General features: G+C 35.7%; 2 protein-coding genes across 3 annotated transcripts in view; both read right to left on the bottom strand.

The window, feature by feature from the left end:
- The window catches only part of LOC125668751 (uncharacterized), a 92,986-nt gene extending 80,130 nt beyond the window's left edge, over positions 1-12,856 (bottom strand). Inside the window, exons 1-8 of the mRNA XM_056162511.1 lie at positions 12,716-12,856; positions 5,466-5,557; positions 5,232-5,300; positions 3,318-3,511; positions 2,049-2,126; positions 1,690-1,779; positions 1,384-1,491; positions 975-1,097 (exon numbers count right to left, since the gene is read on the bottom strand). Of these exons, the coding sequence (XP_056018486.1) occupies positions 975-1,097; positions 1,384-1,491; positions 1,690-1,779; positions 2,049-2,126; positions 3,318-3,511; positions 5,232-5,300; positions 5,466-5,535 (732 nt within the window). The 5' untranslated portion in view covers positions 5,536-5,557; positions 12,716-12,856. The remainder of the gene's footprint in view (positions 1-974; positions 1,098-1,383; positions 1,492-1,689; positions 1,780-2,048; positions 2,127-3,317; positions 3,512-5,231; positions 5,301-5,465; positions 5,558-12,715) is intronic.
- A 23,235-nt stretch (positions 12,857-36,091) lies between these two features.
- LOC125670580 (mitochondrial thiamine pyrophosphate carrier-like) lies at positions 36,092-52,339 on the bottom strand. Of its 2 annotated transcripts, XM_048905821.2 has the most exons (7): positions 51,937-52,339; positions 47,485-47,695; positions 45,765-45,917; positions 43,743-43,922; positions 43,215-43,401; positions 42,752-42,937; positions 36,092-38,874 (listed from the first exon to the last, which is right to left on the bottom strand). In XM_048905821.2, the coding sequence occupies exons 2-7, from the start codon at positions 47,611-47,613 to the stop codon at positions 38,741-38,743; spliced, it is 969 nt and encodes a 322-aa protein (XP_048761778.1). In that variant the 5' UTR covers positions 47,614-47,695; positions 51,937-52,339; the 3' UTR covers positions 36,092-38,740. The 2 variants fall into 2 exon arrangements, with proteins under 2 accessions (XP_048761778.1, XP_048761777.1); XM_048905820.2 differs by having other exon boundaries at positions 38,738-42,937.
- Between the last annotated feature and the right edge of the window lie 19,750 nt (positions 52,340-72,089).

A 72,089-nucleotide genomic window follows, 5' to 3' on the forward strand; every position in this document is an offset into this window, starting at 1 on the left:
TCACACAATAAATAAATACTGAAAATTAGAATAACAGAATTCAGTCAACCATGAGACTAAGTTTTACAATTTTTGTTAGAATAATTCAACTGTTATAGAAGTGAAACTTGATTCGATAACCACAAATCAGATTTTAGATTCCCAAAATCCAGAAAACCACATTCAGCATAAAGCCCCATAAATCTTATAAAAATCACTCAACTGTGATGAAACTTCAACTTGATCTGTAAACATACAGTTGTAAACAACATACAAATCTCAACTTCCTGATTCAAAGTATGGTGAAAAAAAGTCAAGAAAACAAAAAATTTAAGAAATCTATTCAACCACGAAACTAAGCCTTACAATTTTCTTTAGAATAGGCCATCTGTAACATGAGACTTGATCTGTAGCTACTCATTATGTAACAACATATCAAATTTCAGATTCCTAAGTTAAAACAGAGGGAAAATGTCAAGAAAACTGCATGTATTCGGAAGAGTACCATAAATCTTGCAAAAATCACTCAACTGTAACGAAACTTAACTTCATCTGTAAAAATACAATACTAAACAACATACCAAATTTCAGCTTACTACATGTAAATCAAAGCATAATGAAAAAAAAATCCAGAAAACTATATTTGGTACAAAGTCTCATAAATCTTGTAAAATTCACTCCACTGTAATGAAACTTAAACTTCATCCTGTTCATCTGTAAATAACTAAATGTACAGTAGTAAACCAGACACTGTACAAAATGTCTGCTTCTTAAATCAAAGAATGATAAAAAAAAAATAATAAAGTCCAGAAAACACAGATGGATGGACAGACGAGAGGGCAAACTAGTAGTTCTCATTGGTTCCACCAATAGGGGACTAAAAAGCATGAAAACTACTGGATTTCACATTACTTGAATCCTAAATTCTAGGGCCAGTGATGACTATTGTCACACTCATTCCTTTCATTGATATGTAAATTATCTTTGATACTCACTGTGGCCTGCACTTGTATAGTATACAGCTTGTTTTGGTTAGTTAATCCCTCATAATCCAGAGTCTCTTTGACAGTAACAGCTCCTGTGGTGGGGTTTATGGCAAAAAATCTGCTGCCATCAGTCTGTTACAACAAATCCATATATTAAACTCAATATTGCTACCCTACTTCATAATACAATACAAGTCTTAGATACTGCACGCGTTTTTCATCAAAACAATAACTTGAAGCCACTGAGCATTACGTACATTGAGTACATGTAGTTCTGTTTTCATGAACATGGTATATGTACTTTTTCTCATATTTTATACCACAGAAATAAAATTGCATTTTTTGGATACATCTCCATGTATTACTGCATCCAACCTCTTAAAACAGAAATCATCATGTACTTGTATGCTATACTTACAATTGTGCCATCGCCAGCAACAAAACTGAATGTTACTTGACCATTGGTGCTTTGATCAACATCTGTAGCAGTGATTTGTTGAAAGACTGTCAGTCCAATAGGTGTCAACTGAAATAAATAATCTTTAGTAAATACTTTATGATTATCCTAGTACAGCTAGTCTTACACTACTCCCTTTGAATTCCAATAGGTCTGAATAACAAGCAGGATTTGCAAAAGTATCTTTTTGATGCATATATTAATCATGTTTTCAGAAATGCTGAAAGTCTCAAAATGACTGAGTAATGTCAAGTATTTTACACAAACCTCATTGACAGATACTGCATAAGGGGTGTTTTGAAAAATGGGACTGTTGTCATTCTGGTCCAAAAACTGCACCACTAAGGAGTAGGTTCTCTGTAAATTAAGTGAAATGACACATATAATGTCACACATGTACATTAGAATATATGTTTGTAGTCAGGGGCGAAATTGTTATCTCAAAGCCAGAGTACAGAAAAAAGAGCCATAAAGGCAAGTCAGTATACAATTAGCATTGTATAAAAACCTTATAAAGCAGAATTTAAAAGATAATGCACTACATTTATACCAATTTTTTACTTGTATTTTTTTTTTTTGCATATTACAAAGCATATATGTACCACTGTGTGTTACGTCATGTGTACCTGAGTTCCTGAGGCTGCCGTACAGGTGAGAGTAAAGGTTTCGCTACTACCCACTCCAAGTGCTGAAAAAGAATTTCCCTGCAAAAAACATTGAAAGATATACTGGTGAAAACAGTAATTTATATTGATTTTTTAAACATGTTACATTGTACATATATGTATTCAACAAAGCTCCAGGGGCCACATAAGCCATCAGTCAACATACTCCTACAGCTCAACTCATTATGTAAGAACCTGAAGAAAGGAGATTTTTACGCTTCTACAGTGGACCCACTCTGACTCCAGGATCACAGTGCAAAAAGAGGTGAATCTACACTACATAAGGATACTTCCGTTAGAATTACTGTATCCATGCCATTCTTAAAATGAAAAGTTAAAAAAATCTTGTTTAAATCCAAAACTGTGGCCTTGCCTCAAGTGTGGAATGGGGGGGGGGGGGGTTACCTTTAATCTACATGATAAGATGGCTATATATACTAGATACATTGTACTACAATGTCCATTTCTTCTTCAGAAGATTTTTAACCCTAGACACACGATGTGTTCAAATTTAAGAGGATGATTTCACCTTAAGTTGACAATTCTCATCCCTGTGGTTCTTTACAAGACAATTTTTAAATATTTGTCCAATGCATTTTCGTTTAAAACTGATCCCCATGTGGCACCAACATAGCCTCGGGGATCATGATTTGAATAAACCTACTACAATATATATTGATGATGTTATATCAAATGCACACAAATTGTACCTTTGTGATTTATAAGAACATCTTTTCAAGATTTTCCAATACATTAGTAATTACATGATAAATTTGAAGCTCCTAGTGCAGCCCTATCCTATCATTGGGAATCAATGTGGTACTGACTTCTACATGCTTTCATTTTAGATCTGGTTCAGTGGTATTTAAGATTTTTAAAAAAGATTTTGGACAAAAAGAACATGACCTTTCTTTCATTTGAACATATCCAAATCCCCTTTAATGACGACACACACTTTGTGCCAAGTTTAGTTGAAATTGGCACAAAGTACATGTTTCTGGAAAAAGAAGTCAAGAAATGTGAAAAGTAAGCAATTACATATATTTTTTAATCAGAAAATCTCACTTCAGCTTCAATATTGTCTGAGTTAACTTAAGGGTTTTTGTTGTTGTTTTTTTTTAACATTTTATATTGATGCAATTAAAAGGATTTGGGAACAAGTTCTAACAACTAAAAAGTCCCTCTCCTAAGGTAAGATTTCAATTATCAAAAAAATATGAATGCACATACATCTCTGTCAACAGGCTGAATGAGACGGATATAAATTCCAGTAAAGGTATTTGGAGCACTTCTGAATACAAAATATGTATTTGGATTAAATGTTGCAGTCCCCTGTGATAGCTGCAAACTCAGTCCATTCGAGTTGAAGGTTCCACCTATTCGTATCTGCTTTGTGTAGAAGTCTGGATTGTTAGTCAAAAGAGCTGAAATGAAAAATTACAGCAATGTGTCATTTTCTCATGTTATCAAATTCACAATTTCAGCAGAAAATCTAAGAAATATTCCACAGTGACCTAGGTATATATATAAACCGATACTTAATTCAGTTACTGCAAAACTTCAGGCGTGCATATGTATGAAATGTCAATGTTGTCATTATGCAACACTATATTGCGATTTCATACACTCGGGGTTCGGGTTCATGTACGAATATTGGGTTTGAAGTGGCTATGAATAACTCATTTTTTAATAACCTGCACAGCACTCACATATCCCAAGAGTCACGTCCCTAAACCTATGAGTGGTCTACTATTAAGATTCAATATTGTGTATATTTCTAATTCATCTAGGACTTTATTTAACACATTCAATGATTAAATTTCAGGTGCCTGTGAATTGTCATTGCAACTAGGCTTAGGTGATTAGAAGGTATCAGGACAACTCGCCCCCTCTTCGGGACAACTCGCCCCCTCTCTTGAGATATCTCGCTCCTTCATATTATACATGTTTACAATTATCATTTTTGGTCTAGGTCTAAATCCAAGAAGTGTTTTAGCAAAAAGTAATGAATTTCTTAAAGATAGTATATATATCACAGACAATAAGGCGGGTTCACATAAACACCGAACTTCGTGTCTTTTTATGCAAGACGGAAGATTTTAGTGAAAATCCAGTGTTTGGGTTCAGTAAATTCATCATCACTTTTATTTACATGTAAAATATATAATTTCAGTGGAAACAAGTTAGCGTTTGGTATAGAGAGGGTATTCGCTTGGTCTACAGCTGACGTAGTATAATTATCAATAATCTGTGTCTGTTGTTAAATCTAATTGTTTGATTTCCCCCAAGCTGTTATAATTTTACTTCAAACGCTATGAGGTACTCATCATCAGAGTTCTTTGCACTTTGAAATCGCCGCATAAAAAGAATCACCCCGCGTAAAAAGAATCAGTAAAGCAAAGCCGATATAAAATTTCTAAAATGGGAATTTTATTATTTTTCAACGGGAATTAGTTGAGAAACGCATTAAAAGATAATTACATGTATCAGAATATTCATGCTTCACCTTTACACTTATGTATACTATATCGATAAAACAAAAAAGCACAAACAAACAAAACCACTCGCACACCCCCCCCCCCCAAAACCCCAAAATTTTCTCAGTATTGGAGACATTTAATCAATTACCTGAAGATCAGGAAATATAATTTTCCTTGCCAATTGATTTATGAAAAATATAACTTTTTCTGAAATGCAATAATCAAATATGTGTATAATTCTATTAGAATTTACCATTCGTGTTAATGTATGAAATAAAAAGACGTATATCTTTTTAGGGTTAAAAGTGTAAATAACACACACACACAAAATAAAAATAAAATGTGATAATATAATTATATATAATATTGGGGGCGAGTTGTCTCAAGAGAAGGGGGCGACTTGTCCTGAGAGAGGGCGAGTTGTCCTAAGAGGGGGTGAGTTGTCTTGAGGGCGAGTTGTCTTGGGGGCGAGTTGTCCAGCATTCGATTAGAAACATTTATCAACGTCGAACGAAATCCAAGATGAATTCTTTTCAGATTTTGGAAGCATGATTTCTTTCGATACAGGCATAATAACACATAACCTAGTCATTATATTCATTGTACAGACTATTTTCTGTGAATTTTGTCTGGGTAGTGGGTTAGGCTAGTTCAATCAACTTACTTTGTGTGTCTGCCTCTGGTACTTGAACGGTCAATGTATTTCCTGAGATACTATCCAGTGGTTGACATTCTGCAAGTGACAACAGTTGTGTTATATTTATCAAAATTCAATATCACATGATCACATCTGTAAACGCCAGGTAAATGCAACTAGACATAAAATTAAATTTTGTAGCATAAGGTTCAAATATGGCGGCAACGTCAAATGCATTCCGATCCCGAGGTTTATTTTTACCTTGTGCCTCCGCAACCCACAAGAAGAAACATATCACGAAAACGGTCCTCATCATCGCACCGCCTTCCATGGTGCGGTACTGTTGACCCACCCTGTATAAAATCATTATATACAAATGACATGAACATATCAAAATCATAGTAAAATAGAGAATCACAATAATAATGTACTCCGGGGAGTTGGAACTTTGTTGATACTTTGCAAGTGCTCTGTTGAAATATATCTAATCACATCTGCGAATATTGAGAATTCGAGATGGGTCTACCTTGAAAAACTTGTCCAAGGGAAATACAACTTCATCCATGTAATCTGATTTTTATTATTATTATTAATTTATTTTTTTAGTTTTTCGTAGATATGCATTTTTGTCAAATATGAGCTAGGTGACACCAGAGACATTATATAATTTGTGTCTCTGTTGACACCCTTTGGATACGCGCAAATCCATTCTATAAAGCACCACCACCACCACCCCCAACCACCTCAATTCTCTCTTCCTAGGCATTTCTTAAGTTCTATGATTTTTTCTCTCTCTACATAAATGTAATATCAGCGGTAATACCATATATATATATGTGTGTGTGCATTGATCAGCTCTTCACCAAAGAAAATAGGGGAGGATGTGGTACTTTATGCTCGATTACCTGGTGTGTATTGTATTGTTCATTTCCAAAAGCAGTACTGCAGCCATTAACACTGATCATTGATAAAGCCTATAAGGCCTAGGTTTAGAACATTAGAACAGTCTGATTTCAGGTACTAATGTACATAGGCGTAGCTTGGGTTCGAATATTACCGAGGCAGGGGGTCTGGGGTTTTTTGTTTTTTTTTTACCGAGGCAGCTGCCTCGGTTGCCTCAATGGAAGTTACGCCACTGACGTACATGATAGACTCAAGTTACAAAAACGTAGCAGGGGCATATTCTGAGACAATTCTCTCTCTCTCTCTCTCTCCCCCCTCTCTCTCTCTTTTAAAGTAGTCAACATAAAGAGGACACCCGGCGATTCTCCTCTGGCTATCGGTCAGCGCAATTACCATACTAAAAATGGCAGCCTGACAGTATTGAGAAAAGATTTCGCTTCAGCTTTACTAACTATTAATGAGGCTAGGCATCATGTAGTCATTGGGAAAAGATCAGGTACAAAGATTTTAAACAGTTCATGTCGAGACATCGCCACACAGTTCAAGGATAAAAATATTCATGCGTAAAGGATTTTAAGTACCAGCGCACATAAAAAGAATCTTGTGTAATCGCACCATAAAAAAGTTTCTTGGAGATATTTCTTATTTCAATTAGATTTTTAAAACGAAAGATAATTGTATTTCTTAAATTTATTACTATTTCCTAACATCATGTTGATATTGTAAATCTAACAACAGGCATAAGCAACAAAATGCAACAGCCATACTATTCACAATAATTGTATTGTATAGACACTCTTTCAAAATATTGTATAGAATGGAAGTTGCATGTAAACTTAGAAAAAACAAAGGTTATGGTTTGTTCTACCAGGAAAACAAAGATCAATTATGGATTTTATTATAACAATTCTACTATAGATGTAACTGATAAGTACAAATATCTTGGTATAATTTTACAATCAAATGGCAATTTAAAACATGCCTGTGAGGATCTTGCTGCTAGAGCCAGAAAAGCTTACTTTGCCTTGAAGCGTAAACTACCTTTTGGCTCTGATCTCTCACCAAACTTGTGGTTAAAACTATATGAATCAATTATTGTCCCAATTTTAACATACTCCTCAGAAATTTGGATCTCTGACTTTAATGCAAACCCCAATAATTTTGATAAAACTCCTTTTGAAAAAATTCAGAATTTTATCTTGAAAAACATCTTAGGTGTACATAATAAAGCATCAAACTTGGCAACAAAAATGGAATTAGGTGTTCTCCCTATTCATGCCAAAATATACCAGCTTGCTATTAAATACTATTCTAGATTGGAAAATTTAGCAAAATCTAATGATAATCACAATGTTTTACTAAGGAATGCTTACTTGGAAGATGTACACTTGGCTAGTGAAAATAAAAAATGCTGGCAAACTTGTATAAAATCAATACAGAAGATGTTAAATGTTAACGTTGACACTGAATGTAAAATGTTTATTCCTAAACTTAAAAAATTCTTTGAAAATAAATTCTTTTCTGAACTTCAACATATTAACAACACTCAAAGTGGTAAGCTCTCATTTTATAGTACATTATTCAACCATGATGTTATGAAACTAGAAATCCAACCATATTTATGTCTTCCACTTCCTAAGAATTTAGTTTCTTATCTTACCAAATTAGGAATAAGTGCACATAAGTTGTATGTAGAAACAGGTCGATATTGTAATCCTGTCATTCCTAGAGAAAATAGATTTTGTTTTCATTGTCAAACTATTGTTGAAGATGAAAAACATTTTTTACTTGATTGTCCTGTGTATGAACATATTAGAAAAATGCATTCAAAACTACTAGATATTAATACCTTATTTTGTTTACTAAATCCACATAACCTTGTATCTACAAAACAAACCTGTCTATACATCAGAGACTGTTTTAATGTTAGAAATAAGTTTTCAACAGTTTGATATTTTGTAATGTATCAATATATATGTGTATCTATGTATGGCTAACAACACATTCTTATATAATGTGCTTTAGTGCCAATAAAGAATTGAATTGAATTGAATTGTATTTCTTAAATTTATCACTATTTCATAACAGCATGTTAATACAACAGCCGTACTATTTTATTGTCCAAGAAAGTTTATACATATAAAAGATCGAACTTTTCAAGAATTTGAAACTAACATTTCATGAAATGGGGGGTTGGGGGTTGGTTATACACCCCTATATGGCAGTACATGATATATATATCACAGGGTTGTAAATCCCGTTACCACCCTCTAGATCCGCCACTGCAAACAGATTTGAAATTGAAAGTAATGAAATTGCACGTACAATGTATCTCATTTCTTGAATGTTGGATTAGATCCCACTCATTAAAGTTCGTGTCATGTTTGTAAATGATAAGTTAGTTTTTTATTCTTGTCATTAATGATATCCCTATTCAAGGAAGCCTCGGGTTTTTTGTATTTTTTTTAAAGGGGGGGGGGGGGGGGGGGAGGAGCCGGAGGACTTGTATTCATAATGGTTCAAAATTCTTGTCAAAAAAGTCATCATTTACCAAAACTTCTAAATTGGAGGTGGGGTGGGTGTCGTTCTTCACTATATGGGTTCAGTTCAAGCTTACATTGTTACCATTTTATCAATACTAATTTTGAAAAGCGGATGATCAGCCATTATATCTTGCTTTGCATTTGAAGTTTTGAACATAACTTTGTATGTAAAAACAACGGAAAATGAAAGTTATCGCAAAATAAAGTAGAGAGGGGTTTCTACGTGCCTGCTACAATTTCTCTCAAACATAAACTATACTTCCATGGGAAGAGACACAGCTCGTGCAAACAAATTGACCCTGAAGTGTGGTGTCCGAATAATACTGCATCGAATTTTATGGTCCATCACCATGCGAGCTACCTGCATGGTATGAGTCGGGCGCACTAGTACGGGTTCAAAGGATTTTAGTTTCTCAAATTCATTTCTTTATATCATTATTAATGTCAATGCCATTTTCCATAAAAAAAACAACTGTTATCAGATTTAACATAACATTTTAACACCAGGTAACTCTTTGAAGTAAACATTTTATAACTATTACAAGAAAAGGATTCCTATCCATTAAGACTGTAATTTTCACATGACCATTTTCAGTGTAATAAATATTACCTTTGATGTGGTGTTGAAATGGGCAATGCGTTTATAGTGGGTGAACGTTAGGAATCCAGCACTCGCACTAGTCATGCACTAAGTGGCTGCACAATATGTTCCATGTAATACATACAATAATATCATATACAATAGTTCAAGTCGCAGGACTGATCTTTTATTGTATGTGTATTTTTATATATATGTATACAGATAACAAATCTAATTGGCAAATACAATACCCCTAACCCGAAGGGGGTAAGTTATGTAAAAATACATGACGTACGTAATGAATAACGATGATATTGTATTGTACAATGTATAAAAAAAACTTAGCATTATGTTTTAAGGTTGTTTGTATTGCGGGAGTACAAAACACTGGAAGCCTGGACAGTAAAACTAGACAATTACTCCTAACCATTTAACTTGATGTTCAGGTTATCACTAAGAAACATCAATAACTGTAATGTAGAGAGTTAAGATCCACCCCATAGTAAATAAGTGAACGAGTGACTGGAACTCGTAAAACTAACACTAATTATAATAATGATATCAAACAGGATTTTAAAAAAAAGTATCATTCCACCAAATTGACTAGTTGTGTGTTTTACATGGTCTGCCCTCCTTGGTTCTCTCCGCTAGTTCTCTGTATACTGTTTGTATCTATGCATTATATGATACCATGCACCTCATGTACTATTTTGTGGTTTTGAGTCATCTCAGCTCCGAGGACCCATGACATTCACACCTGATGCCGAGCGTTTGGCGATGGAACTCTCACTACCTGTTTTAACGACTTGGTCTGTCACGGCCGGGATTCGTGCCCCGCTCTTCTGCACGCGGGGCGAACGCTCTACCTCTAGACCACTGCGGCGGTTACTGTGTGTGTGTGTATGCATTATATGATAGCACGCACCACATGTGCCATTTTGTGGTTTTGAATTGAACCCAGAGCTTCTACCAGTGTAGTTACATAATGCAGACAATGACGAATTTAATCACGGAGTAAAGGAATACACTCTGAAATTGCTATCAACAAGGTATGGGTTTCAGTGTTTGACTACACAGCTGGTTTTAGACTGGAAAAGTAAGTATAAAATAGATCATTATCGTGTGTGTACATGTATTCGTAGAAAGGCAAAAAACAAAAACAAAAATGAAATAAAAAAAATAAATTACCTGATCCCAACCAAAACCAAATAGGAAACAACCGATTTTTATTAATCTGACACGTGACACAATAAAGATGTTCGTTGCATTGTAAATACAAAATTGACACCGTCTTACCCATGATCAGATAATGAATCAAATTAATTTTTCTTTTGTTCCCAGGTATGCGTGTGAGAACATTTTTGAACCAGGTCTCGGTGAATACATAATGGATTATACAATATTTACCGTGTGACCTTTATATTAAATGAAAGAGAGAGAAAATATCAATGATGTACAGTCTTTTCAATATTTAAATGCCTCGGTGTTTTCAGCTCTATAATCATTTAACAGTGAACCAAAATTTCTTGATGGTATACCTTTGAATTGTAATAGGTATACCCCTTGCTTTTCATTTATTGAAAATTAAATAAGAATTGGTCGGTGATCTTTTTTTTAACACGAATCAGTGGCTCCAGGCCACATCACATCACTCATATCAGATCCCGCCAAAAAGACCCCCTCCCTTTTTTTTGTTGTTGCAATTTTGTCGAAAATATGGAGATTTTGTGCAAAATTTCAGAAATATATTTTTTATTCCGAAAAAAAATACAGAAAATAAAGAACTATTGCTAAATTTTCTTGCAACGAGTGCTCATAAGTAAAAATTACTCTTAGCAGTAATTTAGTGTTATTCATAATCTACATTATTTATTTTTCATTTCCTTTTTTTTTTTAACAGCTTCATGTGAAGTAAATATAAGATAGTCCGCGATACAATACACCTGAATCCCATTCATAGCATATTACTACCAAAGCGATTTTTAACAAATGATAAACAAATGTTTGCTTTTCTATCCTATTGGACTTTAGATAAAGTTCTTTCCTTCAATAGATTGACATACCCGGATAATTATGCTGAATTCTATTTTCTGCTTCACTGATCATTGATACGAAGTGAATGAAAATCCCTCGAGGATTTTTGCAATTGTCCTATTATAAAAACCCATTGAAGACCTATAACATTTTATTATTATAGAGCAGTCAGACCTTACAATTAAATGATCGCCTCGATCTTTACTGGCTTTCAACAGACATAAACTTCCATTGAAGAACAGATTCTTTATCATTGCTTCACTGACTGTTTAGGAAAGACAGGACATTCACAGAGTCGTTTAATTTTTCTAGAATTACAAGACATTATGGCCAAGGTCTCTCCGTTTCCCATCTGTAAAATATTGTGTTAACTATTACCATAGACAATTATGCTAGTTGAAGTTCTCGGGGGGGGGGGGGGGGGGGGGGGGGCTACAGATTCACCCCTTTTAGAAACCTTCGATATACAGCACAGTTTTTTCTACGCACGATTGAGGTCTTCTTGCATCGCTGTATCAAAATCTTTGATCCTATCATTTTCATGCCCCCCCCCCCCCCTTTCGAGAGCACCAGTTCTGCAGCTACAGTTTTGCATGCTTATTAGAATTACTAAATTGAATGACTACCCTGATCTGAACTCAATACAAACCACAATAAAGAGTAGATTTTTTGAATTATGGCTATGGTGAAATGAGCTTGATCACATGTCTTTTAAAAGCCCTCGGAGAGCCAGAAAGCTGTGTATCTGATCACTGAGAAAATACATGTATATATAAACTTTCCCCACCATGCACGCTTTAAACTAATGTGGCTTTGAAATAATCATTAGTAATTTATGGACAAATTACATGTTTGTGAATGTTTGAGATTGAGAGAGATTGAGAGAGAGAGAGAGAGAGAGAGAGAGAGAGAGAGAGAGGGAGAGAGAGATATCAACGTAAGAATTCAATATATATATTAATGCATAAGATTTTATTGAAGACCCAGACTTAGGTCCTCTACGTTAAACTATGTATGCACTAAGCATACACTACACCATGGTATTCACCATCCCTATTTAGCTGCGACATGGCAAATAAACATCTGAACATAACTTGCATATACTTTACAGTTCATGGAACTGAGTGGGGAATCAGTTTCCTCGTTTTTTTTGGCAAACACTTTTAACTTTCGCAAGATACTACGTAAATGTATGGCTGATCATTATTTGCTTAGTAATTTATTTTTAAACGAAGCGCAAAATATGATTTACTATCAAACATGTGTTAACGATTATAAAATTTAAGCCTTGAATCGGGCGTTCCTCTCTCGCATTGTAATTAACAGATTATCAAAACTTACAGTACACTTGGGGGTGAAATGCAAAACATGTGGGTTAAAAATAAAGAGTTGTAATTAAAATATCTTATTTGAAAAAAGTATAGAAAATATAATTAAATAAAAGGTCTCACCTTGTCTTGGTCAGTATATTTAGGAGCGGTCAGTCCAGAACGCTGCCTTCTCCTTAATTGTCCGAACGATTTAAATCTACTACACAAGCATGAGTTTTCAGTCTGGGCAATCAATAGCTACAACGAATCAGTACCCGTTGAAGACCAGAAAAACCGGTTGTTTCCTTATATGGCAAATCGATTCTCTTCACAAGTTTTTCAATGGCCATCCGATTGTTGGGTTTAGATTTCGAAAGCCTGGTTTAGAAATATCTCTTATCTTTGCGTAAAATATTATTAAACTCTGTGGGGCGTGAATATGGAAAGTGCTTAGGTAGATGGGTCTCTCATTGATGAGTGCACGGAGTTAGAATTAAAAATGGTTAATTAAAATGGCATATTTATCGAATTTCTTATATGTATGTCTTTCATTGCAGTAATTTAATGTTATACGAATGAAAGAAATGGAATGATTTTACAAAGCCACACATAACTTTTTTGGAGAGAGATATTTATCATACATTTACTATGTAAATTTAACAAAATTTTTGCTCCCAGCCCCTATTCCAGTTTCTCTAGTTATTCTATTCAATCGAAGTATCATGTGCCCTTTACTCTGAAACATTATTTGAAATAATGCTTCATAAACAATATATATTTAGATTTTCCGAGTCGGCAAAATCGCTGTACCTCTTTACAATGTTCATTATCGTAACTAGAAGCAAATATCAGGCCCATTGTAATAAAAAGAGCAGTATCTTATTAAAACTTGCTGGTCACAACTGGAATCGATGAAGAATCAGCATATTATGAAAAAAAGATTACTCACAACGTGGACATTTCGGACCCCCCCCCCCTTCAATGACCTTGATCTTATGCATTCGACTTTTTAAAAGTGGCATCTATGCCAGTATGAAAATTTCAGTCGAAATCTTTGAAATTTTTACTTTGCCCTCCTCTGACTTTGGACTTTTAGATTTGACCTTGAAAATCCAAATATCCTAAGGATTCCTGGAAGTTTGGAAAATCGTTTGAGAAAGTAAACGCAAGGGCAAAACACACATCCAAACGCACATGTAGCGTGAGTTTCATCTCCATCGCCAATACAATAAAAGTAAAGAATTAATTTCAAATGAAATCCGAACATCAATTCAGAATACATTTACTATAACGCCAATGATACTTGGATGTGTAGCTAAGAATATTCAAGATTTTAAAACTGCTCTTGTTGTTTTGTCTTTTTTAGTCAGCAAATTCATGTTCGTTGCAGTTAGACCATTTGAAAAGAAAACGTATGTCAAATTTTGCACCTTCTGTAGAGAGACATTCCAACAGTGGCGTAGCTTCCATTGAGGCAACCGAGGCAGCTGCCTCGGTAAAAAAAACAACCCACCTTTTACGTTGTTAAAATGTCGATAGCTTCTGGGGGGCACAGCCCCCCAGACCCCCTGCCTCGGTAATATTCGAACCCAAGCTACGCCTATGCATTCCAATTGCTAGTTGTTTAAAATTTTCTTTTATAAAGGAACAGGTTTGATATCTTTTGTTAAAGTCAGAGCTATAGAAAGTAATTTAGCCACTAGTGCATATTTCATTGTGGTGTTACGTTGTCCTATTTCAGGTTCCAAAGCATTGCTGTCAGTTATTCTGTATGGTATAGTGTTTCACATTGACTCTCTTATCCACCTCACGCCACCCCCCCACACCCCCAATAATAAATGAAGAAGACAATAAAAGGGAGTGCATTGTTGCGCATGCGTGTATTAAATCCACGTTTCGTAACGTTTGGTAGCACTGCATTTTCGTAATTTAGAAAAATGTAATGTCTACTGAGTCAAAATTTCTTGTTACATTGGTTACATTTATTACTGAAAGCTCCAACCTGTCAATAAAAAATGAGAAAGATTTGCTTGCACCGAGGATATACCGACTTAAATTCTAAAAAAAAAAACACCTTAAGGTCAATTAAAATTCTTCAAGCTGTTCTCAGTTTTCTATCCAGAAACGGATCTATTTCATTTAATAATTGCTCTGGCAATGAGAATGGTATGCCCTCGATTTAAACAGGTTTTTTTTTTTTTGGTTGTAATTTTGTGGTCAACGGTCTAAAAATAATTTAAATCTGTAAAAGAATTATTGCAGGTTTAAACACCAGGTTCTTTTCAGTACGTAAAAACTTATGGTCTAATTCTTCTTTCAAACATAACCGGTTATTTGTAACAGGATGAGCTGTCTAGTGTGCATTGTATACATGTACAACACATTTGTTTCTCAGAACCAGACGACCTTGTAGATGAAAGAAAAAGAGAACAATGTACCAGTAAAAATAGCTAAATTGTATTAGATAGAGGAATAAAGGATATTTAATGCTCGTCATTGTTTGTTGCATTAATCGCAAGTCATCTGCCTCGTGAATTCCGTTCACCCGTAAGACCAAACAGGTAAAGCAACACATAAGGTATTTCTTCCAATATTTGATGTAAAGTTTTTAATAATCAGAACATTCAATATTGATATAGAAAATAACCATTAGTTACCTCAATGCGTATTTGGGGCAATACCACGACACAAGTTGGAACAGCGATCGCCCAAGATCGAAATAAAAAAGTCAATTTTTGGACCCCAATGGGTACGAATTTAGAAATTCATTAAATATCGGTGTTCAAACTCTAATAAAGAAAAGGGGATGGGGTCATGCACTGTTTGACATCGTTAGATTCAAGGTAATATCATCAATGGAGTGTTGAATTTTGTGATACGTTAACATTATATTTCCGCAACTTTGCAGATATTTTAAATAAGAATGCCGTGCTCTTTCATACTATTCCATCCAAAATCATGGTTTAAAAGTAGAATATGTTTTACAAACGTTGAATAAGGCGTTTAAAACGTTGCAATATTATACAAATATTGGTTTATATATCAGAAAATCTTGATTCATAAATCAAGATATTTTTGTATATGAATAACAAGATTATCGAATATAAATCAAGATTTGTATAATATTGTAACCTTTTACACGTCATAGTTAAACTGTGAATTTAGAATCAGTGGTATTATTAGCTCTGATAACTGTTCAAATATAATTTACGTATTATATTGTTCTAACAGGGCCTCGGACTATGATTGACATTTGTAAATTAAATCATGAGAGTTCACAACATGGGTGAAATAAAATTTTGCATTTTGATGAACTAGGTTTGTCAAGATCATCGACTAGGTGTTCAATGTTACACCTTTATCTTGGAAATACGCATCCAAAGTCCTTTTTTACATTTACGCATCAATTTACCTGCATGTTTATTTGTTTTCACCGCTGCGGCCCGAGTTCAATCCTTAATGAAAGGTGAAGATAACGGACAGTGATCAATCTCATAACCCACTATAAGCAATACAAAATAGATAGCAAACACGGACCCCTGGGCACACCAGAGGTGGGATCAGGTGACTAGGAGGAGTAAGCATCCCATGTCGAACGGTCACACCCGCCGTGAGCCCTATATATTGATTAGGTAAATAGAGTCATCCGTAGTCAAAATCAGTGTGCCTAGAACGGTTTAACAATCGCGGTATGAAACACGTCAGACAGCATTTGACCCAATGGAAGGTTGTATTAGCAAACTAGATCGTTATAACGACCATAGAGTTTGCGAAATGCTGACTTTAGACAGTAGCCTGCCTCGATTTAAAAACTGACCATTCGCAGAACAAGCTCTTGCGTATCGAAGCAGTTGAGAGATATAAACACTATATGCAGGTGATAATGGAACATTGCTACATAAATATGGGAAGTTGACGATGGAGAAGCTGAAATTATCCCGTTTGTCATAAAGTTGAGTTGTTAGTTTACCATCAATATCTACTTTCAATAAAATATCTAAGTATGAAGCAGAAGTGGCCGACTCTGTGGTGTCTTTTATTTCGAGTTCACAGGGATATATCGAATCGACATATAAATGAAAGTTATTATTGTTGATAGACAAAACGTCGCAGATATATCTAAATGTCGAGTTGAATATCAGCAGTATAGTTGTGTGTGAGAGGATGTGGTCGGACAATTCGTTTCCTCTGGGTACTTCGGTTTCCTCCCATATTGATAGATAAGGACCACCCCTCATCGCCAGTATCTGAGCTGACTAGAAGTTGAAGATCTTGTTTATTAATCGCCATAGAATAAATAAAATTTATACTTTTATACTGCATGGAGACCTTTGCTTTTGTAGCTTTAACGTGTAAAACTTTGGAAATTAAACTTGAATCATTAATTTAAAAAAAACCCACATTTAATCCGAGATCAGGATTTGATTCCTGATATGGAAGCTTCCACATATACCCCATGAATTAATTTAACCCCCCCCCCTAATTAAAGGGAGACATAACCTTTGCACAAAAATTTTCCCAGGCTTTTGTTCTCGAGACTTTGCACGAGCCCGTGCTGCTCGTGCAGTTTCGAGATCGAAAGACTGGAGAAAGCAAGACTAGAAAATCTCCTTCCCGAGATACGATTTGGACCAGTTGTTCGAGACAGATTGTCAAAATTCAAGACTGTCAGAAAGTGAAATATGACTTATGATTTGCTTCCGTGTATAATCCTCTTCTTGTATGTGAATTGAGGACTTTTCCCTCACCGATTATAGTTAGAGGAAACACCATGAAAATGATCCTGAATTAACATGTATTTCTCCGGCTTTTCATTTCCTTTCCCAGAGGTTTGTGAACCATAGAAAAAACAGAAAACAGCTATGACATGTTTGAATAAATTGTACAGTCCGTATCATTTCTTTAAATCTCCCAGTGGACACCTGATTCATGATGAGTTGTGTAGGATTAAACCCTTGCTACTAAGCGTAGTGTACATTACATATGTTAATATTTATTTTCATGAGGTTTTTGGAAACCGGTTTCTACATTTAAGTTAACGTGTGGTCGCTGAGTTTTAACCTTTATGACACGCCTATCATTTTGAAATTTCAAATAATAATGCTCTATCATTTTATCAAGTAGCTAGTGTTTGTAGGATAGGTAGAATGTGAGGGGGCGATATACCCATTCCCTGATTATTTCAAAATCGTATATCATCCATTCATTAGCACAACGAAAACTGGAAATAACAGCACCATAGTCTCTTTGCATCTCAGTGTCTGATGTTATGTTTTGCACAATTTCCTTCACTATTGTTTTGATGGTGTCTCTTTCACAGTTTTAAAGGATATACGATTATTTGCTATCTTTAAGCAATCCTATAATGCTGGTATTTTGACACTGTGTCAAACACAATTAACTTGATCTCATATAAAGGTGATACTAGTATTTCAAATCAAGAAATAAAAAAAAAACTTTTGAGAAATTTATGTTGATATGTCGGATAATTGTATAGACTTTTAAATCTTTGTGTTCATTCATACTAGTATGTCGATTCAATGTAACACAGGGAACTCAAAATAAAGCACACCACGGAATCTTCCGTATCTGCTTAATATTTGAATATTATATTAAACATAGACGTCAGCAGCAAATTAACAACACAATTTATGATAAACGAACTTCTCCAAAGTAAACTTCCCATATTTGTGTAGCAATATTCCATTATCACCTGCATATGGTGTTTATATCTCTCGTCCCGGGGGGGGGGGGTCCGAGTTAGAATAGGTTCTCGGTACCCCTTGCTTGTCGTAAGAAGCGACTAAATGGGGCGGCCCTTCGGATGAGACCGCAAAAACCTAGGCCCCGCAGCAGGTGTGGCACGATAAAGATCCCTTCCTGCTCAAAGGTCGTAAGCGCCGAGCATAGGCATAAATTTTGCAGCCCTTCGCCGGCAGTGATGACGTCTCCATATGAGTGAAATAATCTCGAGAGGGACATAAAACAATATACAACTAACCAACCAATTTATGCCACTTAACTTTTTCGATACGCAAGAGCATGTTCTGTGTGTGATCAATTTTTAAATCGAGACAGGTTACTGATAAATAAGTTGAAGTTACAAGGGTTTCAACGTCTCGTTTAAAGTCAGCATTTCACAAATCCTGTGGTCGTTACCATGATCCAATTTGAAATTACAAGCTAACACTGGATCGAATGCTGATTTTGACTACGGATTACTCCATTTATTTGATCAAAATATAGGGTTCACGGTGTCTGTGACTGTCAACAGGGGATGTACACTCCTCCTAGGCACCTGATTCTACCTTTAGTATGTCCATGGGTCCGTTTTTTTCCTTCTCTTATTTTGCTCGTTCAGTTGACAAGTCAACAACACAGAAATATACCTACATAAATATGATACTCTACTTCTATGTGACTGGGATTCATATACATGTATAATCATGTTCGTATAATTTTACAAATGAAAATATTTATCGTTCATCAATGTTTATGTTTGCCAGGTTTTAAGCTCATTTCAGGCTTCAACTAAGCTATTTTCCAGAACCACTGGGCCAATATCAATGAAACTTGGTACAAATCATTCTTTGGTGATGGAGATTCAAGTTTGTTTAAATGAAGGGCCATGTCCCATTCAAAGGGAAATAATCATGAAAAGACAAAAATGGAGTGGGATCATTTAAAAATCTTCTCAAAAACCACTGGGCCAGATAAGTGGAAATTTACATGAAAGATTCTTGATATAGTGTAGATTCAAGTTTGTTCAAATCATAGCCCCCGGTGGTAGGGTGAGGCCACAATAGGAGATAAAAATTTTATATGCTGATATATGGAAAAATCATTCTCAAGAACCTTGCTCATAACTTTTGAGTGATAAGTGATAGGGCTTTCATATTTCATATGCGCATTTATTGTGACAAGATATTTTCTTTAATACCAAAGTTATTGACCTTGTGACCTTGGAGTTTGACCTACTTGAAACTTATCCTTTTTTAAAATATCTCTTGAACTATTTAAGGTAGGACTTTAATAATTTGAAGAAAGATTCTTAATAGTAAGGCCTTACATTTCATACATAACCTTTGACATTGTGATCTTGACATTGGAGATTCCAAATTAAAAAAAAAATTAACATTTTTTCCTAACATTGAAACAGTGAGTGATGGGGCTCTCATATGTCATATATACATTCCTTGTGACAAAACATTTTTTTGTTTGTGTATTTAAGTTTCTAATATTGTGACCTTGACCTTTGTGGTTGAATTTAAGAGAATGTAACCTATCAAATATCTCCTGAACTATTTAAGGTAGGGTTGTCATGTGCTGTTATCTATGGCAAGACTTTTTTATGTGATGCCAAGGTGTTTGATCTTATGACCTTGACCCGAAAGTTTGCCTTACTTTTGAAACACCTGATCTATTTGATATCTCCTGAACTATTTAAGGTAGAACTTTACTATTTTGTATGCAGATTTTTTATGGGAAGACCTTTTTTTCATACCATGTGTTACACTCACAAATTGAACACAATTTAATAATTTCCATCAATTTATTCCATGAGTGTAGCATTGAAAGTATATTGGAAGACTGACTAAATTTTTGCTTACAATACTCTATATAGTGCAAATTTACAAAGTTCCCATGGACAGGATGTGAGCCAATTAACTTTAACATTGATAAGGTGACAAGCTTAATAATTATACAGAGACAAAAGCTAGAGAGTTTCAGATTAGAATAACAAAATGGGGAGTGAGCTGTCAGAGTCAATTATGTGTAGGTGATTTAATATATCATTACTGAACATTCAGGAATTTGATTGAACTTTAACTATAATAGATATTAAAGAAATTTTACTCTTAACACCATGATACCTTGTGACCTTAACCCTCTCCCAGAACAGCAAGGTCATATTGGTATTGAGGCATTCCCATATTGTGTGAATTCATGTTCAGTTATATCGGTGCCCTTTGGAAATTTTTATGAGAATATAGACTAAAAAAAAAAAAATCACAACAGCAGGGCCAAAGTTGAGTCCGGTGAGCGATGTGGCTCGTGGGCCCCCTGTTTGCTTTGGTTTTATAATTGAATTGACTAGGTTATTAGGAGGCACTCTTTCATGTTTGTGATGATTAGGTACGATGTATGCAACGTACTAACTGTATATTCTGATTTAGCTGCAATAATGTAGCCCTATCCAATTTTTTTTTAATTCTGACGTTTTCGGGATAAAAAAAAAAAATCAGAGAGGGCTACATTATTGCAGCTAATTCTGATTGGCCTTCCAGGATTTCATGACTATGCTTAAATCACTTTATTGAACTTGTGCTGTTGTTTTGAACAAAAGTAAAAAAAAAAAAAAAGAACTTTTTAAAAATCCCAACAACAACAAAAAACCCAACCCCCCCAGAAAACAACTAAATGCCTATCTTCACTAAATGCAGCAAATAAAACAAGGTTTTGAAGAAGTTTCTACATTTTATCAGACTGACATGGTAGTCCTTCTATTACGGACTGTTTGATCACGCTATGGTGTCTGAAGCCAGTTAGGGCCACAATTTAATGCAAGGTCCAAAGATTTGGATTTGTTTTTCTGTTAGAAGACATGCACACTAACTAGGGCGAGGATTGAAGCTCAAGGATTTCTCTGTGTTAATAAAATTATCCAGGTATTTAAAAGTAAACATGAAGTGGGAGAATACATAACGAGGACGAATAGAAAATTATCTAACTAGTCCTTAATTAAGCTGAATTGAATGAATTTTTCTACCATAGCAATTATGAAAATAAGATTAGCGCTTTAGAAATGCTTTGATTTAAAGAATACAGAAATCATAAGAATTACTGAGTACGGTCAGAGAACACGAGAAACTGAAATGTTTAAAACCATTTCAATCAATTCAGTGAAGCGTTGCCTTACCTTAATTGTCCCACACAATCGTTTGAAAATTTTCGAAATGTATAAACATTTTGTTTACGATTTGTGAATTCCTATATGCTCGTTGATGTGTATTTCTTGATTAATCAATATAAATTTACTGATTGTAAACTGCACTTTCGCAGCGAAAACGGCGGTTCTGTGGGAAAATCTGTTCTCAGTTTGACTTCTATTTTCCACCCGACACTCTGGTTTTGGGATGTAAGCTATGTTAACGTCCGATAATTACCTAGGTATAGTTCAGATTCATTTAAACCTAAACTATGGGTTTTTTTCTTCAAAAGCATGATTTCCTTAAGGATGGATTCTTTTCATCATTCAGACAAAGTAGATGATAGACGCGATGTGTTAATGTATTTTCTACAAAATTTTGTAAAACATGTGGGTCACGGAGTCGCACATGTTTGGGTCTGGGGAACTTAAATTTTAGGGGGCTACATTTTCAATGGAATTAACAGCGTAGTAAAATATCACTTTAAAACTTGAAAGTACTGACTTTTGCTTCCAGAAGAACAAAATCACAGCAAGGAAAGACTTTCAAAACTATAGGAATGAATTAAAAGTGGCAAAACTGCAAAAGTAACAGACGTCAGTGAATTTGAATATTTTGAACTTGCTAGCATTTTTGGGTCATTTCAAATGTCCTACCCCAAATCCTTTAAAAAAAGCAGAGAAAATCATTTCATTTTCTTATATAATTCCAATACCCCTACTTTGATTTAGGCCACTGTGCACTTTATTACTCCAGTGTTATATGAAAAAATGGAGGTGGCGAAAGAATATAGAAATAAAGATCAATGTACAAAAATCTTAGATAATCAGAGGAAACTCGGTTTTTATTACTCCTCCCCTCTCCTTCGTTCTCGCGCCTAAAATGTCTGCAGCCGTTCTCCGTAACCCGCTGATGAAATTATCAAATATTCAATGAAATGGTAGGCCAATATATCTAGTTATGTAGATTTTTTTTGTTTTTGGATTGAAGTGGGTTAGGTTACATTATTGGAGGATCACATAGGGATGGGGTCTAAAGTAGGACTCTATAGGGGAGGGGGATTATTCCAAAATTAAACAGATATAACTTGACAAATATGACAGATAAATCTTCGGAAATGAAAAAAGAATCTCAGGGCCTATAAAATAGTATCAAGGTCAAGAGACTACAGTGACCTTGACCTCTGAACATGAATATAAAAAAAAACTGGCATAACTTTAGAACCGGAACCAATTTTAAAAACATGGTATCACAAATGATAAGAGGATGATCTAGGACCTGAAAGAAGTATAAAGGTCAAGTGACTCCAGTGACTTTGACCTCTGATCTTGAAACATAAAATTGGTATTACTTCAGAACCAGGTCTGATAAGGACATAGAATCTTCAGAAATGATGACGGGATCTACAAATTAGTATCAAAGTCAAGTGACTCCAGTGACCTCTGACCTTGAAATAAAACCTGGTATAACTTTAGAACCAAAATTGATAGAGGCATGGGATCTTCAGAATTGATAAAAGGATACAAACTAGTATTAAAGTCAAATGACTCATGTGGCCTTGACCTTATTATAAAACTCATATTATTTTAAGATCGTGACTGATAGAGACCTGAAATCTTCAGAAATGATAAAAGAATGTTGTGATCTACAAACTAGTATCTCGAATGACATTTATCTTAAAAACTCGTACCACTTTAGAACTGAAACTAACAGAGGCATGGAATATTCAAAAATGATAAAAGGATGCTGTGACCTACAAATTAATATCAAGGTCAAGTGACATCAGTGACCTTGATATCTTACCTTGAACATAAAAACTGATATAACTTAAGAACCATATCTGATAGGGACCCGAAATCTTCAGAAATGATGAGAGGATGATGGGACCTACAAACTAGTATTGTCTGTAAATGACTCCAGTGACCTTGACCTTTGAACGTGATCATATAAATTGGGATAACTTTAGAACGCATGGAACTAATAGAGAAATGAGATCTTCAGAAATGATCAGAGGATGTTGGGATCTACAAACTAGGGTCAAGGTCAAGTGACACCAGTTTGACTAAAGGAAACAAAGTGTTGTTTGTTTGTTTTACCTCCCGCCGAGAATCTATCACACATATTTAGACGTCACCAGTTGTAGGTGAAGTACCACAAATTTAGACATATGCTTAGCGCTTACGGTGGTAGTAGTGATATGTAATTAACGTACCAACACCTGCCACGACACGGGACCTTCGTTTTAAGGTCATATCTGACAGACCCGTGACCCACTTGGCGAAGGAGCAATCACTACCTATTTTTACATCTTAGGTTTGATTCGGCCATGGTACGAGCGGAACTAGAACTCACGACGTCCCGGCTACGAAGCGAACGCTCTACCACTGAGCTAAACATTTCCAAAATGAAGGTCTTTGTGATCTAAGTTTTTTAGATAAAATTAAAATTGGCATGGATTTTGTGGAAGAAAGTTAATTCATGGGGGTTAGTAGTAGTAGTACTCAGAAAAACCCACTTTTATACAGCCAGTACTTTGTTTGGGAGACTTTATAATCGGTAGTTTATAATCATATCTTGTTAGTTCTGCTTTACTATATGTTCATACATTATGCTTATGGTGCAAATGATAAAAAATGTAAGGAATCACAAGTATATATAATTTATGTGTTTCCAATGGAATTTCAAGGTCCTTTAGTAGGGAAACAAGAACCACTACACCCACTTTTCTGACTAGGTTGAAACTAGCAGTCACTAACCAGCAGCCAATAAGTCTGTAGAAGCTAGCAGTCACTAACCAGTAACCAATAAGTCTGTAGAAGCTAGCAGTCACTAACCAGCAGTCAATAAGTCTGTAGAAGCTAGCAGTCAATAAGTTTGTAGAAGCTAGCAGTCACAAACCAGCAGTCAATAAGCCTGTAGAAGCTAGCAGTCACTAACCAGCAGTCAATAAGCCTGTAGAAGCTAGCAGTCACAAACCAGCAGCCAATAAGTCTGTAGAAGCTAGCAGTCACAAACCAGCAGCCAATAAGCCTGTAGAAGCTAGCAGTCAATAAGTCTGTAGAAGATAGCAGTCACAAACCAGCAGTCAATAAGTCTGTAGAAGCTAGCAGTCACTAACCAGTAACCAATAAGTCTGTAGAAGCTAGCAGCCAATAAGAAAATTCAGCAAAGAACTGAGAGTACGCAGACGGAACATATAAAATTAGCAACTAATCTATCAAAATTAATAGTTTTTAAATCAATTAATAAACAGATTGTTAATTGTGATTGTTAATAATCTAGTCTCCATTTCAGATCGCCTGAACATTCTAATTGCCACATCACAATTATGCACATCAAAGCGTAAACATAGAGGTTGATAGCTTGGTAATCTTTGAAGATTCCATGAAACCCATTGGATTATCATTTCCCACGCTCAATTTGGGCTATAGGGGTTAACTTGAGGGTTCCCAAAGATGTCACTTTTCAGACTTCCATGGGCTCCCTGGCCACATTCAAGGGTCCTATATCATAGTGTACATTGCTATCTGTCTTTTGATCAGTTTTGTTATATTCGATCACCCCATAAAGACATGAGAAATGACCCCAACCTTGGTAGGCCCTAGGTTGTACCCATGCATCCTCAAACTGAGGGCGGGAAATGATAGTCCACGGGGTCCCCTAACTTGCCTTGATACTTATTTCGTGGACTCTTCAAAGATTAAGAAACTATTAACCTCTATGTGATGTATAATTGTGCCAATTAAATATGTTCCGGCGAGCTAAAATGTTCGATACGTTATCACAATTAACCATTTGTTTACTAATTAATCTGAAAATCATTAATTTTGATAGATTATTTTGAATGTTCCGTCTACGTACTCTCAGTACTTTGATAAATTGTCTTATTGGCTGCTAGCTTTTACGGGCTATGGTCTTATTGGCTCCTGGTTAGTGGCTTCTTGTACCCCTTCGGAAATTTGGTTGAATTTGGTCCAGTTCTAGACAAGAAGGCAGGATTCAAGACAATTGAATCAAAATACTTCGGTGTATTCATAATTACATGTATATACAGAACATCTGCCCATAATCATTCATGATACGCAACCAAGTACATGTATAACATTTAGAAACAGTTCTCAATCCGGACTAACTCATATAATAGTGAAACAACTTACAAGGTTAATTTTATATTATTAGCACTCGACTACAGTCTGATAACCCCCCCCCCCCCCCCCCCCCCCCCCCCCAGGACTGACGACGATAGGAATAGGGGGCTGGTTTTAATCAGACTGCACTCGACTAGCACTCGCGCTGTTGAAGACCTACCCCCCCCCCCCCCCCCCCCCCCCGGCGCTCCTTCCTCCCGTTTTGAACTGGTTCGGTAAAGTATCTAGTTGTTTCTCAGACCAGTATTCAACTGGTTTTGAACTAAAACCGGTTCACTATTTGCATCACTCCCAATCAGAACTAGTTTAACGAACCAGATAATCCGCCTCCCGATGTACTTTACCCGGTTTACGAAAGTAAGCTGACATTGTAGTGCCCAGTGTGCATCCTAGAAATCATCAACATTATCTTTATAATCCACCCTAACTGAAAAAGTTTCAAATTGTAAGCTATCATTAAGTGTTCAAAAGTTCTCTCTAACAATTTGAAAAATGTTAATTGGCGAAAGACCCAGTTATCAAGTAAGATTATAATCACTGCTCGCTTCTACCATTCAAACACAGTTTTATATTCAAAGCATTGCAGTAAAAAATGCCTCATGTTTCCAATTTTTGTGAAACTGGCGTGCAACAGATGACATAAATTAAAGATACGATAGTTTGAATACAAAGATTATACTGTCCATGGTATATGTTTAAAGCCCCCAGCAGTAACTTGACTCGGGATGAATGGCGAGGGATTAAATCTCACTACCAGCCGTAGTGTATGTTACTAATATTCACTCTTTCGAAGATTTTGGAAACCGGTTTCTAAACTCTTTGTTATTATCTATGCCACGCCTATTATAGTGAAAATATATAAAATATCATACATTAATCAATATCATACGGAGAAAATGATCTGGATTCCCCGCTACTCGAAGGACGTCCAAATACTGAACAATATATACTTTTATTCTTCATTTAGACCAAACGTGAGGGGGCCCTGTTACCACCATTAAAACTGGACATAACCACCCTGAGAAATTATAATAGTCTTAACTTTCGCGAATTTAACATGATTTGTTTCACAATCATTTGCATCATCTACTTTTCTGATGAATCCGTCATAAAGTTTGGCTCACTTCAGCCGAAGCCTGATTTTTTTTCTACGGAAGCTTGTCCAGAGTTCGCAAATCTCTATATATCAAAGCTACTGGGTGAATTTCAAATTTGTAAATCTCTATATCGGAGCTACTGGACGAATTTCAAGCATACTTAGCTCGGTATAAAGCTAACAGTCGTAAAATCTGGTTTAGAATCTTTTCTAAACAAAGAATTATGAAATTGTAAAATTTGAGCGAGATCAGTAAAAATATGATACATTTTAACCATTCTGTTCGAATCATGACCCAAGTTGATTTTTGCACAAAAAGTGTATCAGAAGCTTATTCGATCATTGTCCATGGGCAGAATAGGGTTAACATTAGATCATTGTCCCTGGGCCAGAATAGGGTTAAAATTAGATTATCGTTAAAATCAGATCATTATCCCTGGGCCAAAATAGGGTTAAAATTAGATCATTGTCCCTGGGCCAGAATAGGGTTACAATGAGATCATTGTCCCTGGGCCGGAATAGGGTTAAAATGAGACCATTGTTCCTGGGCCGGAATAGGGTTAAAATGAGATCATTGTCCCTGGGCCAGAATAGGGTCTGAATTAGATCATTATCCCTGGGCCGGAATAGGGTTAAAATGAGATCATTGTCCCTGGGCCAGAATAGGGTTAAAATGAGATCATTGTTCCTGGGCCGGAATAGGGTTAAAATGAGATCATTGTCCCTGGGCCAGAATAGGGTTAAAATGAGATCATTGTCCCTGGGCCGGAATAGGGTTAAAATGAGATCATTGTCCCTGGGCCGGAATAGGGTTAAAATGAGATCATTGTTCCTGGGCCGGGAATAGGGTTAAAATGAGATCCGGAATAGGGTTAAAATGAGATCATTGTTCCTGGGCCGGGAATAGGGTTAAAATGAGATCCGGAATAGGGTTAAAATGAGATCATTGTTCCTCGGCCAGAATAGGGTTAAAATGAGATCATTGTCCCTGGGCCGGAATAGGGTTAAAATGAGATCATTGTCCCTGGGCCGCAATAGGGTTAAAACGAGATCATTGTCCCGGCCGGAATAGGGTTAAAATGAGATCATTGTCCCTGGGCCAGAATAGGGTAAAATGAGATCATTGTTCCTGGCCGGAATAGGGTTAAAATTGTTACGTAGGATACGGAAACTCTTTAGAACTACAATTTTAGAAATATCTAAAGGGCATGCAACATTACTCCGGCAGTGTAAACCCAATTGATCAAGCAATGATGGCGTTCAGGGGCCGAAGTACCCGGTCCTGAGATCTCTGCAATGGTAAGTGGTTCATGGACTGTTGTTAAAAAAAAAGAAAAGGAAATATATATGTAAACTCAACTGCTGTAAGAGTATAGATTGATATCGAAATACCAGACATTTAAAAAATGAGACACCTAAGTGGGCGAATGAAATGGGGACAAAAAAGTTTGAACAAGGTAAATTTACCCATATAGAAAGAGTTCACATTTGTAAAGAATAAATAACCCCTTATAATGACTGAAATCTGTACTAGGTTTCCTCAATAATTGCCATCCATTGGTGACCTTTAAGCTGACTGTTCCACACAGTGAGCAGTTGGCCATTGTAAAGAACATGATGGATACGCTTGGGTTAAGCCCTCTTATTCCCTAATGAATGCGAGGATATAAAAAATAAATGTAAAACGCAACCACCCAAATCTGAATAATCAAAATTTCTGCATGATTATCTAGAGCAAAGTAGAGAAACGAATGTACCTTTATGGATATAGATCATGTAGTTTAGCTTATGAAGATTCAACGACCTTCTAAAAAAAACAACAGCCTTTCATCAGACACGGTAGGGATTCAAAGAGAAAAATAAAATGACTGAAACAGGCAATACTCTCGAGGTTCAGTCTAAAATTTCAATTTGCATATATATTGGCATTACATGTACATGGAGATAATGAATCCCATGCATTTGTCACGCTAGAGATAAGATAATTTTCATTCTTCTTTAAAACCTAAATAGAAGAAACAACACAATATGCAGTGAACCGCATCTATAAATTTCGGGTAATATTATGTACATTTCGCGTCGAGATTATAAGGCAAAGCGTAAAAGTTCTATCAGAAGAGGTCACAGTGATCATCTGATTATTTCTAACATTTGTACATGTAGCTATCAGATAAACGGCCAAACTTTGAAAAATACCTCACTTTAACTTTTAAACCCGGTAAAGGATCATAAAATTGATAATGTCGACCGTGCATCCTAAAATTTGTAAACGCCGATCTTCTCTCTTGCTTCTAGGTCCCAGAGCGGTAGCACAGAAATCCAACATATCGCCATTATGAGCAGGCCTATGATAGACGCTTCCTTTAGCGTTTATTTTACAATGCTAAGGATACTCTTGAGGTCCGGAGAAATGTGGTTTTTATTTTCTTTGTAATAAATAAATGATTGTTAAAATCATTTTCCCTAATGGTCATTCTCCTGACTTGACAAAAATCATATAGTGACATTTTTTTCCTAAATTATCTAAATTCATAACTTTATTTAAAAATTGAATCAATAATGTATCAGACAAAATTAAGGGCCTCAACTTCTCTTCAACGTACATTCTTGAAAAAGGATGCATGATCATTTCAGTTTAATTTTAATATATATCTAATTTGCATACGTTTGTCATTGCATGCCATGTCATAATTAAGTCACATTGAGATAAATTTGATATGTTTTAGATTATCTCATCTTTACCCGAGCTTTCAATTCATTCCAGGGTATAAACGTTTAACCCCCTATTGTGGCCCCGAGGGTCATTGAGTGAATAAACTTGAATGTTGATTATACGAGAAGAAATCTAGGGTTACTTTGTTCACGCTTTCTTTTCTTCTTGAGAAGACTAATTGTGTATCCCCTTAAACTTCACTACCTTTCATTAAAGGATAAATTTGTGCCTGGTATTGCTGAAATTGACATTAATTAAGAAGTCGAAAATGTGACAGTTAACTCCGACAAAGAATGCGATAGACGATACGATGGAAACAGCTCACATTTGACCACAGGAAGAAAGATAACTCTTGGTCAAGTAGTTAAGAATCTCGTTCGAGAAAACATCTCGAAATTAAAAGAACATCTCGACATTTCCTGAAAATCTTGTTATATAATTACGACTCAGTTTTCTCGTAATATATACAAAAGATGTCTGCTTTCATGCTTACTCCAGAAACCAACGGATGTATACAATACCATGCTGCCCCTCCACGATAGTTCATTGTGTTTCAACGGATGTATACAATACCATGCTGCCCCTCCACGATAGTTCATTGTGTTTCAACGGATGTATACAATACCATGCTGCCCCTCCACGATAGTTCATTGTGTTTCAACGGATGTATACAATACCATGCTGCCCCTCCACGATAGTTCATTGTGTTTCGTGTAAATAATCGATGGACCTTCATTGAAACAACTGATTAAGCGTGCATACATATACTATTGCTTATCATCTTCCCTCTCCGGTCCGTAGCCTTCGTGTGGTCGGGTATTGGCGCGAACGAAAGCTAATTTGCAAGATGTAAAGAACAGCCTTTCGTAACCTACATTTACGAGTAATCAGGGTGCATAATCGCGCCAGTGGTTATATAGGCAATAGAATACAATTTAATTTTTTTCTGAATACTTTATGCGCCCTGATTATCACTATAATATATGTAAATAAATGGGTTCTTTTTATTTTGTTTGCATATAATTCGCATATTAACAAGAATCCGTCTCTAATAACACTCTGCACATTAGATTAAAAAGATACGGGGAGAGGGGTATATAGTGCAAGTTTTTGAACGCATTCTAATTTCACTTGATTGCTCGGGTGAATATAGTGATGCATTCTAGGGCAGTATTAGTTTTTTCGACGGTTTGAAAAAACAATTTAACGTACATGAAGATAACACACAGTGATCATTCTCAAAAATCTTATAAAGAATACAGAAATTAAGGGGAGGGCAAGCACACCTCTGACCATACCAGAGTGCCTAGGAGGAGCAAGCATCCCCTGTTGACCGGCAACATCCGTCGTGAGCCGTATATCTTTATCAAGTATACGGAGTTATCTGTAGTCAAAATCAGTATGTAAAGAATGGCCTGACAATTGATTTGAAACATGTCAAACAGCATTTGACCTAGAGACAGCTTATATTTGCAAATTAGATCATTTTAACGACCATAAAATTTGCAAAATGCTGACTTTAAACGAGACTGTTGAAAGCCCTGTGACATCTACTTATTTTTCAGTAGCCTGTCACGATTAAAAAATTATCACACACAAAACATGCTCTCGTGTATCGAATCAGTTGAGAGACATGAACACCATAAGCAGGCGATGATGGAAAATTGCTACACAAATATGGGTAGTCCGAAATATCTGACGTTTTCCTGACATTTTTTATGATTTTGATATTTACCGTGCCAGGAAAACGTCAGAACCGGCGCCATTACGTAAACTGGAAATTCACCGCCTCCAACTGGAGGCCGGCATTCTCGGGCCGATTTTAAATACTTTGGAGTCGAATTCAATGTTAAACTCATAATTAATCAATAAAACGATACTTCTTGTACTTACTGATATCGATGAAAAGAAAATACCACTCCAAAATTCGATAACAGAAGCACACAATTGCAGTCAACCGAATTTTCGCTGTCATTTGACTCAAAACAAAGCTCGACAGTTTGTTAAAATGTTTTCAAGACACTTTTAAGTGTTGAAAGAACCCATAAAACCGATATTAGTACCGTAAGTACAAGAAGCATCGTTTTATTGATTAATTATGAGTTTAACATTGAATTGGACTCCAAAGTATTTAAAATTGGCCCGAGAATGCCGCCTCCAGTTGGAGGCGGCGAATTTCCAGTTTACGTAATGGCGCCGGTTCTGACGTTTTCCTGGCACGGTAAATATCAAAATCATAAAAAAAGCCAGGAAAACGTCAGATATTTCGGACTAAAATATGGGAAGTTAACGATGGAGAAGCAGAAGTCACCCCCCCCCCCCTTAGTCATAAAGTTGTGTTGTTGGTTTGCCGTTGACATCCATATTCAATAAAATATCCAAATATGAATCATGTGGAAGACTCCGTGGTGTCTTTTATTTCAAGTTCATCGGGATTTATTATGGAGTGTAAAACGTTGCTATATTCGATAATCTTGTGATGTATGTTCAATATCTTGTGATGTATGTTCAATATCTTGTGATGTACAGTATATTCAATATTTTGTGATGTATATTCAATATCTTGTGATTTATGTTCAATATCTTGTGATGTATATTCGATAATCTTGTGATGTATGTTCAATATTTTGATTAATGTACTATTAAAGTAAGGGCGATTTTCATTGGTTGGAAATAACGAATGTATCCGGTGATGCAAAATATGATAAATATAACACTGTATGACTTCTTAGGACCTGTCTTAGACAAAGGCCAAGCACCTGAAGTATAGAGACTGCTTACCCCCCACCCCCACCCCTTTGATATTTTTTGCGGCGATAATTTCTCCGAAAGGTGTCGATTCCCTGCCTATCTCATCACTCTTTTGATTTATGTAATCGTTTCACGCTTTTTGTAAGCTATTGAGATTGGCCTTCTATCGGTATACACATTTCAGAGAAATCATCACCGAATTATAAAAAAAAAAAAAGGGGGGGGTAGTATCCATACTTCAGGTGCCTCTGGTCCTCGAGTCAGAACTCGGGGGTGGGGGGTGGGGTTAAATTCAAAATTTTGGTTCATTCGTTTCTCTTTTCCTATATATGCATAAATTTAGCTTTTGTCAAAGTTTCATGTGTCTCTGCCTCATTTTATATATAGTATCATAATAATTAAAGAAGTCCTTCAAATGATAAAGACATTTTTAAAATCACTATGACAAATTTGGTCCCACCCTTGTAGCCCTACTCTAGGATCACGAAATTTACAATTTTGACAAAGGTTTCCCTGCTTCATTCAGTTTCAATTTCATATCATTAACATTAAAGACGCACGTTACTCTTGCATCACCGGATACTTTCGTTATTTCCAACCAATGAAAATTGTCCTTACTGTAACAGAACGCTGTTGTGTCATATTACCCACAATGCAATTATTGCACATACATCACAAGATTATCGAACATACATCACAAGATATAGAATATACATCACAAGATTATCGAACATACATCACAAGATATTGAACATATATCACAAGATTATCAAATATACATATTGAACATACATCACAAGATATTGAACATACATCATAAAATTATCGAATATAGCAACGTTTTACACACCATAATTTATCAAATCGACATATGAATGAAAAGCCACAGCAAGATATTTTTTTCTTCTCATCTACAAGCTTTTGAATAAATTCTGCCTCAGTAGAATACAAAAAATGTCAATTAATAATGGAGCACAATTCGTGCCCATGATAATTCCAACAGACTGATCACCAAAGCCTACGTAAACATTGTCAGTGAGGAACTCCAGTATCTTTTCAATATCAGCTTCTGAGTACTTGTGCGTAGTATTAGTAAGGCAAAGATAACGAACAGTGATCAATCTCATAACTCCCACAAGCATTATAAAACGGAGAGTTGGACAAACACAGATCCCTGGATACACCAGAGGTGGGATCAGACACCTAGGAGTAAGCATCCCCTGTCGGTCGGTCACACCCACCGTGAGCCATATATCTTGATAAGGTAAACGCAGTAATCCATAGTTAAAATCAGTGTGCCAAGAACGGCCTAACAATCGGTATGAAACACGTCAGACAGCATTTGACCCAATGATATGTTGTATTGGCAAACTAGATCGTTATAACGACCATAGAATTTGCGAAATGCTGACTTTAAACCAGACTGTTGAAACCCCTGCACCATTAACTTGTTTGTCAGTAGCCTGCCTCGATTTGAAAACTGACTATACGCAGAACAAACTCTTGCGTATCGAATCAGTTGAGATATATAAACACCATATGTAGGTAATAATGGAATATTGCTACATAAATATGGGAAGTTGACGATGGAGAAGCTGAAATCATCCCGTTTGTCATAAAGTTGAGTTGTTAGTTTGTCGTTAATGTCTACTTTCAATAAAATATCCAAGTATGAAGCAGGAGTAGACAACTCTGTGGTATGTTTTATTTCGAGTTCACTGGGATATATCGAATCGACATATGAATGAAAATTATTATTGTTATTAGATAAAACGTCGTCGATCTATCTAAATGTCGAATAGATGGCCACAGCAAGAAATTTTTTCTTCTCAGGTAGAAGTTTTTGAAGAAATTCTGCTTCATAGGAATAGAACAACAGGTCAGCTAAGAAAGGGACACAACTCGTGCCCATGGGGATTCCAATAGACCGTCAGAGTGGTTTTTAATAATGACAGTCTTTGGATGACTGCGCATACTATCTAAATATTTCCATGTTCCATTTTTATTGAAGTATGAGCCGTCTATGATTTCAAAAAGCTTAGTCTTTAATTTATCGTGAGGAATGGTCGTGTAAAGAGTTAAAAGGTCGTACGTTTTAATACTGTCGAATTGGGAAAAGTTTTGTGATTTCAAATTTACTAAAACTTTTTTGAGAATCCACATTTGATTTACACCACTCCTTACATTTGATGTGGCATAATACATCTGAGGTTTCTCCGTAACAGCAGTTGATATTTTCATGACGAGTAAAAATGGGGATTTGGTAGAAAATTCTTCATAATCATGCTTTAGTTTTAAACACATTTAATATCCCAGTCGAAGGGATGGATAAATATAAGTTACCGTACCCATAATGAATTTCTAAACTTCACAAAAACCTTTACAAAGATACATTGCTGGTTCGAGTAAATGTTCTACCACGCCCCTATCTTTGCTCCTCACGAAAATATAACAGCTATGAAGGAGAAACTTCAAACATACTGTGCCACAACATATACTAGAAGTGGTGTAAATCAAATGTGGATTCAAGAAGATTTCTTAAAGCTTTTAGTAAATTTGAAATCGCAAAACTTTTTTTTTCAAATCGACATCAATACGTAAGCCTTTCCAACACTTTACATGACAAATTAAAGACTAGACTTTTTGACATCATATACAGTTGCATCTTCAACAAAGATGGGAAAAGGATCTAGTGGTGAGTCGTCCAAAAATCATTTTGTTAAATATCACTCTGATTCCACGCACAAGTACTCTGAAGTTGAAATAAAACATAATGGAGTTTCTCAATGACAATATCTTCGTAGTCTTTGGTGATCAGGCCTTCCAAAAGTCTGTTGGAATTCCCATGGGTACGAATTGTGCTCCTTTGTTAGCTGAGTTTTTTTTTTTTTTAATATTATTACGAAACCAAGTTTATTCAAAAGCTTCTACATGAGAAGAAGAAAAAAAATAGCTTGCTGTGGCCTTCAACTCTACATTATATATCGACGTTTTATCTATTAACAATAATCATTTTCATTCATATGTCGATTTGATATATCCCAGTGAGCTCGAAATAAAAACCACCACAGATTCCTCCACATCTGCTTCGTACTTAGATATTTTATTGGAAATAAATATCAGCAGCAAACTAACAAATCGATTTTATGACAAACGGGGTGATTTCAGCTTCTCCATCAACTTCCCATATTTATGTTGCAATATTCCATTATCACCTGTATATGGTGTTTATATCTCTCAACTGATTCGATACACAAGAGCTTGTTTTGCGTATGAATAGCATTCAAATCGAGGCAGGCTACGGACAAAGTTGATGTTACAAGGGTTTCAACAGTCTCGTTTAGAGTCGACATTTCGCAAATTCTGTGGTTGTTATAATGACCTAGTTTGCAAATACAATCCATCTTCGGGTCAAATGTTGTCTGACATGTTTCATACCGATTGTTAGGCCGTTCTTGGCACACTTATTTTTACTACGGATTACTCTGTTTATCTTATCAAGATATAGGGCTCACGGCGGATGTGACCGATCGACAGAGGACGATTACTCCTCCTACACACCTCTGGTTTATCCAGGGATCCTTATTTGCACAACTCGTAAATTTGTATTCCTTACTGGAATTACGAGATTGATCATGTTCGTTATCTTCACCTTTTCATTAAAGTAAATCTCTGTATGCGTTGGTTTTTAATTTTGAATTGTAAAATAAACTGTTTCTTTTTAATGAAATGTCGGGATGTTTTCTAGTAATTTCGAGATAATAACTTGTAATTTTGAGATATTTTTTTCGTAATTACAAGATAGTTTAAGAACAATTTTCGTAAATAGTCACTCGATGTTTTTAACGACATGCTACGATGTTAGTTCATAAGCAAAAACGTGATAAAATAGTTTATTTTTCTGACATCAAAAAAGTTGTACACATGATCATAGCTGTATTATACAGAAAAAAAGTTTGGAAACCCCAATTTCAACAGTTCTCTTTTTCTTGGGCCATATTAGACCTATATCCATTCACGCCAGCTGATACCGGTAGTTCGGCACGGAAATAAGTACTGTTTTCAATCATTACCCAGTGAGTGAATTGCAGTTGAAAGACAAAATCAGCTGCCAACTATGAAAATGAACGAAACAAACACAAAATAGTCTCAATTTTAGAGGGATTACAATAAAATTTCTTTGGCACAAAGAGAAACGCAATTGTCACAGAAGAAGACGTACCTATTTTTGTATGGGATCAGAATTGAAAGCAAGCCAAAAAGTTAACTTTCAAGCATAGAACTGTTCATGAATATACCCATGGTCACAAGAGAGCAGCACATTTAGGCCAATTATAACTTTTAAATAGCACATTTTACCTACAGAACACTTGAAATGTGATATATATCATAAACTCAGATCGAATCGATAGGCATACCGTTTTCAAACTTTGTAAACAATAAGTTAACATTCTTCAATCTTTATTTACACAACAAATAATAAACTCTCTATAATGAAGTTCTGTCATCATGTATAACCCCTTTTTTATGAAATCTTCCAAACACAATAGACAGTATAAGTGAAAAAGAAAATTTTATCCATCTTTGTGGAAGGACTACATGTATGTTATTGAAGATTAATATAAGTAATAAAGTGGTATGGTAATAATACGTTTTCTGCTTTTGTAGGAACACCATGCTAAAACTGAGAAAAGATCACTTGTAAGTGCCCTTTGAGGATACCTAACTATAAAGCATTGAAGAAACACTATATTTTAAGTGTGGGACAAGAAACGGGAAAGCGATTCTGTTATGATGAATGCATTATGCATCGATTGATTGAATACATGTATTAACTTCTCAAGAATATTTCACTTATATGGAGACGTCACCATTGCCGGCGAAGGGCTGCAAGATTTAAGCCTATACTCGGCGCTCATGGTCTTTGGGCAGTGAGGGATCTTTGTCGTGCCACACCTGCTGTGACACGGGGCCTCGGTTTTTGCGGTCTCATCCGAAGGAGCATCCAATTTAGTCGGCTCTTACGACAAGCAAGGGTTACTGAGGACCTATTCTAACCCGGGTCCCCACGGGATAGTTATGCGTCGAATAAGAATGCAATTTATCGTGTCAATTGAAGAGACATGTCCTGAAGACGAGCAATCCAGAAAGTAAGGAATTCTCATACAAGAAGTTACGATGACTTCAGTGGTTATTTCTCAGGAGACTCTGAGAGTTGGGTGTCGAGCTCAACTTCAGAAGAGGTTGTTAGAATCGTGCAAAAGCCAAATCACGCCCATGCTCCCAAGAAAAAAATGGAGATGTTAAGAAAACAATGAAGGTGGTTAACCAGAAAGATCCAGTCCAAACCAAAAGTCTCTAATCCATCCCAGATGGTTGAGGAAGTATATAAACTTGGATGTCCTGACATACAGGCAATCCTAATGAGAGCGCTTTCACATGTGCATTCAGATTGCTTCTATGGAAGAAGAGTCGTGAAGACCACAACAAAGTGGAATGAGGGATACATGGAGGAGTTTAAAGCGTAAACTCAGAGATTGAAGGAACCTTAATTAGGGTTCAATTAGACTTTCGCTTAGTAACACCCGATACATGATGTAGTTACTTTAGACTGAATGAGACTTTCCGAGTCTTGCAATTTATGAGCCATTTTTATTGTTACCGTAATACTATTGTAAATATGGTACATTTTTGAGAAATCCCATAATGTAAAATTCATAAAAATATTTTGTACGTTTTGTTATCATGTGGAGCACATAGAAATTGATGCCTGGGCAATGTGACGATCAGAGAAACTAAGATTTTATGTTTTGGAACTCTTTAATATGAAAAGTGAAAAGCCAATCAAAATATAGATGTTACAGAAGGGTATAATTAAGACCGAGAGCTCAGCCAAAAAAATTGCCCTACAGAAGCTGACAAGTAAACAAGGTAGCTCATTTAATCTTGAAGTTAGATAGTCTAAAATAGACTTCTGTTAGGGTAATTTTTAACTGGGGGCATAAGCATCGAAGTTAGACAGTCTAAAATAGACTTCTGTTAGGATGATTTTTAACTGGGGGCACAAGCATCGGAGTTAGATAGTCTAAAATAGACTTCTGTTAGGATAATTTTTAACTGGGGGCATAAGCATCGAAGTTAGTCTAAAATAGACTTCTGTTAGGGTAATTTTTAACTGGGGGCATAAACACAGCTGAAAAAGCTTTTCCACTCTTGTTTACACTGATCAAGTCAAATCTTAAGATGTAAAGAATCACTTTTGATAACCATAGAGATGAGACAGCAGTCGAACTAAATTGAGACAGTAAATTGATCAAGATACCCTCTCTAATGGAGTCACAGTGAGACATTGCTCCCATCCAATAGTTTTCTTTTTGTTTGGCTATTCTTAGAAAGTTATCTGAGCCTCCCCACAAATCAAACCAATTTGAATCATATTTTTGGAACAAGTAGTCTGAATTGGGAAAATTGAGTTTATATATGTATATATTAATAATTTTTGTACCTTATGATTTTAGTGTTATCATTTTATCTTAAGTCAAATATTTTTGTAACATCCACAATGACTATGCAAAATGAAACAAAACTGTTGATTTGTTGATTATATAAAATCTTATTACATTTCGAGTTGGTAAAAACATCACACGTTCCCTTGAGGCATACTACAAAAAAAGTCAATACATATTACAAATTATGTAAAATGTCTAATATCAGTAATCTCTCTGTCTCTCTCTCTCTGTCTGTCTCTCTCTGTCTGTCTGTCTCTCTCTCTCTCTATATATATATACATAAATACCACATACACATAAAGACAATATCAATCTACACCAGATCAGTTTAGAACATGAGCTTTACACATTCACATGTACGCTGAATCGTAATTCATAATTTATATAGGAACAAGAGGCCCAGGGGCCTTATAGGTTACCTGAGTATTATGTAACAACCTTCCAATGTTTGAATTAGGTTTGTGTTTAAATATAAGAATTTTACTTTTGGATGGAAGAAACATTGAATAGCTATGTGGTCAGCCCCGCCTTTGCACCAGAACCCCTGACCCAGGGGCCATAAATTTCAGTTTTGAAAGAAGCATCCTTGATCATCATTATCATACTATTAGTTTGTCTACTTAATACCCAGCAGCAGAGGAGAAGATTTTCAAAGAAATAAAATGCATTTTCACTATATGATCAATAGGGCCCCCACCCTAATACCAGAACCCCTGACCCAGGGGCCATGAATTTCACAATTTTGAAAGAGGCATCCTTGCTCATCATAACCATGCTATTGGTTTGTCTACTTAATACCCAAGGACAGAGAAGAAGATTTTCAAAGAAATAATGCATTTTCACTATATGACTTATAGAGCCCCACCCTAGCAACAGAACCCCTGATCTAGGGGCCATGAATTTCACAATTTTTAACAAGAGGTACTGTGAGCAATGCTCACTAAGAATACCCCCCGCTTACCCCAATCTCCCAAAGGGTGTTGGTAATAGGTATAAACTACCTCTTTTCTGAGTGTTGCCACTTCGATGTCCAGTGCGCATGACCTTTGACCTTTTGACCCCAAAATCGATAGGGAACATCTTCATCCCATGGGTAGTCCATATATATGATATGGTGACTGTAGGTGGAAAGGATAACGCTTTAGAGCCCGGAAACCATATTGCTACTTCAATGTCCAGTGCGTGTGACCTTTGGACCCCAAAATCGATAGGGATCATCTTCATCCCATGGGTAGTCCATATATATGATATGGTGTCTGTAGGTGGAAAGGATAACGCTTTAGAGCCCGGAAACCATATTGCTACTTCAATGTCCAGTGCACTTGACCTTTGACCTTTTGACCCCAAAATCAATAGGGAACATCATCCCATGGGTAGTCCATATGTTTGATATGGTGACTGTAGGTGGAAAGGATAACACTTTAGAGCCCGGAAACCATATTGCTACTTCAATGTCCAGTGCGCTTGACCTTTGACCTTTTGACCCCAAAATCGATAGGGAACATCTTCATCCCATGGGTAGTCCATATATATGATATGGTGACGGTAGGTGGAAAGGATAATGCTTTAGAGCCTGGAAACCATTGCGTCTACAGACGGACGGACGGACAGACGGACAACCTGATTCCAGTATACCCCCCCACAACTTGTTGCAGGGGGTATAAAGAGGCATCCTTGCTCATCATTACCATGCTATTAGTTTGTCTACTTAATACCCAGAGACAGAGAAGAAGATTTTCAAAGAATTTCTGCACTTTCACTATATGACCAATAGAGCCCCACCCTAACACAAGAACCCCTGCCCCAGGGGCCATGAATTTCACAATTTTGGTAGAGGGCTCAACGCTCATTATAATTATGCCCACAGTTTGGCTTCTTGATGTCCAGGAGTAAAGAAGAAGATTTTTTAAAATTACACTCATTTTGATGGTTTTTGCCCCACCCCTCAGGCCCCAGGGGGGCAGGGACCACGAATTTCACAATTTTTGTTCCCCTCCATCCACAGATGCTATATGCCAAAATTGGTTGAAATTGGTTCAGGGGTTTCAGAGAAGAAGCTGAAAATGTTCAAATGTTAACGCACGACGACGGACAAAAACAGATAGCAATAGGTCACCTGAATGAATTCAGGTGACCTAAAAAGTCAATCTCTCAAGCAGGTATAGCATGTCTGAATGAAAAGTAAAAGATATGTTTAACAATCTCATAGTAATAAGTTTTATGGTGTGACCGTTAAGTCAAGTGAAGACCCATAACATTTGCAACAACCACTTTACACATTTAATCCGCCTATTCATTTAACGCGGGAAATATAATGTAGTCCATGTAAACAGTGCATTGTGACATTATATTAGCTGCGAAAATGAAATTACATGTGAATTAATTCCAAGTCTCTGTTGCTTGTATCATAAATTACAAAATTAAAATACACATCAAGATAACGATAATCTATGAAATAAAACAGAAACTGTAAAATTGTACAGATTTAAGACTTTTTGATTAAACAATCCTTCTACCATAAAATGTAGCCCCTTACAAAATTTGAGTTGACAGAAACATTTTTCAGCTGGATAGGCTTGTATATGTTTGGACTAATGAAAAGTACTGAACCAATACAACACAAGTACAGTTACAATATTGTGTTCATTGTTAATCATCACCTGTGGAGCTAACTTCCTAAATATTGATTAAATCACATGAGGGTGGAGCTACCTTAATAATGATTATATCATGAGGGTGGAACTACCTTTAGTTAATATTAATTAAATCACATGAGGGTGGGGCTACCTTAATATTGATTAAATCATGAGGGTGGAGCTACCTTAATATTGATTAAATCGCATGAGGGTGGAGCTACCTTAATATTGATTAAATTACATGAGGGTGGAGCTAAATTAATATTGGAAATGTTGCATGTTCAATGCATCTTTAAACTGAATTTTTAGAGATCAAAGGGAATGTAATGTTAAAGTCAGGAAAAATATTACCAATATTCGTCTTGATCAATAAGCAATATTTCTACTTAATTACCAGCACGTCTGACCATGACCAAATGGCCTTCCTTTATTGTCTAGTCATTGTCAACTTTTATACCAAGAATGAGATTCTAACTTCTCACAAGATCACCAGTGTGAGACCAATATGACCCGTGTGAGAATTTTCTGTCTTACATTGCTACAACATTATGGGTTATGACAAAATGTATTTTCTATGAATTCTGTTACATGGTGAGAAAATTGTTTCTTCTAAATTTGATTGATATAGATTTCTGGGGGAGCATTGGTTATTTTTAGTTTACCCATAAAGTCTAAACCATTTTCAGGTATTTATTGCATCACATTCTTGTAAATTCAGATGAGGATTTTGATAACTTAAAATTTTCTAAAACCCTTGAATTAATGCCCTAAACTGTAGATAATACTTGATGATTTTTCCAAGATGGGGTATAACCTATTAAAGGAATCTGAATTCAAGCTTTAATATTGCATCAAAATTGTCACAAATACTATCTACAGGGTTATTTTTGTCCTCCCTTTTTTTTTACCATTCTGTTTTGCCCCATTTTAAATTCTTCTGGTTTGCCCCATTTTAAATTCTCCCAGACCTAGTAGTGTTAGAGAAAAGACAACTCTGTCTCATTTAAATTTACCCAGCCTTGCATTCACCAAATGACAATGAGGGCAAAAATAAATGGGAGCAAATATGTCCCTGTATACAGTATACATTTAAAAAAAAATATCAGGAGGGCCGAGTCTAGATTGAGTCTCTACCAGATCCACACGTTTTACTATTATGCTGATAAAAATGTTACTTTCATGAGTTTAGTATGACTGTGCAACTGTAACAGATTAAATACTGGTACATGTACATGCATTTCAAATCTTATCATCACTCCTACATATTCTATCTCTTTTCTTTCTGAATTCCAACAACTGACAAATTTTTTCGTACACATAAAAACTGGAACCAGATACAAGTGCTGCCTTCCATAGACTTGGGGTCAGACCTTTGTAAAACCCTTTAATGATACCTTCCTCTTTCGCAATCGTGAATAAACAATGTCTCATTCCTCTATAATGGCGTGTGCTGCCAAACTCTGAACGTGCTTCTTCAAATCCCTGAACTTGTAATCTCTTTTTTATCACATCTAATGGGTAAATCAGGGTTTTAGAAATGAGCCCAGCACCTGATCCACAAACAGCACTGCCTTGAATTTCTATAAAAGAATAGAGACTCTGATGTCATTATCATTCATTACTATTCTACTTAATACTTTATTTTTCTCTATCTTTCATTCAAATTTCAATTCATCTGTTTATCAGTTATTCTATGAAATATTCTGGTATCATTCTTTTGACATTTTTATTCAATTTTTCTTCTGAAATCTTGGGGGAAAAAACATGAAAACACAGACAACTCTAGACAGTTTGTTTTCCTTTTGAAATACTCTCGGAAATTATATATTTTTAAAGGTATACATATATACCAATTACCTAAAATTTCTTCTCCATTTTTATGCAAGAGCTTTTTCCAGAGGTCTCTTAAGAGAGTATAGAAGCTGAACTGAAGTCCTATCTGAGGGGCTATCTGTGACATGGCTGGCAGGATACCTCGATAAAGACCACGCACCCCCTCAGTGCGAGTAATAGTTACCATCCCATTTATCATGGAAGAATACAGCTATAAGTACGACGGAAAACAGTAATATGTAAAATAACAGTTTTATAATAATAATACAGCTATAAATGTAAGGAAAAGCATTTTTGGGATAAAAGAATAGAGCTAGAATTATTATAAGACTATTAGAAGGAAGAATACAGCTAAATCATCATAAAATACATTTACATATAAGAAATGTTGTATCTAGCAAGCAGAAAGATGTGCAAATTTTCTATTCTTTAAATCAATGATTATGAATAGTTGTCTTTCCTTAAGTATGCTTACATGAATATTCTATTTGGATAGCTTACTTTCTGTTTCCCCCGAGATATGTCTTACTTTCTGTTTCCCCTGTAGCTTACTTTCTGTTTCCCCTGAGATATAAGTCTTGTTCTCATGACATCTACAGGCTGTATCACTAGGGTTGATGCACACCCTGCCATACCCCCACAAAGAAGGTGTGTCAGGGGCTTGTGGTCACTGTATACATCTTCGGGCAGAACTCGCCAGGCTAATTTTGTGGTGACCTCAAAAGCCACAAACTGGAAAGAATAAAATAATGATTGATTGAATTGTTTTCCACCACACTCGAGAATTTTCAGTTATCTGGTGGCGCCCAGTTTTTATTGGTGGAAGAGAGAACCCAGATACAATGTACCTGGGAAGAGACCACGACCTTCCAAAAGTAAACTGGGAAACTTTCTCACTTACCGGCGCGAGCAGGATTCAAACCCGTGCCGGCAGAGGTGAGAGGCCATGTGATTTTGAGCACGATGCACTAACCACTCAGCCATGGAGGCCCCGAAAGAATAAAATAAGGATCTTGCTATCTGATTTATAATATCTTGTAATAAAAAAGTTTTGATTGTACATGGTGTGTTTTTCAAGATAATTAAATTCAACAAATCTTGAAGGAAAAAGGTCACATTATAATAAAACTAAACTGTTATTTTAATTGCATTTCAAAAGACAAAACAATATCTACAATACATTATATTGCATAAATTTGGCTGTAACTGGAAATGTAAGCTATTTTGACAGAAGGCAAATTATGCCAAAAACAAAAGATTTTCATTCATATGAATACATATTGCATGAAATGAAAACCTGCTACAAAAATAAGAACCAATATTTCAAAACTACATATATATTCTAATGAAAGACTAACCAAATTTTCCCAATGTCAAAATTGCCAGACATTCTGATTAAACTAATTTCATGTGTTTCTATTCATAAATTCATATGTTTGTTAAGTATACAATATATTTTGTTATATTTATATTTCCAATATTTTTGTCTTTGATATATTTACTAATTGTAATGATAATAATTTCCTCATGAATGAGCTTTAGCTGTGAAAAATGCATGCATGAACCTTGATAAATATAGTAGTTCTATTTTAAAGGCTGGGAATTCCGAAAAAAACAAGAGGTACTGTGAGCAATGCTCACTAAGAATACCCCCCGCTTACCCCAATCTCCCAAAGGGTGTTGGTAATAGGTATAAACTACCTCTTTTCTGAGTGTAAAAAACAAATGGCATGACAAACCGAACCATATTGCTACTTCGATGTCCAGTGCGCGTGACCTTTGACCTTTTGACCCCAAAATCGATAGGGAACATCTTCATCCCATGGGTAGTCCATATGTATGATATGGTGACTGTAGGTGGAAAGGATAACGCTTTAGAGCCCGGAAACCATATTGCTACTTCGATGTCCAGTGCGCGTGACCTTTGACCTTTTGACCCCAAAATCGATAGGGAACATCTTCATCCCATGGGTAGTCCATATGTATGATATGGTGACTGTAGGTGGAAAGGATAACGCTTTAGAGCCCGGAAACCATATTGATACTTCGATGTCCAGTGCGCGTGATCTTTGACCCCAAAATCGATAGGGAACATCTTCATCCCATGGGTAGTCCATATGTATGATATGGTGACGGTAGGTGTAAAGGATAATGCTTTAGAGCCCGGAAACCATATTGCTACTTCAATGTCCAGTGCGCTTGACCTTTTGACCCCAAAATCGATAGGGAACATCTTCATCCTATGGGTAGTCCATATATATGATATGGTGACAGTAGGTGGAAAGGATAATGCTTTAGAGCCCGGAAACCATTGCATCTACAGACGGACGGACGGACAACCCGATTCCAGTATACCCCCCCCCCCCCCCCCCCCCCCCCACAACTTGTTGCGGGGGGTATAATGAAAGTAGAATGTAAATATAAGAAATAAATTTAATTTTAAAAAATAAAATGAGGGTACGAACTGTATCGCTTCACACCTGCATACTTGTGTGTTAGTACTTCATGAAGTCGTACCCGCATGTATTTTAAAAAATGAAATTGATTTCTTAAATAAATTCCTGAAGTACAAACTTGCACGGTTCCATACAAAACAGACAGAAGTTGGGCTGGAACATGTCCTTTCCACAGAGCTAAGACACCCTCCTCTCTGATGATTGAGGTGGTGGCTTGTGTAATACCCCAGTATTTTGATGTCTCAGATCTTTTTAATGGCTCGATCTGAAGCTGAAAAATTCACACAACCAACATAAAACCACTGCATATCATAATACATATCATACGTTAGTCTGCTGACTACCATTAAAAACCAACTCCTTTACAGGGATACATCTAAAATCGGTTACTTATTAAGAACAGATGACAAGAAATAAACAGGAATAAAAGACAGCTGCCTGGTATATGAAATCATGCAATGAATAAAAATATCCAACCAGGCAAACACTTCAAATAATAAACAGGTTAACACTACATTATGCACTAATTTGGTAACAAATATACAAAATCATGTTGTCTGTATTTTACCAAAAATACTGGAACTACATGTAGTACATAAGACTAGAAAATTGAAATAATTCAATAATAATATTAAATGTTATTGAAATATCATCTGCAGAAAGAGTTATTTGATCTATCTATAATTTTGAATTTCACAATCTATATACTACTAGAGACATCAATAACATTGTCTCTGGTTCTTATTATTTCTCACAAGTCTTTGCAAGAAGGAATATAGTAACAGGACTGTTCGTGAGCATGTGTATCACTGACCTTGTAGACACTCTAAAGGCCACAATTTTGGCTCAATCGATTTAATACCTCAAATGTAGTCTTGTTATCAAGAGAAAGAACCCAATTGATTTTTTGGGTCCAAATGTCAAGGTCATTATGGGTATTCATAGTAAAAACTTGCATGTACTGATTGCCTACACTGTGAGTGTATGCGAAGCTTTTGTTGAAATGAATATTTCGTTACCCTCTGCCTAGTTGAGCATGTAAAAATGCATATGGGTCAAATATCAGTGTATGTTGTTTTCCAAATATATGATCTGAACAAAGATTTGGCTATTTCACTCCAGTGACCTTCACAATGTCACCTTTGATCAGGGTCAAGGCATATGCACAGATTCCAAGAAAACTTTGTGCAATGTATATCATTTTCTGAATCTCTCTGTTCTCTCTCTTTTAAAAATATGGTATACAATACTTTTTCTCCAAGTAACCTTGACCTTGCAATCACCTTTTTCCAAAACAAGACATACTGCTCAGTAATAAGCTACCTTATGTCAGGTATTAGCATGTTATCTTGGTCATAAATATATAATCAGAATATCAATTTCAATATTTTCAATCTTTTTCTTACTATGGCCTTGACCTTATATAAATTCCATTGGATCAGTGTCATGATACACCCTCAAGTCAAAGGTAAATTGTGTGTTACAAAGTTATGGTCCATATGAATTCAAAACAATTTGCCCAGTGACCTTCATTTTCTCCAAATGATCAAGAGCAAAGGTCATGGCACACTCTCAGGTCAAGGGTCATGACACAACCTAAGGTCAAAAGCTATTTTTATGCAAAGTATAAGGATCTACTGCCTTTCACCACTGCATAGACAGACAAACAAATAAGGCGAACAACAATATACCCTGCACAACTCAATTTTGCATGGATATAAACATCATAATATCAACACAGTAAACACTCTGGACTTCAGAGCCAGGTTTTTACTGAAGTTAAATTTAGAATGACAAGTTGTATTAATCTCTACTAAGTAAATACAATGTACCCTTACTTGAAATCGGATTTTGAGTACATCAAATGGTTGAAATAAAGCACGACTGACTGCTCCGGAAACTGCTCCTGCCAAAGCCTGTTCAGAGGCAAACAGCTGAGTTTCCTTCTCAGGCGTATACCCCACCATTTATCACCAAACTCTGGATTCAGGACACCTTGCTTTATCTCTCTCTCTTTTGTAAATTTTTTTTTCAACATGTAAACCAGTACTGAAACAGAAAAAGTAATATATTCGATACTGATTAAAGCATATTATATACTGCAATATAGATGATCAAAAGTTAGCCAGTTACTCCCCTTGATCACCACCTTGAGGGGACCACCCAATTTTTAATTCCACATTGAATTTCATGGTGTTTTGGTCTGTATACTTTGTAGTTTCATTTTCTTTTATATGAATTATAATTGGGCAAGTTATCCATTCATAAGAAAGTTTCAAAAGTCTATATATAATGAGGACTCTACTAGTCCAGCAAAACTGACACGTGTGCATTTGGCCCAATCTCAGTGCAACTCGGATATATTCTTCTTTTCAGTTAGATCAAAATGACCTCAGTTTGGATTTATGATATCATAAAAGAATCTTTTTCCTTTCAATTTTCTGTGTTTTGTTGTAAAGGAGCTATTTTTAATGCATGTAGTTTTTCTTCCAGAAAACATCAATCTATTAGAATGTTGCATCCTGAAATATTTTTCATCAGCTGTTAGAGTGATACCATGTTAAAAAATCTATGATTTAATTTGTACCAGTAACCAATTACTATGCAAAATTTTGATCTGAGGACAGGTGGGGTTAAACTATCTTTACATTCCTACATATGTTTGCATTATTTCATGTTGGAATTATTTTTCTAGTGTTAGCATTGGCAAATTAGTACATGTACAGTCAATTCAATATGCATCATACACTTTCATTCCCACAGAAGTGCAGTTCAATCCCACAAAGGTGCAGTATGCCCCTATTCCTAGTAAAGGTGGAATTCTTATTAGGTTAAATCATCCCAAACGTATCTGCCATCTCATCTCTTCTTCCACAGACCCACATCAGAGTCTCAGTATCTGAGTATACACAAGATAGTAACACATGCTCTCTAGAAATGCTTGATTTATAATAGAAATCATGCATATATATAATGGTAGAAATATAAAGTGTGAAAAACAGAGATATTTTTAAATGAATTAATAAGAGGTATTTCATATTTTCATTTCTCTTAAACACAAACATAAAACACTTATGGCACAGTACTGTATTATAATTTAGTTTTTAAAAATGTATTTGGTTTTGAATATATACAAAAATGCATTTTCTCTTCTATATTGATGCAAGAACTTCTTATTTTGAACCCCAGTAACAAAATATTCGCATGCTTGCAAAAATTTTCTAGCTAGGGCACCTTAATTTAGACTGGTAAAAGCGAGTGAAGTGCTGGCTCGTACTGCGAGCTCTAATGAGCTAAATCTAAACTTTAACAAGAATTTTTTTATGCCAATCCCAGAAGTCACTTGTCAAAATTGGCTGAGATCTTGCAAAGCCACACCTTGGACTATGATTGTGAACATACATGGATTATCATCCTAATCTTGTGGTCTCCTAACTAAAAAATTCAGTGCACCATTAGGCGTAATGTTTAACAATGTGCAATGTTTATGAAAGGCAGGGTAAGATGATGTGTGATGTCATGTCTATGTTTTGACGTATGTCATAATAAGACTGACAGTGGTGGATCTAAATACTTGTTATTTCCATTTGTAAAAGCCATGCTACCTGGATAATACATAAACATTAGGCATATGTAATATGGCATCTAATACAAATTGTGTATAATCACAAATTTGATTTAAATACTAAAGTCTCAAAAGGAATTGATTATTCAGAGAAGCTATCTTGTTAAACTATGTGAGGGAACACAGGTACTGAATTTAAGCTATTTAAAAATTGCAAAAAAAAATTATACAATTCAGCCAGATCAAAAACATTTATTTTTAAATCGTTGTTTTTACGCATCTAGAAATAAGAACTGCTTAAATTTATTTCCTTGGCATGTCCAGTAATGCAGCCACGATAACACCCCCCCCCCCCTCCCCCCCATGATAATCAACCATGCCACTTGCTATTAACAACTGAAAAATCATTAATTAATTTTAGTTTTGTGAATAAATCTTAATGTATCCTTGCAACAATAGTGGAGAGGGGTTAAAATATGTTGCAATTTATTCAATAATTATATGTGAATGCTGAAATATTTCATCATTGTGTTACAACTAGGTTTATGTACAGTGAATATTATAAATATTGTTCTAATTTTCTCTTCTGAAACATGCTATTGCTACAAGAGGATTGTTATATGAATTTCATTTTTTAAAAATTAGATACCGGTAGGTGCACGTGGGTGTGTGTGTGTGTCCATGTATACCTGCAATAGTGTTGAATTTATTGATTTATTTAAAATTATATTGAAATGTGTTTTCTGTTCAAAGGCAGTGCTGTCCACACAGTTTTACAAACTTGAAAAGTTTGCAACAAGACTTGGACATTTTCATCACACAATTAGTGACGTGGAAAGATTGAGAGTATAAATAAGGAAAGTAGAGGCAGCCGAGAGCAAACAGCTCAGAACATTTTGCCCCTCAAAGATTAAGCAAGCAGCGATGGATCCAAGAATTGAGGTGGGGGGGGGGGGGGGGGCAACTTTATGAGGCAGGGGGTCCAGGGGCTGTCTTGAGGCCCCTTGTGGGTCAAGGGCAAAGCCCTGGTGAGGGTCCAGGGGGCTCCGGAAGCTTCTGGATTTTACAGATATTTTAGAGCTTGAAATATGTCTCCTATGTAGTCATTTTTACCATTTTCTGTCGTTTTTGATAGAGGAAAATCAATAAAATTATGCAAATCTTAAGGGTTTTTGGAAAAAATGTAAGTTATGCCAACAAAAGTAATTTAATAAATCAAAAGATTTTGTCATTTATTGCTCTGAGAGTGGAAGAAATTATTGCTTCTTTTATCGTTTACATTTTTCTAAACAAGAGACAATAATTTATCTTAAATTTGAAAATTTTAGGGGGGTGTGTGCCGGCTACACCCCCCCCCCCTTAAATCTGCCACTGGCAAGTGACAGTGAAGGCAACAGAAATAGAATGTTTATAGTATAGAAATATTTCAATCACATTCATGTATGATATGTTTCAATGATTTCAGGGCTCGAAATTAGCATATGCCCGTCACTCTGGTGGACTGATTGACATTTCTTTTAGTCAGTCAAGTTTACGTCATTCTGAGATGTTACATAAAATCCGTAAAAGCATGTAAATCTTATTTTGTTAATCATATATAATAACTCCATGAATAACGTGATCGTACCATGCCTCCTATATTTGTGAATTTGCTAAACATCGATGCTATATATGATATCACAATGCACTGTTTACATCAGATGCATAGAGTTTCCCGCATTAAATGAATAGGTGGATAAAAAATGTCTAAAGTTAGAATACTTTGATTGAGCTCCGTCCTCACACGTTAGATGCTAATTTTGGAATATTTTTTGTCCTATTATGGATCTAGATACTAATGCCAATACTTTTTGCTTCGCCCTCAAACACGGTCACGCCGTAAGACATATTATTATATAAAACATGGATGTACTTTACATATTAATTAAGAAAATCTACAAGAAATTAATATGTTTTACGGCATGACCGTGTTTGAGGGCGAAGCAAACAAATTTTGGCATTAGTCTCTATATTCAAAACAGAACAAAAACAACCGGAAGTTAGCACGAGGACGGAGCTGTATCAAAGCATCCTAATTTTGGATATTTGATCCACCTATATATTGAACGTGGGAAATATAACGCAATTGATGTAATCAGTACATTGTGACGTCATATTCAGCGTCGTTATTTAACAAATTTACAAACATAGCGTTTGAACCACAACAACAAACATGGCGTTAATGGTGGAGTGATTATATATGATTAAGAAAATAAGATTTACATGCTTTTACGAATTTCATGTAACATCTCGGAACGACGTGAACTAGGGTAGACGAGATTCAAAATGGAGAAATACATGTCCACGCGATAGTATTCGAATCGACGCCATTAGTACCAAAATTTTCAAGTTCCATAGGTATGGTTTAATTTTTCATTGTTTTCCTATATTTTCCTTTTAAACATGTATATATGTGTTACCTATAGGGAGAGCTCCGCTCTCACGGCCCTTCGGGCCGTGAGAGGGCTTCGCCCTCTAAAAATAAGTAAATTACAGTGTTAATAAATTTTGATCTTAGTCGTAAGATATATTAAGTGAATCGTTACGGCACGTACAATTCTCTCAATATTAGTATGAGCATGACCTTTATGACTTTGTCTGCTAAAAAACTGACGATGAACAGCTAATGAACGTGCACTGCAAACAAAAACCAAATATTGTCTTAAAAATAAAATCTTGTTTCAACCTGCAAGGTGATCACATCTTTGAAGGTGACATAACCGCTGAAAACGCAAAAGCGTAGATCTATTTCATTAAAATGATGAAACAACATTGAATATATCCAACTGAGCATGGCCAATCTGTGTGTATGACAACCACCGGAAGTCTATATGTGCCAGTAAATCACAAATAGTGACAAGGAACATTTTAGTTCCGAATTGTAAAGTCTACTTTGCAAAAAACTATTATATCATTCGTACACATGCACTCACCCCCCCCCCCCCCCCCCCCCCCAATCTTTTACTTTCAAAGTTCCTTTAAAACTATCAAGTAGCTGAGTGTTTGTACTGACCCCTCCCCCCAAAAAAACCAAAAAAAAAACCAAAATTTAAAAAAAAAACCACACACACAACACTTGATATCACGCTTGGGAAATCAACCACATATCTTTTGAATAAAAGTACTCTGAACTTTCAAGTTCTTCGTAAAGACCTTAATGTTTACACGAAGAGGCCTCGGATTGAGTTTGATATCTCAGTATACCATTGATTTTGATCACAGATATGGAAATCAGCTACATGTATTTAAATACACTTTGAGTGAAAATGCCTTTAAAATTTTAATTTGCTTTGAAAGTCTTAACTATCAAGGCTTTTGTAATGATAATGTTAATACCTAATTCAGATCTTCATATCATACATTTATTGCATGATAGTGAGGGATATATCGGAAGACTTGTTCATCCAAGAAGTTCAAGTTCAAGTTCAATGTGTTTACTCATTAAAATCCAAATGGAGATTTACTAATGAGGAATCTATGCTCATGCATATAAAGGAATGGCAGTGTCCAAAATAGAAAACAACAATTAAAAAGTTAATGAACAACAAAAATAACCACAAGTTTGTATAGATAAGATAAGATAAGTTTATTTTAATTTTGGGCCCAGAGGGCACAACAGTAAGACAGTTTATAAAGAAGGAAATTCAAAAAAGAAAGAAAGTTTACAACATTAACTACAGGTTACATAGACTGCAAGCTGCATGTGGATGCAGCATGTTGGGGAAACAAGTACATACATATATGAATTGCTAATCATGTAGGTATACACAAGTAAATGGACAGTGTCAGTATTATACCAACATATGAATAATAAACTATAATGATTTTTGCAGTTTTAAAGCATCACTTCTTTTTCTGAAAGTTTGCTCTAAATTATAAAATTTGTTGTGAGTTTTCCTGATTTCTGACCCTCTCCACGTCTGTACGGTAACAGGTCGTTCCGGCCCCAAAACTAATCCGTCTCCTAGTCGTTCCGTCCTAAAGTCGTTCCGTCCCTAGTTGATCCGGCCCCAGTCAATCCGGCCCCAAGGTTTATAAAGCTTTTACTGTCTTCTTATTTACAGTTAATGCTATAATTTTCATCCAAACATCAATATAATTATATTGTTTGTAGTGATTATAACCATGATTTAGATTAAAGATTTGTTTGTAACATGTACATGTGCGTGACGTGTACGTTATCTGTTTGGAACACTACGGATGCAGACACTTAAGAGTTCTAGAATTTTTTATATCTTTTTTTTTCAATTTGTAAGTGATATTTGTTATATGTTAAAGCAATACAAGCTGTAATTAACTGGCGGTACTTTCAACTATCACAGTAGTCTGCACCAATATTAACACCAATCGGCATGACTAATATAATCCTCATGCCTACACATTTCATTTGTTTTAAAATATTACATCATGTAAATTTTGAGTATTAAAAGTATGAGGAAATAATAAATAGCAAACGTGCCACTCAAATGAAATTTTGATAATGAATTAATTGTCAATAAAATTGTCTATGTCATTCTATTTGATCTTTTATTTTGAATTAAGTTGACTTGTATTGCTTTAACTGAAATTTGATGAATTGATACATTTTTTATTTATCATATTAAACAATGTTTCATCATTTATAAAGCATAAATGTACTTCCCACCCCATTACATAAATTATAAACAGAAAATATCTATAAAACGTATATGGGGACGGGCTGACTACGGTAATTGTGGCCGGAATTACTTGGGGCCGGATCGACAGGGGCCGGGTCGACTAGGGCCGGATTGACCGACATTCACACTGTACAGGTCACTGTAACTGTCTAGTACGGTGAATGCCGGGGCCATGGCTGGAGGGTTTGGATGGATGATTTGAACACCTCCAACGATGGTGAAATCACAACTGATTGTGGTAGAGTGTTCCAGTATTGTTTTGTTCGCGAAAAGAATGAATGTTTGTAAATATTGATTCGGCAGTGGGGTGGCACAAACTTCACGCAGTGACTGTTCCTCGTTTCTCGTACTGTTGCTAATGATGGTAAGTATATCGTTGGAATAGCTATCAGTTGGTTGACTACTTTATACATGAGTGTTGCATCGGTCCATATACGTCTCTGTTCTAGGGTGTTCCACTTCATTTCTTGTATCAATGATGTTACGCTCTCCGGCTTTTCTGGATTGTATGGCTTGTTCTTTACAAATCTTGCCGCATTACGTTGGATTTGTTCTATCATGTGAAGGCCACACCAAAAGATTTTTTTCTTCTCATTTAGAAGGTTTTGAATAAATTCTGCCTCGTAAGAATGTAAAAACAGGTCAGCTAATAATGGAACACAATTTGTGTCCATGGGAATTCCAACAGACTGTTCGAAGACCTGATCGCTAGACTACGAAGATATTGTCAATGAGTAACTTCAGCATCTTTTTAACATCAACTCAGAGTACTTTTTCGTAGAATCAGAGTAGCGTTTAACAAAATAATTTTTGGATGACTGATCACAAGATATGAATGTTTGCTTTTCCCATTTTATTGAAGAAGCAACTGTCTATGATGTCAAAAATTCTAGTTTTTAATTCATCGTGAGGAACTTTAATTTGAGAAAAGTTGTACGATTTCAAATTTATAAAAGTTCTTTAGAATTTTTTTTAGAATCCGCATTTGATTTACACCACTTCTGACATATGTTGTGGCAGAGTACGTTTGATGTTTCTCCTTCACAGCAGTTAATATTTTCGTGAGGAGCAAAGATAGATGTTTAGTAGAACATTTAATGTATCCAGCAACGTATCTCTGTAAGGGTCTTTGTAAAGTTTAGGAATCCAATATAGGTGCAGTGACTCACATTCCCTCTACCTATTAAAATGGGATATTAAATGTGTTTTAATCTGAAACATGAAAAGGTAAAGATAACGAACAGTGATCAATCTCAGAACAACTATAATGAATTTAAAATGGAGAGTTTGGCAAACACGGATCACTGCATTTACCAGAAGTGGGATCAGGTGCCTAGGAGGAGTAAGCATCCCCCGTCGACCGGTCACACCTGCCATGAGCCCTATATCTTAATCAAGTAAACAGAGAAATCCGTAGTCAGAATCAGCGTGCCAAGAACGACCTAACAGTTGGTATGAAACACATCAGAAAGCATTTGAGCCAATGACAGGTTGAATTGGCAAGCTAGATCGTTATACCGACCATACAATTTTTGAAATGCTGACTTTAAACGAAACTGTTGAAACCCCTGTAACATCAACTTGTTTGTCAATAGCTTGCCTTGATTTAAAAACTGACCATACACAGAACAAGCTCTTGTGTATCGAATCAGTTGAGAGATATAAACACCATATGCAGATGATAATCGAAAGTTGCTACATAAATACGGAAAGTTGACGATGGAGAAGCTGAAACCGTCCCATTTGTCATAAAGTTGAGTTATTGGTTTCCCGTTAATATCAAAGAAGACGTGGAGGACCCTGTGGTGTCTTTTAGTTCGAGTTCATTGGGATACATCGAATCGACGTATGGATGAAGACGTCTCAATATGAGTGAAGAATCCTCGGCGGAACGTCATTCAATCAATCTACCATATGAATGGAAATATTGTTAATAGATAAAACACCATCGATATATCTAAATGTCGAGTTGAAGGCCATAGCAAAATATTTTTTCTTCTCATGAATCTCATGTAGAAGCTTTCGAATAAATTCTGCCTCATGAGAATATGAAAACTAGTCAGCTAACAAAAGAGCACAAATCGTGCCCATGGAAATTCCGACAGACAGTTGGAAGACTTAATCACCAAAGACTACGAAGACTATGAGTAACTCCACCATATTTTTGAATTTGAAGAATTTCATCTTTTGAAAGAGAAATTGAAGAAAACGTAGAATTACGAAATGTGGAATTAATGTCAAATTCGTTTAAAATAGTCCCGCGGGGATCCGGGTTAGAATAGGTTTTCAGTACCCCTTGCTTGTCGTAAAAGGCGACTAAATGGGGGGCGGTCCTTCGAATAGTTCCTCAGTACCCCTTGCTTACAAGTCGTAAGAGGCGATTGAATTGGGCGGTCCTTCGGATGAGACTGCAAAAACCGAGGCCCCGTGTCACAGCAGGTGTGGCACGATAAAGATCCCTCCCTGCTCGATAGCCAAAGGCGCCGAGCATAGGTGTGAATTTTTGCAGCCTTTCATCGACATTGGTGACGTCTCCATATAAGTGAAATATTCTCGAGCGAGACATTAAACAATATACGATCAATCAATCGTTTAAAATACAGTTATAATAATGAGCCTTACAAACAAAGACAATGTTGTTAAAAGCTTTGTCAGTTGAAACCAAAACATATTCCTCATGTAACCTATCTAATTCTTTTACCACTTCTTGTTTACTAAACACAGAAGGATAGATGATTTGATGTTTCTGATACGTGATTTTAATATTCCTCTTATACTTTTTATCCATTCTGATAAGGTGGCAAGTTTTTTTCTTCATATTTAGCCCATCGTCTGGCATAATCTTCAACACAATTCGTGATAGAGGTCACTACTTTCACCAATTGAAAGACCGAGGTTCTCTGAATTTAGGACCTTTTGAAATAAGTGATTTCAGGTCCACATTTTACACTACATCAACATCACCAGTAATGACATGTCCAGCTGGACTATAGTTGAAAGAAGATGAAGAACAAGAACACGTAGGTAGATTGTGAATAAGGTGGTCTTCATATATATCAATGCACTGTAAAGTTTGTAATCGAAAAGTTTAAATACAATAGTATAAGTATATTTATAGTAAATACAGAGTGTAGATTTGGACTTGAATTACAAGACTAAATACAAGACTGCACTTTTTATGGCGAAAAATGTTGCTTATGTTGACGGCCTTTGTTCCTAATTTGAAGTTTAAGGAAATGACGCCATGATTCGGAAGAATTATCATGCATAACGTTATATATAAAGTATATTGATTGATTGAATATTGTTTAACGTCCCTCTCGAGAATATTTCACTCATATGGAGACATCACAAATGATGGCGAAGGGCTGCAAAATTTTGGCCTATGCTCGGCGCTTATGGTCATTGAGCAGGAAGGGGATCTTTATCGTGCCACACCTGCTGTGACACGGGACCTCGGTTTTTGCAGTCTCATTCGAAGGACCGCCCAATTCAATCGCCTCTTACGACTTGTAAGCAAGGGGTACTGAGGAACTATTCGAACCTGGATCCCCACGGGAATATATATAAAGTATAAAATTTCAGCTAGTCCTATTTAATTTGAAGCATATGGTGTTGAGGTGTATGAAAACACCGCCTTCAGGTCTTGTTCTCCGTGTAGAATGCGGAAAAAGAGATTTGCACCAAACGGGTTGGCGTCACCAAGACATTTGTGTCAAAATGAATGATACCAATGCAATAAACATTCTCAGGCTTGAAAGACAGAAGAAAAAAATACAAGTTGCAGATAACTTAAACATTTCAATTGGCATAATCTTACTTAAAGCTCTTTTTATCCAGTGTAGACTGGAGTTGTTACATCAATATTCTGTGTAATGGTCATATTATGAAAGGTCTTGAAAATGTCAGCATCAGTATTAATAAGTTTCTCTCCTGTAAAATATTGCTTTTAATTTAAGAGTATTTTTGTCTGACGTATTTCATACTAATTGTTGGGTCGTTCTTTACATACTAATTTTGACTACGGATTGCTCCGTTTACCTGATAAAGTTATAGGGATCAAGGCGGATGTGACCGGTCAAAAGAGGATGCTTAATCCTCCTAGACACATGATCCCACCTCTGGTTTGTCCAGGGGTCAGTGTTTGTCCTACTCTTAATTTTGTATGGATGAGCCCGTAGTCAAAATTAGAACGTAAAGAACGCCCTAACAATTGTTATGAAATACGTCGGGCAGCATTCAACCTAATGACAGGTTGTATTTGTAAATCAGATAGTTATAACGATCATATGATTTATGAAATATGTTTCTATATTCGTGACATTCTGTGATTTTAAAACAAAAGTACATTAAATCCACTTTTGGTAATCGTACTTATACTCCAGCTGCCCTTTTAAAAGATGAAATTCTTCAAAATCATACTTTAGTTTTAGACACATTTAATATCCCAGTCAATGGGTTGAATGAATATCAGTTACCGTACCTATACTGGATTCCTAAACTACATAAAAACCCTTACAAAGATACATTGCTGGATCCAGTAAATATTCTACCAAGTCCCTATCTTTGCTCCTCACGAAAATATTAACAGCTGTGAAGGAGAAACTTCAAAATTACTGTGCGACTACATATGCCAGAAGTGTTGTCAATCAAATGTGGATTCTAAAAAATTCTAAAGAGCTTTTAGTAAACTTGAAATCACAAAACTTTCCCCAAATCAATAACATCAAAACCTACAACTTTTCAACACTTTACACGACCATTCCTCACGATAAATTAAAGACTAGACTTTTTGACATCATAGACACTTACTTCTTCAATAAAAATGGAAAACTCAAATATTCATATCTTGTGATCAGTCATCCTAAAATTACTTTATTAAACACCACTCTGATTCCACGCACAAGTACTCTGAAGTTGAAATAAAAACTATGCTAGAGTTGACAATATCTTCGTGGTCTTTGGTGATCAGGTCTTCCAACAGTCTGTTGGAATTCCCATGGGCACGAATTGTACTCCTTTGTTAGCTGACCTGTTTTTATATTCATATGAAACAGAATTTGTTCAAAACTTCTGCGTGAGAAGAAAAAAATATCTTGCTATGGCCTTCAATTCGACATTTAGATATATCGACGACATTTTGTCTATTAACAATGATAACTTTCATTCATATGTCGATTCGATATATCCCTGTGAGCTCAAAATAAAAGGCACCACAGAGTCGTCCACTTCTGCTTCATACCTAGATATTTTATTGAAAGTAGACATTAATGGCAAACTGACAACTCAACTGTATGACAAACGAGATGATTTTAGCTTCTCCATCGTCAACACACCGTTTTTGACTGCGGATAACTCCGTTTGCCTGAACAGGATATGGGGCTCATGGCGGGTGTGACCGGTCGGCATGGGGATGCTTACTCCTCCTAGCACCTGATCCCCCATCTAGTGTGTCCAGGGGTCCGTGTTTGCCAAACTATCTATTTTGTATTGCTTGTAGGAGTTATGAGATTGATCACTGTTCGTTATCTTCACATTTCATCTTATACGGTAATAAAATGAAATGGAAAAAAAATACAACTTCTGTATTCATGGGATTGTTTAATGTTAATGAAATGATTTTGAAACAAAATTGTTGAAAATTTTGTCCACTGTAGAAAGACATTCCAAATTAGTTCTACATGTTAAAATGACAAAATCACACTCCATATCAGAGCAACTGATGAAATTATTCTCATTTGAAGATTACTTGATAAAGTTTTCCAGCCGTGGCATAGTAAGGTGCTCGACGCAAGCTTTAAGGTCTTGTGAAGATAATGTATTCGATATATTTAAGCTCTGTTTTAACTATTTTGGACAGTTTTTATGAATTTCAGGACTTGCTATAAGCTTTAAGTTTCTCCATTGTTCTTTTTTACACAAAAGTCCTTTTAATTTTGCTAAGGTATCGTACAAGTGAAATGAAACAAACGTCCTCGGTTTCTTCGACCAAATTTCACCTATCAAATACAGGTAAATTGACGCATATGTCCTTTGTCCGTACAGTTTACACTATGATATGTCATCTGTGTAATTAACAAATGAAGTTAATGCTTCGGCATTTATATTTCAAACATTTCGAAACCGATGAAGTTATCCTACATCATCCACGAAAACAAGTACTACGGCTCAAAAATATACAGCCGATCGTTTAACTATACAACCACGAATTACATGTAGTTCACTGTGACGTCATGGTAGTTTCCGAAACGGACTTGGCCTATTTGGTTTTTGTTGACGAAGAAGGTGAGATGGTAGGGTATACTAGATCTACATGTATTTTGAAAAATATTTCAAGTTTCTAGTTTAATGTTCACGGATTATATCAACTATTTTGAATACACAGTCCAAGAAAACTGTTCAAGTGGAAGACGGTTAACTTTTCAGTGTATCTCCATGTTTGTTTAAATGTGTATCGATCTTGGATGCAGACGATTGATTTATATTGAATGATGAATACTCTTCAGTCAAATATAAGTTTGTTTTGCAACATATATTCATTAATTTTTATGATTATAAAATTGAATTATCAGTTTTTGACTTTATTGTTGTATTACCAAAACACTAAGTGCGAGTGAGATGTGTATCAATTTTCTCATAATGAGTTATTACGTATGAGGGTATATAGCGAAATAATGACCGCGGCATTCCTTTGATCTTTGCTATAATCGTGGTGTAATACAGTGTAACTTTATAAAAATACTTTAACTATGAAGAAGATAATTCCTAACAAAAATTAACACAACAGACCGCTTATAATCACAGAATGTTTGGAAAAGGGATGCACCGAACAAGCAAAAAACATCATAGCTTGGATTTGGTAGTTCACATACAATGTATGAGAGAGAGAGAGAGAGAGAGAGAGAGAGAGAGAGAGAGAGAGAGAGAGAGATCAGTCAAAGGATTTTCTACAACTTATTGATTAAATGATAGTCATTTTAAAGTATTGACTCTTTTATGCTTGCGTTAAAGTAAATTTCCTTAGCACCTTGTCCCTAGATACTAAGTACGACCCCTCCCACTCCTCTCTCCATCCATACATCTATGTTTACGTTTAAATCCAGAAAATAAGTTGTCTGAAAAACAATTGTAGTCGCCTTTGAACTAATGAAAACTATTCCTTGTTTCAATAATGGCTTAGATACACGTTTTGTACTTTTAAATTTGATTTGATTTCGCAATCCCTAAACTTAATTTAGCAAATGGCAAGTGGTTGTTCTTTTGAGAATGACAGTAGAGAAAACTGATGAGTAAACACTTTCACAAACCACCCAGCATCAAAGGTGCTTGTGGACAGGATTCCCGCCCCTGTATCTTTTAATATCCAAGGCCTTGGGTATTTAGCAAATATTTTTCACAAAATATTCAACTTAGGAGTGTTTTTTTTTTTTTATTTCAATGAAATAAATAAATCCCACATAGGAACCTTTTTTTTTTTTTTTTTTTTTTTTAATAAATGTCATAGCACTGATTGGTATTATTAGTGATATGACATTTATAAAGACAGAATTCTATGTGGGATTTGTTTATTCCATTGAAATAAAATCATTCCTAAGTTTAATATTTTGTGAAAAATATACTCCAAATACTCTAGGCAACGAACATAAAAGGTGCCCAACATAGATGAATTTCTCAATAATATTATCTTGTCTATAATAAACTAGAAAATGTTTGATAGATTTAAAACAAAACAATTTAGGTGAATTGATTACTGTTTGAACATGAACATATCCGTATTTTGTTATCAATACAAATAGAGGTATTGATTGGCAGAGATCTTTTCTTTACAAGAATAAGGTCACGACAATAGAAATATAAAGGTTACCGTATTTCCGGGGGGAAAGAAAACCAACAAAAAACAAAGACCATTTCAATGAATTACTTTTCCTCCTTATCAATGAACATTATGAAAAAAGACCCAAGACTTTTCAGGTAATCTTTTTTCATTATTCTGCTCTTATTGATTAAGTCATGTTGTGATAGGGCTCTGTGGTCTTTAATTTCCTTTTTTGAAAGGAGAAATGGTACCCGGACACGTCCAATTCTCAACAGGCACTGTACACCGGACACACCCAATTATCACAATTGCCTTGATTCTGCAAGGTTTTCTGTCCGACAACTCCTCAATCGCAAACCAGAGACAGAATAAAGGGCCACGTAAACAAGTACTAGGAATCAAAGTATGTCTTCCTCCACTTTAAGGACAGGGTTGATTCGTGGTATATTGTTTTAAGTCGCACTCGAGAGAATTTTTCACTCATATGGAGACGTCACCATTACCGGCGAAGGGTTGCAAAACTTAGGCCTCTGTTCGGCGCTTGCGCGGCTTTTGAGTAGGGAGGAATCTTTATCGTTCCACGCCTGCTGTGACACGGGACCTCACTTCATGCGGTCTCACCCGAAGGACCACCCCATTTAATCGCCTCTTACTACAAGTACAAGGTACTATTTGTAGGTTTCAAAATAAAGAATAATGGATACATATCTAAATCACGTTTAATGTAGCGGGAAATTTGAGGAATATACATGTAATACTACCCGACAAAGGGATTCCCCGACACGAGGGACATAATTACATACTAATGGGATTTCCAGAGGAATATGATTACATAACAAAGGAATTACCAGAGGGACATAATTACATAACAAAGGAATTGCCAGAGGGACATACTTACATAACAAAGGGATTGCCAGAGGGACATAATTACATAACAAAGAAATTGCCAGAGGGACATAATTACATAACAAAGAAATTGCCAGAGGGACATAATTACATAACAAAGGGATTGCCAGAGGGACATAATTACATAACAAAGAAATTGCCAGAGGGACATAATTACATAACAAAGGGATTGCCAGAGGGACATAATTACATAACAAAGAAATTGTCAGAGGGACATAATTACATAATAAAGGGATTGCCAGAGGGACATAATTACATAACAAAGGAATCGCCAGAGGGACATAATTACATAATAAGGGATTACAACGCTCAACTGATAATCAGCGACCCAATGATTCTCTTTTACATTAATGTGTATCATAGGTGGTAGTAGGAGTAAAAACATTGTGAAAGTATTCAAGGTAACAATGGTCTTGTGGTTGTCATAGTAACCTCCTCTTATCACCCTTCTTTAATTGATGCCACATGCATTTCACATGAGAAATAGATACGAATCTTATATCATATTCATTAAAGATAATGTTTTATATTATATAATTGATATTCTCATCTCAGCTTTTTAAGATTAAGATAAATGAACATATATTACAATTACATTACACTTGGCAGACTAATTTTGACTACGGATAACTCTGTTTACCTCATCAAGATATAGGGCTCACTGCGGGTGTGACCGGTCGACAGGGGATGCTAATTACTCCTCCTAGGCACCTGATCGCACCACTGGTGTGTCCAGGGGTCCGTGTTTGCCCAACTCTCTATTTTGTATTGCTTATAGGAGTTATGAGATTGATCACTGTTTGCTACCTTCACCTTTCATAAATAAATAGAGTTCGTTGAGTTTCCTGTGCCAGAAATAAGTCAGCATGGACAGTAGCTAAAAACTGGAGTAAGATCCTATTCAGTGATGAAATGACAGTAACTATGAGTGGTCGTGGGTTGTCAAATCAAGAGAAGTATGTACCTTCCTTAGTGCATTGGCTATCTAATGCCACACTGGTAAGACCTTGAAAGTAATACCATGGTAAAGGACCATTGACTTTCATAGACGAAAATATGAACATTGTAAAATACATAAACGTATTAGATGAGAATCTGTGGCCATTCATTGCCAAGTATTTCACAAATAAACCACACATGTTTCAGGACGACAATGCTCCACCTCACGTCTCAAGAATGACTAAAACCTGGAAAGAGAATAACAATATTCCAACCCTTCCATGGCCTGCTCAACCCCCTGATATCGATATTATTAAAATATCCGTCTCTTAAAAATCGAGTAAAAAGAGATATGACAAACATTGATACAGTTGATGATCTGAAAGCACTACTTCAGCATGTCTGGCTATCAATCTCCTTAATGTATATACATAACTTATATTCCCACCTCTGGTGTGTCCAGGGGTCCGTGTTTGCCCAACTATCTATTTTGTATTGCTTGTAGGAGTTATGAGATTGATCACTGTTCGTTATCTTCACCTTGCATTCATCAATTCCTCGCCGACTACAGTTGGTAGGCCATATTACAAAATATCACGATAAAACACGCCTCAACAGGAGGTAACTAGGTTTTGGTTCCACGTAAAAATCAGGCAAAATCGCATTTTCGTGATAAGTCCATGTTCATGAAATGATCCCAAACTTAGCATACTAAGTCACTGTAATATGTTTAGCAAATGTACAAAGTAGTTTTGATTTATTTCGCCTTGTTCAAAAATTATGGACAGATATTTATGAACATGGAGAATTCATGCTTAATGCAAATCCATACAAAACACTACTTGTATCCCTTTGGAATTTAAAAACAGCAAAGCGGGTATGAAAATATATCATCATATAACATTAAACAAATGAAAAAGGCATGCTCTGAAATCAATATCTTTTTGAAAGTTTCAATATAACATTTTAAAACCTCTCTGAATGTTACGATTTTCATGCAATTTCGGTTGTCGTTCTTGAATTTAAGAATGGTCTTAAAGTTGGAATGTTTTTCCATTAGAAAATCGTTAATTTAACTACAGCAACGGTTACCATGATAACACATAACAACTACTCATTGTGACAACAGAAATTTGTAGACAGTAGCCTTCTTCTTCATTTTATATAAGCCATTTGAAAATGCATGATCTTGTCATTTAACAAAATCTTTAAGAATATTAAGCATTTTTATGAGTCATTTTTGGTCAAGACATGGATGTTCTATTTTTAGTAACAGAGCTCTGTGAAGGTGCGTCATATGAAAAAAAATATCACCGAACGAGTTCCTATAAACAATGTTACTATATATAAAAGTATTGGCTCAATCCCTGGCGGTCGACTTATCACCCTCTGCCTGATTTTTATGTGGAACTGTACTTAATTACCTTGATATGTTTATATTCAAAATTCAAAATGACCGCCAATTTACTCACTTTGTCACTTGTTTCTTTCTTACAGTGAATTCAGTAACAATATCATGATCTTAACTTCCAAGGTCAGATGTAAAATAATCTTAGTTTCTATTGTTTCAGATTTTTATGTCGACTGTCAGATATTTATGTCAACTTGTAAGATCTTTATGTCGACCTTTCAGAAAATAACCATCACGACTAGGAACTCAGTATCTTGTTATTAAAGGGTGTTAATGCCACTAACTGCCATCTACCTATCGTGGTGGCATAATTATCATAACTTGTCGGTAAATTATGTCGATATGTCAGATGATTGTGTCGATTTTTCAGACAAAAATCCTCGTTCATATTTTTTCATTATCTTTGATTCTGATACTCCAACTGCCCTTTCAAAAGACGAAATTCTTCAAAACCATGCTTCAGTTTTAGACACATTTAATATTCCAGTCAATGGGTCGAATGAATATGAGTTACCGTACCTATACTGGATTCCTAAACTACATAAAAACCCTTACAAGCAAAGATACATTGCTGGATCTAGTAAGTGCTCTACCAAGCCCCTATCTTTGCTCCTCACGAAAATGTTAACAGCTGTAAAGGAGAAACTTCAAACTTGCTGTGCAACTACATATGCCAGAAGTGGTGTTAATCAAATGTGGATTCTAAAATATTCTAAAGAACTTTTAGTAAACTTGAAATCACAGAATTTTCCCCAAATCAATAGCATTAAAACCTATGACTTTTCAACACTATACACGACCATTCCTCACGATAAATTAAAGACTAGACTTTTTGACATCATAGACAGTTGCTTCTTCAACAAAAACGGAAAACGGAAATATTCATATCTAGTGATCAGTCATTCAAAAACTTACTTTGTTAAACACCACTCTAATTCCACGCACAAGTACTCTGAAGTTGAAATAAAAAATATGCTAGAGTTCCTCATTGACAATATCTTCGTAGTCTTTGGTGATCAGGTCTTCCAACAGTCTGTTGGAATTCCCATGGGCACGTATTGTGCTCTTTTGTTAGCTGACCTGTTTTTATATTCATATGAAGCAGAATTTATTCAAAAACATCTCTCGCTGTGACCTTCAATTCGACTTTTAGATATATCGATGACGTTTTGTCTATTAACAATGATAGCTTTCATTCATATGTCGATTTGATATATCCCTGTGAGCTCGAAATAAAGGACACCACAGAGTCGTCCACTTCTGCTTCATACTTAGATATTTTATTGAAAGTAGACATTAACGGCAAACTGACAACTCAACTGTATGACAAACGGGATGATTTCAGCTTCTCCATCGTCAACTTCCCACATTAATGTAGCAATATTCCATTATCACCTGCGTATGGTGTTTATATATCTCTCAACTGATTCGATATGCAAGAGCTTGTTCTGGGTATAGTCAGTTTTTAAATCGAGGTAAGCTACTGACAAACAAGTTGATGGTACAGGGATTTCAACAGTCTCGATTGAAGTCAGCATTTCGTAAATTCTATGGTCGTTATAACGATCTAGTTCGTCAATACAACCTCGCATTGGGTCAAATGCTGTCTGACGTGTTTCATACCGATTGTTAAGCCGTTCTTGGCACATTGATTTGACTGCGGATAACTCCGTTTACCTGATCAGGATATGGGGCTCACGGCGGGTGTGACCGGTCAACAGGGGATGCTTACTCCTCCTAGGCACCTGATCCCACCTCTGGTGTGTCCAGGGGTCCGTGTTTGCCCAACTATCTATTTTGTATTGCTTGTAGGAGTTATGAGATTGATCACTGTTCGTTATCTTCACCTTGCATGTATGCTAATGCGATTTGGTGACATTTACTTTCCGACTTTAAAGTAACTGACAAGTCCACATCACGATATGACAAGTCGATTTAATCATCTGACAAATCGACAAAAAGATAATTATGTTGACTAGTCAGATCTGTATGTCGGTTTGTCAGATCATCATTTTGTTAACTGGATGGCACAATTTGGGCGTGAGGGCATTTTTACAACCTTTTTAAAAACTTTTAATTATCTGACAAGTGGGAAAAAATCATCTGACAAGCCGACACGATTAACTGACAAGTCGACAAAATTATCTTATAAGTGTACATGATTATTTGACAAGTGATGGGAAAAATATGCCACCATAGCTTATCATAAATATGAAGAATTGTTTTAGCACACTAAAACTGATGTCTCCCCTTCCATTTTCCATAGTGTTTTGAAACATCTTTAAGGATCATCTTTAAAGTGGATAAGGTCAAGGGTAATAAAAAATGGCACGCGACACACATTCCTATCATGGTATACCCACATACCAAATATCAAAGGCCTATGTCAAAAGACAAAAAAGTTATGATTCGGACAAAACAAATGCCCCAAAAATTATATTATTTGACCTTTATATAAAAAGTCAAGGTCATCAAAAATGGTACGCAACACACTTATCATGGTATACCCACATACCAAATATCAAAGACCTATGTCGAGGGACTAACAAGTTATGGCCCTGACAAACTTTGTATTAGAAGCGGAAGAATAATTCACACTAAACGATATGTCCCTCTTCTGGGAAGGGGATACATGATAATATCTGCCAAGTCGGTACAAGTGTCCAACAAATAAACATAATTATCTGAAAAATCGACATGATTTTCTGATAAGTAAACTTATAATAAGTAAGTACGAGGGCAAACACACACTCTTTTTCTCCTTATAGTAATGAATGAGGCAATCTGAAGTAATATTTTGATATCGATCACGACAATGTAAATATACAAAAATCAGAGCAATGCACAATATTTTAAGCGTGTTACCAGCATTTTGTATCCAAGCCGCACGATCAACCACAATGCTAAACCAGATAGATGTTTCGTAACGCTTCTATCATAATCATCCTTTATTTTTTGACGTGGTCTCCTGCACACGTTTCTCACATCTCCTTCGCCACGAGTCAGATGCATGAGAATTCCATTAACTATCATCGGTGAGGATATTGCAAACTAACAAGAGGCCCACATGCTTTACCGGTCACCTGAATATTAGTTAAAAGTATCACTAGTCCCAGGGGCTATGGAATGTAGAAAAAAATCCTATTCTGAATATCTAAGCTAAATTCTAATATTCAGCCATAGTGAAAAACCAGATGGGGTCTTAAAACTAAAATATCCCCGAAAGTGCCTATACTGATGAAAGGCTTTAAGTAATATAATATATGTAACGTTAAACGATGGGACTAATTTGGACCCATCCTTGAGTCAAAACCCTGGGTTGCGAAATTCACACTTTTCTGCTTTCCTAGATATGCGATTAGCTATTATACTGTATTAGCAAGCTTAGAGAAGTCTTTAGATAATAGACAATAATCAATATAATAATTTTGGCTCCACCCTGAAGCCAAATCTTACAACTTGGATCATGAACTTAACAGTTTGGTAAAGGACTACCTACTCCTTCTAAATATCTATTTAGTTTCAATTTCAAGTTTCAATTTCGATAGCATTGAAGATATTATTTAAACGTTTTACACATATATACCATCAATTATTGAATCTATCTCCTTCAAGTTTCCTGGCGGCATATAGAAAAACTTTTTACATTACAATGTCATTTGAGCAACCGCATGTGATATATTTTGAAATATTACATAATTTCATATAAGATTTGTAATAATTACTGTAAATGTATTACATTTGGCTGTGTATTCTATTTAGCGCCTTTGGCGGAACGCAGCTTCCGCTAAATCAAGTACATCGCTAAATGCCATCCCTAAATCTAGATGTTTAAAGTAATTCAGGAATGCGCTAAATCAAATCTACGCTAACTTGTTGAAAAAACGATTTCCGCCAAATATCGTACACGCCAAATATAATACGTTTACAGTATATTATAAGTAAGACTGCGGGATGATTTTAACTTCCAATAGTTATGTAGCAATATTCCATTATCACCGGCACATGATGTTTATATCTCTCAACTAATTCGATACGCAAGAGCTTGTTCTGCGTATGATCAGGTTTTAAATCGAGGCAGGCTACTGACAAACTGTGCTGGGGTTTCAACAGTCTTGTTTAAAGTTAATATTTCGCAAATACTATGGTCGTTATAACAATCTAGTTTGCCAATACAACCTATCATTAGGTTAAATGCTGTCTGACATGTTTCATACCGATAGTTAGGTCGTTCTTGGCACATTGATTTTGACTACGGATAACTCCGTTTACCTGATAAAGATATAGGCCTCACGACGGGTGTGACCGGTGGACAAGGATATATTTACTCCTCCTAGCCACCTGATCCTCCCTCTGATATATCCAGGAGTCCGTGTTTGCCCAACTATCTATTTTGTGTTGCTTATAGGAGTTATGAGATTGATCACTGTTCGTTATCTTCACCTTTATAGGAGTTATGAGATTGATCACTGTTCGTTATCTTCACCTTTATAGGAGTTATGAGATTGATCACTGTTCGTTATCTTCACCTTTATAGGAGTTATGAGATTGATCACTGTTCGTTATCTTCACCTTTATAGGAGTTATGAGATTGATCACTGTTCGTTATCTTCACTTTTATAGGAGTTATGAGATTGATCACTGTTCGTTATCTTCACCTTTATAGAAGTTATGAGATTGATCACTGTTCGTTATCTTCACCTTTATTGGAGTCATGAGATTGATCACTGTTCGTTATCTTCACCTTTATAGGAGTTATGAGATTGATCACTGTTCGTTATCTTCACCTTTCATTTCGCACATTGGCTTTATCTCTCCTTGTATAGAGATAGGCAGTCTTTTTCTGTCCATGTCGCGCTGTGAGGCAGTTGTCAGTGTCATTTTTCTATGCATTTGTCGACAATAAAATATGTAAATTTTGTAATTAATAGTTTTAGAAGATCGGAGTTAATTACTATCATCAAAAGTGAAATGAAGGATAATCTGTTTGACAGTATGCAACAGAATTTCCTGTGCTAGAACGTCTGGCAGGGGAGATTCGGACTAATTTGCGGACATCAGCCAAAGTGTCATATATTTTCTGTGAATTTGAGAAAAGTATTGTCAATCATGATGACGAATGACTATCACTTTGCATTAACATGCAGGTTATAGTCTCTAATGTAAGGTGAAGATAACGAACAGTGATATCCTCTAATCAAACTCTGAAAATGTGTTTCTTTCTTAAGTTCCTTTTTCTTTTCTGCTGTTGTTAATTAAGGAATCCGACTCATATTAGATCCAAACTATAGTTCATACACAATACGGCAGATAGGTTTTTTTTGTTATCATTTCGAAGACAAATCTCACGGTAGAACATCCATTAGTTACTAGAAATAAGAATTTGTAAAGAAAAATGGTTCTCTTATTTTCGTGAGATAACAGATATGCAAAAGTTCACGGTCACTGAAATGTATCTTTGATTTTTATACTCAATAACACACATTTACATAATAGTTCAGCTGGATATATCAATTCTATGTTTATTCTTATTACAGTATAAAACGTTGCTGTGGGATTTGATGACAAACACGGGTGGAATACCTTAAGTAGGTAAAGAATTAATATATTCACATTAAATTGTTACATCTTTTGAATGATCCCCTGGAAGAAACTATCTATAATTTTTCCAAATGAATGTTGTTTTGAACGCATTTTGAAAAAACCCCAGTATTTCTTCCAGGCATCTTTCAGAAAATGATCGTCCATGTTAATATGCATATATCGTGTTAATAACAGTAATTATGCAACATTTGAAATTCGTCTATGTGGCGTCTTGATAACTATTACAAGTTTTATTTGAACAATGGATCCGAATCTTGCAGTCGTTTGGGATTATTAATTTTGGGTATGATCTCAGTGATGTCTACGTTAAACAGTGTTAGGGGGTAAATGCAGATTTCTACCATAAAAATTAAGCAGGATATGACGACAGTAATAACTTAAAGAAACTAAAAAATGTGTTCCATACTCATACTATCATTTTAATTGATCAAACATTTGTGGTTTGATATTGTTAATCCTGACCCCCACCCCCACCCCCACACTTAGTTCAAAAGACTAGCACTTGCAATAAACGATCTTTCTTTATGGAAAGTGTCATTCTGATTCTAATAGCCTAGATATAGACCATTTTGATTTGAATATTTCGTAATCCTATTCATATTCCAAGTTCCCATTCAAAATATGAAATTCTTCAAAGTCATCCCTCAGTATTAAACAGTTACACATTTAATATCCCAGTCAATGGGACGAATGAATATGAGTTACCGTACCTATACTGGATTCCAGAACTTCATAAAAACCCTTACAAACAGAGATACATTGCTGGATCCTGTAATGTTTCACCAAGCCTCTAACCTTGCTCCTCACAAAAATATCAACTGCCATGAAGGAGAGACTTCAAACTTAATTGTGCCATAACAGATGCCAGAAGTGATGTAAATCAAATGTGATTCAAAAAATACTAAAGAAATTCCAGTAAATTCAAAACTTTTCTCAAATTCTGACTTTTCAACACTTTACACGACCAATCCTCACAAAAAATTAAATACTAAATTTGTTGACAACATAGGCAGCTGCTTCTTCAATAAAGACACGAAAAGGAAATAGTGATATCTTGTGATCGGTCATCCGAAACGTAATTACTTTCTAAAACATCACTCTGATTCTACTCACAAGTACTCTGAAGTTGATATAAAAAGATGCTGGAATTCCCCATTGACAATATCTTTGTAGTCTTTGGCGACGAAGTCTCCCAACAGTCTGTTGAAATTTCTATGGACAAATTGTACTTATTTATTAGCTGACCTGCTTTTTTATATTTGTAGGAGGTATAATTTATTCAAAAGACGGCGTTTATCTTTTATCAATATTTATTTTCATTCATAAGTCAATTCGATATATCCAAGTGAAGTCAAATAAAAGACACCACAAAGTCTTCCACAGCTGCTTCCTACTTGGATATTTCATTGAACACAGGTTTTAGCGGCAAACTAACAACTCAACTTTATGACTTCAGCTTCTCTATCGTCAACTTCCCATATTTATGTAGCAATATTCCATTGTCA

This window comes from Ostrea edulis, chromosome 4, assembly GCF_947568905.1.
Source record: "Ostrea edulis chromosome 4, xbOstEdul1.1, whole genome shotgun sequence".
In the NCBI taxonomy this organism is placed as follows: Eukaryota; Metazoa; Mollusca; class Bivalvia; order Ostreida; family Ostreidae; genus Ostrea; species Ostrea edulis.

What these genes read in the sequence shown, in the direction of transcription:
- LOC125670580 (XM_048905820.2), bottom strand. Translation starts at nt 47,613, where the DNA reads ATGGTGGGGTATACGCCTGAGAAGGAAACTCAGCTGTTTGCCTCTGAA. An exon ending in TACTCAAAATCCGATTTCAA is followed by an intron (nt 45,918 to 47,484) that starts GTAAGGGTACAT and finishes TGAATTTTTCAG; the next exon opens with CTTCAGATCGAGCCATTAAA. An exon ending in AAATGGAGAAGAAATTTTAG is followed by an intron (nt 42,938 to 43,214) that starts GTAATTGGTATA and finishes ATTCTTTTATAG; the next exon opens with AAATTCAAGGCAGTGCTGTT.